The 71,117-nt window shown below is 34.5% G+C and overlaps 3 protein-coding genes across 4 annotated transcripts; 2 read left to right on the forward strand and 1 right to left on the reverse strand.

Annotated features, from left to right (window-relative positions):
• Positions 1–327: 327 nt before the first annotated feature.
• Positions 328–894, reverse strand: LOC107013431. The gene has a single exon (XM_015213343.1). The coding sequence runs from the start codon at positions 892–894 to the stop codon at positions 328–330; it is 567 nt and encodes a 188-aa protein (XP_015068829.1).
• Positions 895–23,356: 22,462 nt separating this feature from the next.
• On the forward strand, positions 23,357–24,754 carry LOC107015483 (uncharacterized protein At5g39865). Its single transcript, XM_015215766.2, has one exon. It carries the CDS (start codon positions 23,537–23,539, stop codon positions 24,320–24,322), a length of 786 nt encoding a protein of 261 aa, XP_015071252.1. The 5' UTR covers positions 23,357–23,536; the 3' UTR covers positions 24,323–24,754.
• A 15,293-nt stretch (positions 24,755–40,047) lies between these two features.
• LOC107015260 (ubiquitin carboxyl-terminal hydrolase 26) lies at positions 40,048–60,325 on the forward strand. 2 transcript variants are annotated; one of them, XM_027915727.1, is made up of 15 exons: positions 40,048–40,391; positions 41,191–41,305; positions 43,595–44,191; positions 45,742–45,997; positions 47,323–48,062; positions 52,671–52,779; positions 52,992–53,173; positions 54,549–54,833; positions 54,903–55,104; positions 55,391–55,462; positions 55,770–55,991; positions 56,997–57,260; positions 58,214–58,355; positions 58,889–59,090; positions 59,909–60,325. In XM_027915727.1, exons 3-14 carry the CDS (start codon positions 43,647–43,649, stop codon positions 59,005–59,007), a joined length of 3,138 nt encoding a protein of 1,045 aa, XP_027771528.1. In that variant the 5' UTR covers positions 40,048–40,391; positions 41,191–41,305; positions 43,595–43,646; the 3' UTR covers positions 59,008–59,090; positions 59,909–60,325. The 2 variants fall into 2 exon arrangements, with proteins under 2 accessions (XP_027771528.1, XP_015070962.1); XM_015215476.2 differs by lacking the exon at positions 41,191–41,305.
• The last annotated feature ends 10,792 nt before the right edge of the window (positions 60,326–71,117 follow it).

The raw sequence follows: 71,117 nt of genomic DNA on the forward strand, positions 1-71,117 counted from the left end.
GGGAAATATGACCGAACCCTTATGGCGCCTACGTATCATGTCTCCCCAAAGGTTAACGAATAAAATTACAAAGAAACCAATCGAGGCTGATATAGGCTGCCTATGTATCTCATTCTTGAGAATCCAGGTCGAACGTAGTTCAAATACAATGAAATATTTAAAGGGAACAAGAGGGGTGACCGAGGCTGACATAGCCGCCTACGTATCTCATTTTTGAGAATTCAGGTTTAGACGTAGTTCATTACAAGGAGGGAAAAATTTTTAAACAAAGCAAATACAAGCAAAAAGAACGATTACAAGTAAATAACAGAAATGCAAACCGAAGCTTCACTCGTAGTATCTCTTGACAGCATCTGAGTTGATTGGTTTTGGCCACGCGGTGCCATCCATCTCCGACAGGACCAAAGCACCTCTAGATAATACTTTGCGAACCATGTAAGGACCTTGCCAATTTGGTGTGAATTTTCCTTTGTACTCGTCTTGATGAGGAAAAATGTGCTTAAGTACCAACTCACCAATTTCAAAAATCCTGGCTCTGAACCTCTTGTGGAGAGCTCGAATCATTCTGTGTCGATACAGTTGATCATGACAAACGGCAACCATTTTCTTTTCGTCAATCAAAATTAACTGATCAATTCTCTTGCTAACCCATTCAGCATTACTCAGCTCTGCTTCTTGGATGATTCTCAAAGACGGTATCTCGACTTCAGCCGATATGACTGCTTCAGTTCCGTATACTAACAGATATGGCGTAGCTCCAGTCGACGTTCTGGCAGTCGTCCCATAACCCAATAAAGCATATGATAACATCTCATCCCAACCTCGGTGATTGTCAATCATTTTTCTCAGAATCTTCTTGATATTCTTATTGGCGGCTTCTACAACTCCATTCATTTGAGGGAGATAACCGGTTGAGTTTCGGTGAGTAATCTAAAATTTCTCACATATGTCTCTCATAAAATGAATGTTGAGATTTGCATCGTTATCAGTAATGATCAATTCTAGTACCCCAAACCTGCATATCAAATTGTTGCGAATAAAATCATCTACCACTTTCTTGGTTACCGACTTGTAAGAAGCTGCTTCCACCCACTTGGTGAAATAATCAATGGCAACCAAATTAAATCTGTGTCTCATTAGAAGCGACTGGCTTTATCGGACCGATAACATCCATACCCCAAACTACAAATAGCCAAGGTGAACTCATATCATTGAGTTCGTGAGGTGGCACTCGGATCAAATCACCGTGCACTTGACGTTTATGGCATTTTTGCACAAACTTGCAAAAATCATTCTCCATAGTCATCCAGAAATACCCGGCTCGAAGGATTTTTCTTGCCAAAGCGAGCCCATTAATATGCGTGTCACAAACTCCAGCATGTATTTGTTCAATAAGTTTCGTAGCTTCAACAACATCGACACATCTAAGAAGACCCAAATCTGGAGTCCTCCTATAAAGGACTTCTCCGCTTACAAAGAAATTGAGAGTCATACGGCGTATCGACTTCTTCTGGTTGGATGTAGCATCTTCAGCATAATTCCCGGACTCCAAATACTTTTTTATATCAAAATACCATGGTAAACCATCCGGTTCTACTTCAACATGTGAATAATGGACTGGATGTTCCTTCAGTTGTATATCCAGAATAATAATATAATCGGTATCTGGATGTTTAATCATTGAATTGATGGTGGCAAGAGCATCGGCCAACTCATTCTATATTCTAGGAGTATGTCCAAACTCGATCTTACGAAATCTTTTGCACAACTTCCGTACATATTGCACGTAAGGTATAATCTTTGGGTTCTTCACGGCCCACTCTCCTTAAACCTGGTGAATCAACAAATCTGAATCTCCAATAACCATCAATTCGTGGATATTCATGTCGATGGCCATTTTCAAACCAAGAATACAAGCTTAATATTTGACCATATTGTTCGTGCAATTAAACCGGAGCTTGGCTGCCTTGGGATAACGCTGACCAGACTCTGAAACTGAGACTGCTTCGATGCCCTTCCTTTGATGATTTGCTGCTCCATCAAAGAATAATCTCCAGCCTGAATACATTTTAGAAGTATCTTCACCCACAAACGGTACTTCTTTATCGTGAAAGTAAGTCTTGAGCGGTTCATAGTCTTCATCAACGGTATTTTCTGCAAGGTGATCAGCTAAGGCCTGTGCTTTTATCTCCTTCTGAGTCACATACACAATATCGAATTCACTCAACAGCATTTGTCACTTAGCTAAATTTCCGATTGGCATCACCTTCTAGAAAATATACTTCAGTGGATCCATTTTGGAAATGAGGTATGTAGTGTAAGAAGACAAATAATGTCTCAACTTCTGGGCAAGCCAAGTCAAAGCACAACACGTTCTCTCCAACAGAAGTAACGGGACTCGTATGGAGTAAAGTTCTTGCTTATATAATAGATAGCCCTTTCCTTCTTTCATGTCTCGTCAAGTTGACCGAGTACGCATCCGAATGCACTAACTGAGACGGACGAATACAGCAACAACGGACTCCCTTATCGTAAAGGAACCAATACCGGTGGATTTGATATATAGTTCTTGATAGCGTCAAAAGCATTCTGACACTCTTTAGTCCAATTTGTTGGAGCATCTTTCTTCAACAGCTTGAAGATAGGCTCACACACCACGGTTGATTGAGCTATGAATCGACTGATGTAGTTCAACCTCCCGAAGAAACTCATCACCTCTTTTCTCGTCTTCAGCGGAGGTAACTCTTGAATTGCTTTAATCTTAGAAGGATCGAGCTCAATGAACCTTCTACTGACTATAAATCCCAACAACTTGTCGACTGGAACTCCAAAAACGCATTTGGTGGGATTCAACTTCAAGTTGTAACGACGCAAACGATCAAAGAAGTTCCTTAGATGTGTCAAGTGGTCTGAACTCTCGCGGGACTTGATTATGACGTCATCTAGGTACACCTCAATCTCCTTATGAATCATATCATGAAATATAGTCGTCATAGCCCTCATATAGGTAGCAATAGCATTCTTGAGGCCAAATGGCATCACCCTGTAATGATATACACCTCAAGGTGTAATAAAAGCCGTCTTTTCTACATCTTCCTCGTCCATCAGAATCTGATGATAACCTGCGTATCAATCCACAAATGACTGCATTTCATGCTTAGCATAGTTATCAATCAGAATGTGAATGTTCGTTAATGGAAAATTATACTTCGGTCTAGCTTTGTTGAGATCTCTATAGTCGATACAAATTCTGATCTTCTCGTATTTTTTGGCAACCAGAACAACATTGGCCAGCCAAGTTGGGTATTGCGTCACTTCTACCAGATGAGACTCAATCTGCTTGGTGATCTCTTCTTTGATCTTAATACTCAACTGGGTTGAACTTCCGAGCCTTTTGCTTCACCGGACTAAAGCTTGGATTAATCGGCAGTTTGCGAGATACAACATCGGTACTCAACCCTTGCATGTCACCGACCTCCCAGACGAACACATCAATGTACTCAGTGAGTAAATGAATCAGGCCCTTTCTTTGATCTTCATTCAAGTGAACGCTAATCTTGACTTCTTTGACATACTCTTGGTCTCCCTGATTTACAGTTTCAGTTTTCTCTAGATTCGGTTTATGCTGGTTTTCAAACTGTCGAAATTCCTCGGCAACATACTCTGATGCCTCATTTTCCTCCTCGTAATCATCAACCTCATCATAACCTGCCTCATTCTGTTCGTTCAGCTCGTGACATGACATGACATTGGCAGGTTTAAAACTTACATTATTGAAACCATAAACAGAAAAAGTTAGAAAATCAAAGTATAGCAGATGAGTAAATAAATAAATTTTCAAAAAAAAGAGGCTTTCATTCAAATTGGAAAAAATGGTGCAAACTTTGTCCATGGCATAGAGCCATGTTTCCTTTTTTAAACATCACGATGGAAAATTAAAAAATTCAAACAGTAAAAATGCAAAATGGTGGGTCTCGGGTCTCTTTTGGACTACCATATCTACCGCTGCTTTTGGCCGCGGGTATATACGTATCATCGAGAGCCTTCATCAAAGTATGCCTGTGCGATTGAGAGCTCATCACCAGGGACCATACAGAAATCTGGGCTGGAGTCCTCTCCAAACGCTTGATAATAGAATAATCTTTCGGGTGCATTCTTCTCCAGAATTCCTCTGCCTCACCCTGCTTATTGGCCTTTTAGCTTGATCCTTCTTTTGACCTCCGAGAGAAAGATCCTCAGAAGTATAACATCTTCCGGATTGGGTCATACCTTGTGCAGCAGCAGTCTTAATCACAAATTTTTGCTTGATAAGAGTTTTTTAAGGAACCAAGGCAGCAGCCTTTGTGGGTGTCAATATAATGAACTCTTTCTTCTCTTTGATGCTCGAGGAAGCTATAGTCTTTTCCAACTCGTCATGAACTATTGGAGTTATCACTTTCGTTCCACACCAATCATCGTCTGTTTCTATCATACTGACGTTGTCGCCTCCATGATTTGGCAAAAGATTGGTATTGACATTAGGTGCAGCTGGTTGGAGAGAAACCACCTCTTAGTCAATTGAATCCTTAATCTTGTGCTTGAGGTTGATACAGTCCTCAGTATGATTCCCAACACTGTTGGAATGATAAACACATCTCTGATCTGGCCTATAGAATTTTGAATTGATATCCACGGGTTTGGGCCCCACTGGGTAGATATATCCGGCCGAAGCCGGTCGCTCGTACAGCTTTAAGCAGCTTTCTGTGAGCGCAGTGAAATTCCTCGAAGATTTCTTCTCGAACCGAGGTCGAGGAGATCATAACTTCCTTGTGGGGGAGGCATCTTTTGATAACCTCAATTGTTCGTATGGGGAGCTTGATATCTGGGATATGAGTTTGTCTGGTAGTTTGGCATTGTAGCTTGGTAGTTTGGGTGGGGATTTTGATATGGTGGACCTTGGACTGGATATGCAGGAGTAGGTGCTCGGTAGCTCGACTGCATGCTAGCACAGTTGGGAGCAATACCCTGGTGGGGAGATGGAATTTGGTAGGGTGGAAGATGATTTGGGTAAATAGGAGATGGATTTTGGTAATTTCGGAGGTGGACTTTGGTATAGTGGAGATTGGATATTTGGATAAGTGGAGGTAGCATTCTAATAAATTGGCGGATTATTGGGATGACTAGCTTACGTGTAGCAAGCTTGGTAGGAATTTTGGGAAGGCCGAGAACCACCTTGGGAATATGACGAGCTTCTGGGTTTTCTTTCCCCCATATGAAACAGCAACGATTTATTCTCTTTTCTTCTTCGACGTTCCTGATGATCCAGGTGATACAGCAACACGGGCTATCTTTCCCGTTTTCAACCCATCTTCAAAATCTCACCACTTTGACTATCTCAGAAAATTTTGCTCCTACGAGCAACAATATTCGATCATAATACTCGGGCTCTTGAACCCGCACGAACACTTCTACAATTTCCTTTTCTGACATAGCCGGTCTGACCCTTGCAGCTTCTTTTCACCACCTATAAGCAAGTAGCTCTCGCTAGATTTCGGATTCATCTTCTCCAAAGAATATCGAACAGGAACGATTTTGACGTTATATGCAAACCGATCGATAAAATCCTTTGCTAAAGCATTCCAGCTGGGCCATTTTCGGGTTTCATGGGAAGTGAACCACTGCAAAGCCTCCCTACTCAAACTTCGGCTGAAGAGACACATCAGTAAAGCTTCATCCCTTCCAACTCCCACGAGCTGGTCACAGTAGGCTCTCAGCTGAGCCATAGGGCTGCCCACTCCTCCGAAGGTGTCAAACTTCGGGATCTTGAACCCTTCTGGAAGTTCCAAATTTGGATGAATACATAAGTCTTCATAACTAAGCCCGGCGATATCAGGGACGGATTGAACCTCCTTCATGGCTTTCTTGATATCTTCTTTTATGTCGACTTTGCCTCTTCATTTGCCCTCCACTCCCTTTCCTGTTACTCATAATGGTCCAGCTAAGAACCGTGCACATCGTGCTCGGCAGGAACGGGAATTTGGAAAGTGGTTCTTTTAGGTAAGGTGGAGTGTTTGGGGATTGAAAGTATTTTGGTTTTGATTTTGCGGTGGTGGAGCGATTTGATGGTGGGTATTTTGAGGATGGGGTGGCATTTGGGGGTGGTTGTTTTGAGGAGGAGGTGGAGTTTGGTAGGATGCGGAAGCATATTGGGGATTTTGGGCAGTCAGATCTATAACCGACAAATTCTAAGCAGGTATAGATGGCTGGTTCTTGGCTGGATCCATATTTGAAGAAGGGACGTAGATTGGAGGTCTCACATCAGCAGCATTAGCAGCAAACCCTGGCGGAGGAAGATCTTGTCTCCTTCGCATTTCAACTCTCATTTTTTCAATATGTTGCATCAGCTGCAGAATCAACTCATTCTAGTCCGCTATGGTGGGTTAAGCCACCACAACATCAGTAAGACTTACTTCTTCATTACTATCCCCCATAACTGTCTTTCTTTTTTTTGAGCTTTGTCTAGGGAAAGAATCTGCGGGACCTTTTGATCTGGTGAAATAGGGATGATCTGCCAGCTTTTGATCTACACAGATCAGTTTCAAAGTACCTGAGAAGGAAAACAACTCAAAGGCAGATTTGTCAGTGCAGATTCAGAATACAAAATGCATAATATCACACAGAGAAGATAGACACACGAGTTGCTTTGTTTGATGATGTCTTCAACTCACGAGTAAGGACGGAAACACATTTTTTAACAAGCAGGAATTTGCTTGTTTAGTTTTGACACTGTCTCAGAAAGGCTAATTCACGTTACCTAAGGTCTTCTTGAAGCTGCTCTTTCACGTCCGTTGATCTGGCCTTCATATCTTCTCGTAACATAAAGGGGGAGAATTAAAATAATTAAAGATAGGGGTCGTGCCTGGGAAGGCTGCCTACGTATCTCACAAGGAAATTCAGGCCCAACGTAGTTCGAGTACAAGATAAAACATTTTTATTCATTCGTTCATTACGATTACCAGGAAATTAAAAGGCAACAATAGAGCTTTTAAAAATAAAATGATGACGACACGTTAGTCATTTTCCTTCTTGTTGCAGCATTAGATTCCTCTATCAGACGGCCCAGGAATGGAGGTTTGTAGACGATTTCCTCGTCGTCGTCTTCCCCAATCTCTCTAGGGTGAGCGTTATCGGGACCACTATTAGCTTCCTGCTGTAGACGGGGTATTTTTTGCGCATTCTCTGAAGTTTATCAATCATTTTGCTATGGAAGGCTTTGTTCTTCTTCCTCAGTGCGGCCATCTTTTCTCTCATGGAGGCGAAATCTTCCATTTCCACTGTCAGCTCCTTATCAAGTGACACGCCTTTAGCTAACAGAGAGGCGGTTTCCGATTCTATCCTCGACTCTCTCGCTTCTCTTTCTTGCACTTTCAACCAAAGCATGTCCAACTTCTCTCGCAAGTCCTCTGTCTCCATCTCAACATTTTTCTTTCTCTTCATCTGTGATACCAGATCCTCATGTAGCGTCACGGTTGCAGCTTTGTATATTGTGGTGGCCATGTCGACTTTAAGCGTTTCCTCCTTGGTCTCTTGAATTTCACGAGTGATTTGTTTGATCTTTTTTATAGTTCTTCTCCAGTGAGTTCCATCTGGATATTCTTACCTTTGTCCATAGCAGTAATTTTTGCCTTTCCACGGACGGTAGAATAGTGTTTTAGGATTTGCGGTATAGGAAGTGTCTTTTGAGTGAGAAACTTAAGACTTGGAAATTTTGGTCAGACGTTCTTTTGTAATAGTGACTTGTTTGTATATTTCCAAAATTTCTAGAATGGAGTGGATTTCCGATATCCTCATTCATAGCACATAACACATGGGCAATAAATAGCACATATATCGCGTCCTAAAACATACAGGAGGACCCTTTTGTGGTAAGGGTAGGCCTAACGCATTTGAATGATGTACGCGTTAATTTGAACCAAATAAAGATTTCCTCCCCCCAAAAAAATTTCACAATTGAATAATAATGTTCACAAAGGGGAAAACTAAAGAATAAAACATTAAATACAAACCCACGCAGGGGCCATTTGAAAGTGCAAAAAAGGCAGGCCCACGCACGGGCTAAAAAACATAAATACATATAAAAACCCACACAGAGGCGAAATCCACTATGATGTGCCCGATGGTCCTGCTCCGTCGCCGTGTCCCTGAGTCTTGTATTGCTGAATATATATCTTAGCATCAGCAATAATCCTTCACCCACGCATCCTTTGTCTTCCAAGCTTTCGTATCGCATCCTCTCGATTTTCTCCTTGACCCAGGTATCTAAATTGTCATAACCACGCCTTAGTCTTTCCACCTCTTGAGTCGCCTTCTCAAGAGTATCTTCGTTCTCGACTCGGCCACTACCTTGGCTTCTTTGTATGTCTTTTTTCAACCATTTTTTGTAACCTTCATCGTATCCAGCATTGAATCGGTCTAGCGCGATGGTAGTTTTATTCATCCGCTTAGCACTTTTCTATTCTCTGAACATTTCAGACGCGTCATGCACTCTATCGTCTCCAATACATATACATAAGTGCCATAATACGCCTCTTTGGGTACAGTTTTATCTCCTCCCGAACTGTCGCAAGACTCGAAAGGGTGCATAAGGGAAAATTCCCCAAATACCTGGTAGAAGAAGCACAATTTGTCTACGGCTCTCCACGACAACTTCTTTGGAGATGAAACAGTCAAGAATCCATTGGAGATCTTCTTCTCTCAATTCGGAGAAAATCTAAGCCCATCTCCCCCTTGTTCTCCGATTGTCCATATTCCCTCAGTACAACATGTCAGCCAAATCTTTAAGGGTGTTTTTGTTGTCAAGAGTATGTAGTTTCTGAGTCCCAACACCCTTTTCCAAGTGACTGAGGATCCATCACTGAAGGAGTAGGTTGCATCCTTGGAAGTATCGATGCCCCTCTTTACACTTTCCCAAAGCTCGATACATGTCGGACAGGATGACCGGAGCTATAGGGTAGTATTTTGTTATTCCTTTGTTCTCGTACCCTTTGAATAGTATGCGCGAGTGTTATAACTCGAGTATTGATGCTAAGACTTGGGCCATGCGGGAAGATTATCGTTCCCAACAACGCTACAGCAAATGCTAGATGCCGGATTTTGTTCCATTTTCTGTAAGAGAGCTTGAGCTCTCGGTTGTAAGTGGAGTAGAAAATCGCATGTCCAAATCTGATATAAAGGTCTCTGAATGATATGGGGGATTCTTGGCACCAGTATGCAAAGTCTTTCCCCAACCCGAGCCAGTCCGCAATATTTTCTACGGAAGGCTTATTAGGGATGAAAATGTCTTCTTGTTTTCTTGTCTTTCTTTCTATACCAGTACCTACTGTGTCTATGCAATATCTGATCTCCTCTAAAGTCACGGTAATTTCAGCGGTTCCAAATCAGAACACCATTCGTTGGCTATCCCAATATCTTTGAGGATCTCAACTAGTTCTGGCTAACCGTTCATATTGATCAACTCTGTCAATGCACCCACGTATTTGTTGAGAGTTCTTCTATGATCCCCTTCGAGATTATAATACCACATTGTGAGTTGAGGTGGCGCTGCTATGACCATGTTGAACTTTGGAAAACGTTCCATATCTACAAAACAAAAACTAGTTAGGTTTACCCACCCGAAATTGTTTTTGACATGTACATCATTCAAATGTCAAATAATATGATGTGTCGTGAGGTCGGAGACCTTATACACAATTTTGGTAATTTTCAACTAAATGAACTTAATACACCTTGGTTATTAAGCCGTCTGAGGCTAATGCTTAATTTTTGGTTTTGGTTTTGGTCGCTCTAGCTTAGGCTTACTAGAATAGGTTTCAAGTTGATGGTTAACCGAGATGGACAAACATTGGGGTGAAACTACCAAACAACGTTGGATGACCGCATTCCAACTAGTTGTTTGATACTTCCAAATTAATTTTTGTGTATTTCTAAAGAAAGTCATGGAAAGCCACGTAACTTTCTTTTTCCTAATGCATCTATTTGTTGTTCGGCCGAAAAATGTCATGAAAATGCAACAATTTCACAATAAGGTAAAGTAAACAAATATTACAAACAGCCAAATAAAGTTAATTTCCAGGTTAGAATCCTCACGTCCCCAGCAGAGTCGCTATTTCTGTTTTAATCGAAAAAAGTTTTTTAAAAAAAATTATTTTACTTTTAAGGGTTTTTTTTGTTTTTTTAGAGTCGCCATTTTATTTTTTAAGGAAGAATAAAAAAAAACTTAGTTTTCAAAGACTTAAAAAGAAAATCAGTTTTGAAAACTTAAAAGAGAGTTCGGGGATTCCTATTTATATTTTAGGAAGGGTTTTACGACACCTAAAATATCCGCTAATGCGATTTTCCGACAACTAACTTATTGGCTAAGAATTGTTTAATTTACAATGGTTTAGAGATAAAAATTATTTAGAGCTTGTTTTGAAAATGAACACTTAGCCTTTCATCTAAATTAAACATCTAACTTGAAAGTTATTTTTTAAACTTATTTTAACTTGATTCCATTTTAAATTGTTAAAACATTACGGCGCTTCACGGGGAATTGGATTCTTTTAACTTTAAAACTAATAGCAACGAAAAGAAACAGATAAGTAAACAAAAATAAGAGAGAGAGAGAGAGAGAGAGAGATATTTGGGTCCAAATTCGGGTTTCCCGTCCGCCTTGATTGGAATTTTGGACCCACCTGTTTTGGGTTTTTTGACCCCTTCGACCTTTTGAATTTTCGACCCATTTTTCTTTCGTACTTGTCCTAGACTAAACATACAATAATAATAAATTAAAGACGACAAAGGGGCTTAATCCCAAAAGATAACAAAATACAAAAATTGAATAATGAATGGGCATTTCGCCAGACTCTCTGAATTTTCCTCGATTTGCCTCGAATTCTTTTGACTTTGGACTCGTACGCCGAACTTTATGGATTGATTCAAGCAAACGGAGTTGGAGCCGTTATGGCTCCTAAAATGCAGAAAATATGGAGTTCAATTGAACAGAAACAGGTTGCACATATGACCAAAAAAAAAGGAAAAGGAATTAGCAATTACCAAAATTCCCCAACACAAAAGAGATAAGAGGATGAACTGCCTCAATCAACTATTTCGTTTTCATTTGAAACATTTCCACTTGTACAAGTTTCAATATCAACCAGACAATAGTTCTGTGAAATTTCTATGCTAATGAGTAAAAGAAAAAGAACAGTTCAAGGAAAAGAGACGGTAGATTAGTAATTGTCACATAAAGCGAAGTCAAAACAACTTTGATAAATCAACAAGAACATGCCAACACGTTTGCACGTTATATTTATAACATAAGGACACGTACAGTTAAATAGTCGTCAGGCGAATGCTAACTATGAGAAATAAAATCATATTAATGAACAAATCCTATTCTAGGGTAAAGCATGTTACAAATTACTACATAACAAAACATAAACTAATAGTAGTAATCGAGGCATGGAAACAAGAACCAGTAAAAGGAAAATTGGGAGGAAGAAACACTCTCATTTTTATCAACTTAAGACTACAAGTTGTAAGCATTCCCAATCAGATTTAAGAGAAAAATGAAAGTGTACATTTGAGTCAAATACTCATCTAGGCAGTAGAACAAACAAGGACGTTAAAACGACGAGAATGAGTTACTACACCCCGAGCAATACACAACTTCATATTAACTATTTCTAAGATTCAATCGTGACTTGAAAGTTAATGTCATTAACATTACCTTAAAAATAAAAAAAATAAAAAAAAATGGATTCGACAATATTCAAATAAATAGACGGAGAGAAAACATCAAGACCAGTCCAAATGTAGATACAACAACATCTACTACAAAACATCAAATTTCCCTCGAATCTATGCTAAAGCAAATACTAAAATCGATTCACGACAAACATAAAACTAAGGCACCAAGAATCCGAAAGACAGAAACATGAGATGAAAACGAGAGGGCATGGGGTTGTTACCTTCTTCCGTGCAGCGAATGAGACGACAAGGAGGAGACTACTTCTCCACCGTAATATGACTTCGGAAACATTAACAGGTGAAACGAAGATGAGAGGAGGCAGAGCAACGAGAGAGACTTCCCTCTACCTTGTAACCTATATCTCCAAGTATCTCTATCTTGTTTTGGATGGCTAACCCTTTAATCTATTTTAGTATTGGTCCCTTTCGTTTGTTTTGATCTATACCTCAACAAAAATTCTCTGTTTTCTGTGAAGCGAATCTCAAAACAAAAAATTCCAATCTCCAAAAGAAAATCCTTGTCAAATATTCTCCTGTTCTTACTCGAAAAAGTTTCAAAAGGAAAAAACTCCCAAAGCCAGGTTTTCAATCCCCTCCCAAAAAAAACCCCTGAAAATGGAGAAGAAGCAGATGTTATATAGAGGGATTTTCGATCAAAATTGGGGGGAAAAGACGAGGGTATAATCGAATTTTCAAGACCCTGTTTGAATTCCCATCCCGAATCTTATCCAAAGCTCACCGAATATTCCTTCGATTCCAAATGAATCAAACGCATTTGAGATGAGGTGGAGGGATGAGATCGGCCATTCGTCCTGGGCAAGCGACGTGGCAGAATCCCACAATACGAACGACAATTTTGCCTGCCTTATGCTCTGCGGAGGTCGTACGCTTGGAAGAGACGTTAAAGAAGATGCCAAAAACGTACCGCCTCAGCCTGCTGTTGCTTTTTTCGCGCGTCTACTGGCGAGACGTGATTTGGAATTTGCAGCGTGAATGAGAAATGGGATGAGAGAGGGTCGTTCGCGCGTGAAGGGATTGAATCGCTGCTGCGCGATGATTGTTGCGTGACTGCGCTGGTTTTCACGCGTTGGCGAATAAGAGGATGGAACAGTTTGGATCAGGTCAATAAATGGGTCTGCAAATTTTTGGAATTGGATTTGGGTTGATACAAAGAGGGGGATGGAGTTAATGGAGAATGGGTCTGGGTCTTGAAAGTGGGCCAGGATGGGGATGCCGAAAATATTTTATAAGGGCCCCAAAATGGCCTTAGGATCGATAAATTAACCGAGTTAAATCACTTGGAGAATTTCGCGGAAGTGAATAAGAGAGATGAATCAACATAAATCAAATTAACAAGCTTCTTAATTTTAACAAAAAAAATTGAGTTACTTATAAAAATAATTAATCCAAAACGGTAAACTACTATGTAACTAAAATAAATACTAAAATACCTTTAAAAGTAAAATAGAATCCTTTTTTAAGAACGATTTTTGAATAGTCAAAATAAACTAATTGTATACATAATAATATTAATAATAAATAAAATAATATATGTAGATACGTATATATATGTACATATTACTAAACAATTACAAAAAAAAAAGTAAAAAAAGTCTTAAGGAAAATTTGCAAAACTTCAAACTTTATAAAGACTAATTATTTTATCGTTTTAGAATTAAGAAGCTCGTCAATTAATTTATATGGGGGAGGGTCAAAATTGGGTGTCAACATAGAGAAATCTCTAATTACAAAGAATCCAAACAATGACTTGGTGATCTTCATATGCAGGAAATTTAAGCTGAAATACAGATGAAAATGTCATGATACAAAAAGTAGATATTTTTTAAAGATGACCAAAAAAAAGTGGTTTTTGGTGTTAGTGCAAGAAGTATTTTAATAATGAACAATTATTGATCCTTGTATGATATCAAAAAGGAAATAATCAATAAGGACTCAACATAAGGCATAACCAGGGTGAATCAAATCATATAAACGCGGCAATCAGAATTTTATTCAAGGGAACTGAAATTGCTACAAGTTCTTCAATCAAATAATATGTAAAAATGACTATAAAACAATTGGCCTCAATCAAATTTCAATAAAGGATATACAATCATCAAGAGGAAATTTAGAGATCAACATCACTCAAAGGAAAGTTGAAGATTACGAAAAGAAAGGAGAATATCAACATCTTTGCTTTACTCTATGAAATAATGATTCTCCATTACCTATTTTCAAGGATCAATTCTTTTGGATTGCTATCTCTTCACAAAAAAAAGTCTTGACTCTCTATAAAAGCTCGAAGAAAGCCAAGGAATTAAATATTCATTAAGTCTGAATCTTCACACAGTCTCTACTCTACTTTTAACAAGTATTGTACTCCCTCCGTTTCAAAAAGAATGATCTCCGTTACTTTTTAGTCTGTTTCAAAAAGAATGACCTCTTTCTTTTTTTGGTAACAACTTTGCACGTGGCATGTTTAAGGCACAAGATTAAAGGAAAATTTTGTACATTTGACATAACATTAATTTAGAACCACATGATCAAAAGTCTTCTTTATTTTCTTAAACTCCGTGTCAAGTCAAACTAGACCATTCTTTGTGAAACGGAGGGAATACTACTTAGTTTTACTGTGTAAACAAAAAGAGAGGAGAGAAAAACATTGTTGGTAAGGTTGTGTATTAAATGAGAAAAAGAAAGATTGAATATATGTAACACTTCAAAAATCCAAGACGTGTTCTAGAGCCTAACATAAGTGTCATATGGTCTAGACACTGTTTTAAGGTCTATTTTAATGAATACTAACGTGCCTTAGCCTTTTTGACTAGCTTTTAGAAGTCGGAAAATAATAAAAATTGGTGGAAGGGTGTCTCACATGTGTTTAAACTGATTCATGATCGAAACATCCGAATACGACTCTCCAAGGACCAACCAAGGGCCCTTGAGGAGGACCCTTGCAAGTGGAGTCAAATACTGCCTGGGCAGTGTGCACCCACATAAGGGCACAGACGAAATGTGTATGGATCGACGGGGCGTCGATGCCAACTATCAACCAACACTTATCCAATTTATTGGAGGCCCTCATATGCACAGTCTCTAACCGAATCAACGAGTGTGCAGCACGGAAGAGGGACCAGTCGTCGACTCACAGACGGACCATCGACATGGTCTCGTCTGTAAGGGTCTAATTTTCCAGCACTTTTTAACTAAGTCTAAAACAATTAATTAATGGGTTTATTGTTTAGTTAGGGGTTAAGGGAATTCTAATTAACACCCATATAAAGATCCCAACCCCATAAGTCCAATGACAATTCTCAAAACAAAACTTTCTTCCTTCTCTCTTCTTTCTCTCTTTATTGGAAGACACCATTGAATACCAAGCTAGGGGGAGTTTTGGGGGATATAAAGGGACAATTTCACCATTAATTCTTCATCAAATATTGAGGTATGGGATCTAATTCACCTTTGAGACCTCTTTCCTTAAAGGGTTCCTTCAAAGTATTTTCAAAAGTTGAGTTTTCCTGTGGGTCTTTCTCAATCTCGAAAATTATGTTATGAATTGATTTGCTTATGATTTCTTTTGGATATTATGAACATATTAACATGTATTCTAACTTAATTATGGTTTATCTTGATGTTTTGGTCTAGTTTGTAGAAGATGACCTTTAACCCTAGGTTTGATCTTGATATGAATTAGGTTGTATTTGATTCAATTAACTTGGTGATTGGTTGAATTACTACTAGATGATGTTGTTACACTAATCATGAACAAAATTAGGGTGATTGGTAGTCTTTCATGCTAGTTCTTGAGAAGATGATCTAGGTTAGGAAATATGTTGTGAATTGACCTAAGTATGTTGTCTTAAAGTTATGATCTAGTATTGAATTGTGATGTAGTGATTCTTCTAGACTTGTTATCATGTTGATTATTGACTTATGATTAAGTACACCCAAAATTGGGTTGAATTGAGGGTTTAGGATAAGACCTTGATGATGAACTATGAAAGAGACTTGGTAAGTCTTATGATCTCTATCCTTTACTTCAAATTGTGGTTAATTGTGATTAAGTCATGATGTTGCATTGGAGTATGACTTGTATTAGGATTGATAGGGTTTTATGATGTTGTGTGAGGTGTTGGCTTAAGATGTAAATGTTATAAGGATGGTGAATGAATTACCAATGTGTCTTATCATGATATGAAGATGTTAATGTGCTAACCTGACCTATATGAATTGTAATGAAAGGATTTATACTCATGCAATTCTTATTGAGCTATTGATGATGCTAACCTAGACTAAGCTATGATTGATAATAAAGGCTTAAAGACATTTCAAAAAAGGGACTCTAGCTTAGCACCGAGTGAACTAGAGTGAGGAGTGTCCCTTCCCACATAGGGAAGGTAGGATCACAAATGTACTCTTGAGATAGGAGACTATAATGCATGTAGCATAAAGAGGGTCCCAACTATATCTCCTAGTTCTTGAACTATGTTGTCCGCATAAGAATACTAGCTAGTGGATCCATGTAGTTGTTATGTTTCATGCTTTGGTATTACCTTCAAAAGTAGTATGCCATCCTTCGATATAGGTTTTTATGACACCGGATTCCACATTATCTCATGTGGTCTATGTCGGTTAGGGCAAGATTTTCCCAAAAAGGTAAAATGGATTAAAGGATTGAACTCTAACTATAATAACCTAAGGGGTCTAGCTTAGTCTACGTAGGGGTATGGGACTCTACCTAAGCATGCACTATTTAGCCTTGAGGGGAGTCTTAAGAGTATGTTCTTATGTATGATTATGCTTATAATGTTATATGACATGTATATGATGAACTTGCACATTGTTGATACTATATGTTAATTAGTTCACTTATGAATATGTGTTGATTTATATTGTTAAAGTAAGATGATATGTACACCTAAATGCCATGTTATGTGAAGTAGGATGTTAGTCATGATTCTTGTTGGTTCACTTGATTGAGTAAGGTTATGGGGCTTTACTTGGTCATTGCTCTTGTTGACTTGATAGGGGCTCATGGATAATTGACTTGCTTTGGTTATGTTGAAATGTAATCTTATATGTGATTTTTGCTAATATGACTTGACGATAGAGTTACTTGAATCGGTATTCAAATATAACTATGCATGTTGATTTGACTAGACTTGATGTTGATGGTTTTATGATGTTCATGCCTATGACTTAATGAATATGCAATAATGGTTGGTATGGTCTTGTTGAATGTGCATAAAGGTTTTAAATGTAAAGTGCATACTTTATGAGATGTCCCTTTTTCTTAGCATGATTTCAAAGTATATGTGAATATGGTCTCATATTTAGTACAAGTGGCGTACTAACCCCATTTCTTTCTTTTCCCCAACATTTTAGGTTCCAGTCGTTGACGTGCTTTGAAGACGACTTGAAGTAGGCTTATATCTCTTATTCATCCAAGTAGGATAGGTCCTCAATTTCCAAGGGAGATGCCACTATCTAGCTTATGGAGTTGCTTTTTAGTTAAAGACTTTTATGGTTCTTTATTTCCATTTAGTATGAAACATTGTATAGCCCATGTGAGGCATTTTTACTTTGATGTATGGGTTATGCCCAAGTTCTTACACTCTTATTAGATAGTTATGAGATGAAACGACTATTCTGACTATGATATTCTCTCTCTCTCTCTCTCTCTCTCTCTCTCTCTGTGTGTGTGTGTGTGTGCGCGCGCGCGCGCGCGTGCGTGCGTGCGTGCGTGCGTGTGTGTGTGTGTGTGTGTTTGTGTGTGAACCTCCAATTAGAAGTAATGAATGTAATGATGTAACTAAGAGGCTAGTCTTAGTCCTCAAAGAGGACGCCGACACCGGTTACGTTTAGGGGGTAAACACGAATGTGACAGTATAGACATAGGAACTATATTCTAAATTTGTACTAGATTCAAACACTACAAGAGAACATCCTTGCAACACAAGGAAACTGGACGTAAGATCCACATTGGATCCTAACCTGTATAAAAACATCTTGTATCAATATTATTTTCTGCACTTTCATTTTCAGTATTTATCTTTGGATGTAGTAGTCAGCTAGTGAATCTTACAAGTCGATTATTTAAAGAAGAAAAATGAAAAAAAAAAAGCAATTAACCCCCCCCCTCCCCCCGCAGGGGTACTCAGGTAAGATGTATTAGTCCCCATATGCAGGTTATCAAAAAAAACAAAAATAAAAAATATCAATTCGAATCCACAGAAATCATTGTCTCGTCAATTTTATTTTTGTAAGAAAATGTATGCAGAGAGAAAAAAAATTAGTGTTCAAAATCGGAAGCAATTGGCAGCAAGGACGTGACGGCTATGGTGTGAACGCTTCTGTTCTGACATGTCATTTCATCATATCGTGTATTTTGAGGAAAATGACGTCTTTTTGAAAACGTTATTGTTGCACGTGATTTTCAAAATAAATCCCGCTGCGCAAAATTAATTATGTTAATTAACTACATCCTTAATTAATTTTTAAGAGAAAGGAAATCAATTAATGAGATTGATTAAATAATTTTGTTCCAAAAAATTTATCAAGTAATCACACCATTTGTCAAATTCAAATCTAAAGTCAAAGTCAAAGACAAAGCCGAGCAAGCGAGCGACGACGACGGCGCGAGGAGGCACCTTCTTCTTAACCCTTTAAGAACTAAATGAAGTATTTCCTAATACAAGGACAACAATTTTCCTTTCTTCTACTAATATAGGAGAAATGCCTTTTGATTTGCAATTTGCAATGACTTTTCATTTTCCCTCCAAATTGTTCCCCCGTGTTTTCAACTTTTTCTTTCAATTTTCCATTGTTACTTTGCTTAAACCCAACAATCCCCTACATAAATGGGAAATGACTAATTTAAAACATATCCATGAAAAACTTGTGTATTTTATAAGTAAGGGTTAATCGCATCTGGATAAGTAGGTTTTCCTTTAAATTTTTTATAGAAAACATATATCGGATATACTCGGTCAATTGGTAGATTTGATATTTTTGAACCGTCGAGCTTTGATTTATACTTAGAGAACATAAGTCACACAATCAACCCTTGAACTGTTTTTGGTTCTCATTGTTTTGTAATGAAAACATCTCGGTTATAAGTGCTTGGAGAACTATCCTTACCGGATTCTCCTTGAAGCGGCTTACACTTCACACTTACATAGGTATTTCTAACTATGTTATCCCGTATATACACTATTTTATATACCTCGTATCAAACTTAGAATTCATTAAAAGTCCTTATACATTTATACTAGTTACTGAACATTGTCTCATCATGAGAATTGACCATAATAAATTTCGACAATGTTGAACCATCATCTATGACTTTGTCTTATCTCCTTAAATCTAGATCTTGGGATCTACAGTCTTTTAGGTAGAGAAACCTCACATGATGACTTGTTCTCGGCTATAGTTTTATTCTCGTCGATGAATACTCAACTCTCTCTCTAGTTTGGCCTTTTGTAAGTGGATATGTTGTTTCATCCTTATTATTTAGCAAATAGACATAATAGTATCTAGTGAAATCATCAATAAAAGTTATGAAATACTTTTTTCCACTACGTGATAGTGTTGACTTCATATCACAAATGTCAGTGTGAATCAATTCTAAGGGATATGAATTCCTTTCAACAGATTTATAGGGATGCTTAGCATACTTAGATTCAACGCAAACTTGACATTTTGTTTTATTGTACTCAAATTTAGGCAAAACATTTAATTTAATTAATTTTCGCAAGGTTTTGTTGTTGACATGTCCCCAAACGTTCATGCCATAAGCATTTAGACTCAAGAAAGTAAGAAGAAGCAAAATCTTTATTCATATCAACTGCAATTACATTGAGTTTAAAGAGCCTCCTCAGTAAGGTAACATTTTCCTACATACATTTCATTTTTACTCACTACTACTTTATCAGAATGAAATACACATATGAATCCGTTCTTGGTCAGAACTGGTATAGAAACTAGGTTCTTTCGCAATTCAAAAACATACGAAACCTTGTATATGTCACCATCTTGCCTGATGTCATCTTTAAAAGGACATTGGCAGTTCCTTCCACCTTTCAAACAATGGAGTTTTCCATAAACAACTTCTCGTCTGTAGGTGTTGGAGTATATGATGCAAATAATTCTTTGTTGGCACAAACATTGCATAAAACACCAGAACCTATTTACTATTCTCTTGGATTTCCAACAAGTTGCACTTGAAAACATTGCACAGAGATTGCCCATCTCTTATTTGGATAATCCTTCTTCTTGTCCTTTTTAGGACCCCGACATTCAATAGCCCTATGACCCGTTTGCCGCAATTAAAGCAGTTTTCATTAAATTTCTTCTTAGGAGGATTATTCTTTGGACCAGATGTTTTATTTCTTTTCTTTGATTTTGTGGGATCTCTTTCAACGATATTTACTTCAGATATTGCTAACTTACCACGTGATCTATTTTATGCAGCCTTGTTATCCTCTTCGATTCTCAGTCTTACCATGAGATCTTCAATATTCGTCTCCTTGCGTTTATGTTTCAAGTAGTTTTTGAAGTCCTTTCACAATGGAGGTAACTTCTCAATAATGGCTGCCACTTGAAAAGCATCATTCACAATAATAACTATATTAAAAAATTCTGTGAGTATTAAGAATAGACTTAATATTTTCAACATAGGCATTAAATAAATGTATACCTTGACCTGTAGCTCTTGAACTTGGGTGACGACGATCTTATTGTATATCATCTTATAATTCAAAAACATTGCCACAATGAACTTCTTCATTTCGGCATCCTCTATTTTGTATTTCTTTTCTAAAGCATCCCAGAGTTCTTTTGAGGTCTTGACATTAGATGTACATTGTACAGATCATCTTGCAGGTCACTCAAAAAATAATTTTTACACAAAAAATCTGAATGTGTTCATGCTTCTGTCACCAAGAATCGTTCTTCAGCCAATTTCATTTGACAAAACAGGATTGTTCCCACTAATGAACCTCTTCAGATTCAACGTAGTCAGATAGAAGAACATTTTTTGTTGTCATCTCTTAAAGTCGACTCTAGAGAACTTTGCACGTTTCTCAGTCGGTTCAAGGGTAGCAATTGAACGATTGTGTGCAACCGATGTTGTTATAGTACTCACTTTTACAGCAATTACTTGACTTAAATTTGTCATTTTTTCTGTTACAAATGACAAACAATTTTAGTATGTTAAATACTAACAGTAAAGAATAAATCCTTACACAGTCTGTTTTTGATTTAATGATAAATATTTTATATTATTTTAATCGTTAATCGAATAAATTTTAAAAATTCAAACAGAGTAAAAATCATAGAGCTATTAATCTTTCGAAACCTCAAATACAAAAACTATTTAAATTTCTTGAGCTCGTTATTCCCTGTATACAGGTTATCAAAAAACAGAAACAAAAAATAGATGAAACTAACAGAAAATATCAATCCGAGTCCACAAAAATCATTTTGTCGGCAATTTTATTTTTGTAAGAAAATGTATGCAGAGAGGAAAAATATTCATTGTTTAAAACGAAAAAAAGTGTCTCTCTTCTAAGCTACTGGCAGCAAGGAATGCATCTGTTCTATAATGGTGTGAATGTTTTTGTTCAGACATGTCGTTTCAGATTGTTGGGTCTTTTTGGAAAAAATAACGTCTTTTGGGAAAAGTTACCGTTACACGTGATTTTCAAAATAAATCCCGTTGCGCAAATTTAATTTTGTTAATTAACTAACATCCTGAATTAATTTATAAGAAAAAGAAATCAATTAATAAAATTGATTAAATAATTATCAATCACATCATTTGCCAAATCCAAAGCCGAGCGAGCGAAGACGACAATTGCGCGAGGACCACCTTCTTCTTAACCCTTTCAGAACTAAAGGAAGTGTTTCCTAATATAAAGACAATAATTTTCCTCTCTTCTACCAATATGAGATAAATGACTTTTCATTTGCAATTTGCAATGACTTTTCATTTTTCCTCCAAAATTGATTCCTCACATTTTTTATTTTCTCTTTTAATTTTTCATTCACGCCTTGGTAAAACTCAACAAGATGAAGCTTGTTTCAAGTGTCATGACAGAGCCATAGAGCATCAACCAAGGGTTGAAATTAGCAAAGGAAATAAGATGTAGAAATCTAAAATTGGAGATAGATTGCCTTCTTATTGTCAAACTTATTGAAGAGGAGAACATACCGTCTTACTTTTTCAAGACTAGTACAAAGATTATTTGCATTTACTTGCGAGCAATAGAGTTACCATTACTCAAATTTGGCGGGAGGCAAACCAATTTGTAGATTTCTTAGTAAATGAAAGACATAATCATGAGGAAGATATGATGATCTTGGAAGTATCGCTCAAAATAATAAAATTCTTTCTTCTGCTGATTCCACCCATGTTGCTTTTGAAAAATTTTAAGTACTTTATTCAAAAAAAAAAAGTTCCAATTTTTTTTATTAAATGGTTGACATTGGAAACCAGGTGCAAAACATGTGTCCAATGATTAATTTTTTTAAAATAATACTATGCGTGTAACTGTCCTTATTCCACATATATAAGAGTACTTTATTCATCTTCATTTTCGTCCATATTTTATTCCCTATCGAGTAATTTTGCTGATAAAGTATGTAGTGCAGCTCACTTATCATTATTAACGGTCACAATTAAATTGATTTAGGTTCTTTCCTCCCACAGGGAAAAAGAATTTGTTCCCTTTTTTTCTTTTCAAATTCATTCAATTTTGTATAATATATGTTTTTTCCTTTGAACTACTTTTATTATTAATTTCAATTAGTATTTATAAAGAAAAAAAAGGTTTCCGTATAAGAATAGGTAATAATAGTATAGTTTACTTTGAATGGAGAAGATTTTTTATTAAATACCTGAACAACTATTTCAAAAATTGCTCTCAAAACAAAAGTTGTCACTATCAAAATTGACTCCTCACAAGTTTAGTTGAACCGTGAAAGTATCTAGTTTGGATTTAGAAGAAAACCAAATACTAGTATAATATGTCACTGATTACATCGTTAAGGAATTAAAATTTAATTGAATCCTCTCGTGAAAAAAATATTTATGACTTTAAGATTGTGGTTAATAATTTCGGTTACCGCAGTAAAATGGATGCTAATAGCTTGTTAGGTTACTCGGGTGAAATTAGATATATTTAGAAGTCTAAAGTTTAGAAGAATGGATATCTTCGAAAAAACAATATTAATTATCAAGTTGAAGACGATACAAACTTTTGGAACCAATTACACATAAGCAAACACTTATTACATTTAGAACTTTTCATAATTTTTTGATGTAATTAAAAAAAAACTTTTGAATATAATTAAAAACATCAGATATGATTTTTAACTAAATTTAAAATTTAACAAAAATTAAAATACAATAAAATGGCATCTAATATATATATAACATTAATGAGAAGATATGATAAAATAGGAGTAATATTTAGCAAATTGATGTAAAAAGTAAGGAGGAGCGTAAGTTCCGGATAGAAAAGGAAAGGCGAAGGTGTGTGAAGCAGTCGTGGTCGAAAGGGACCCCCCACCGTCCCACCCCGTCTTGAATGTATGTATGTATGCCCCTCCATTTCATTTCTGCTTCTCTTTTCCACTTTTTTCAAAAATAACAAACTTTTTTTCATCAAATCTCCATCTTCCCTGTGATTTTAGGATTCCATTGCTTGTTATCCACGCAATTTATCTAAACCCCTCAAAACCAGTTTGATTTTCTCTTTCAATGGATCGTTTCAGGGATGATGAAATTCATAAACCTAAATCATCCATCATGTTTAATCGATCCATGACGCTTCATAACGCTGCTAATCCAATCGAATTCCCTGAAAAAACTGTTTATTTTTACCCTTCTCCTCCTTCTATTGAACGGCATGGCTCTGTCAAGAAGCTTCATACCTCTTCTTTAGGATCTTCTTTTAAGGGTACCGTCAAAAAACTATGCTCTCTTTTTGAATCTCGTAAACCATCCAATTTACAACCTCAAAGCCCTACAAAGCCTGCAAAATCATTTAATTCTGATTCTAGGGTTCCGTCTTTTGGATGTACCTTGCCTGGAACAGAGGACTCGGTTGTTATATATTTTACTAGTCTTCGTGGGATTAGGAGAACGTTTGAGGATTGTTATACGGTTAGAATGATTCTTAAGAGTTTTCGGGTCAAAATTGATGAAAGAGATATTTCAATGGATAGTGCGTATAAAAAAGAACTGCAGAATGTTTTGGGTCCGAAGAATGTGACTTTGCCCCAAGTTTTTATCAAAGGGAAGTATGTTGGAGGGGCTGAAGTGATCAAGCAATTGAATGAAGTGGGCGAGTTGTCCAAGTTGTTAAGAGGATTACCTCTTAGGCCACCTGGGTATACTTGTGAAGGATGCGGGGACATGCGCTTCTTGCCTTGCTCCAATTGTGATGGCAGCAGAAAATATTTTGATGAGGATGAAGGACAGCTCAGGAGATGTCCACAGTGCAATGAGAATGGCTTGGTTCGTTGCCCTCTTTGTTGTTCTTGATGATTTGCATAGTGTTATAGTTAACTATTACAGCCTGCTGCCTATAGTTTTCGGTTTGTGCAGGTAGTATTTGAGGTTGAATAGCTTTTGCCTATCTAAGGCAAAAGAAATGGTTGTTTAGTTTTTAAATTGACATATAAATGATTGCTATGTATATATTGCTTGGGAACTTCATTCCGTGGGATGGAGGATGGCTTTTTCATCCCCGTATAGTCATGTAAATTTGCCATCAAATCGATGGTCTGGTTTTTGATTGACAACCTAGTTGCTTTATTTAGCAGCAGTTGTGAAATTGAAATAAAGTTCCTTGTTGCAAAGGGATATCACAGTTTGCATTATGTATAGTGAACATTTCTAACTATGTTTCTATCCGGGAACTTATGTCGGTCTCATCACCAACCTATAATGATGATTTATAGTTATGTGCTTTAATGCACCATGTATTCATGTATTCTTTTTGGACGACGCCACATGTGTCTTATTTAATTCTAAGGGCACTGTTTCATCAAAATATGTGCAAATGATGGATGCATCTCTGCGTTGGTAGTAGTTTACTTCTTATGTGATGCACTGTTAGTGTATGCAAATTTCAAAATTAAGATGCATCTGCATTGGTAACAAATGATCTTAAGGAAATAGATTGTGGGTATCTTGATGTACAGATGTGTAGAGAATTTAGGTGTCTGTCTTGGGCAAATAGTTTTAGGCATCCATCTTGATTCAAATCTTCTTGCAAGTTTGCCTATTTGAACGTGCATTCAAAATTGTTTCTGGATAATATTGGCTAGTCTCTCTTCAAGAGGAAGTGCCAGTAATGCCAACTTGTCGAGTTGAAGACAGAGGAATCCTAGTGGGATTCAACACGGGTTTTTGGTGATATTGTTAAAAGGATTTCAAAAGAATGTAATATTAAGCATTAGAAAGGAATAAAAGGTGTTTCTTCTTGTGACAGTTTAGGATCGAGGCATGAAGGGTTCAGATGATGGGTGAAGCATAGAATATGGATCTAAGTTGGTCTATAAGATTATTATATTTTTCTTATACCCAGTTTGGAATTTTAATTTAATACCCAAAATGATTATATTTAACTGTCAGTATAGATTTTGTTCAACCTATATTTGAGTTGTATTCATAATGGATTATACAGTTAGGATGGGTAAAAATGGGTTACCCAATGATAAATGTGATTCCCCTGACCCAGCCTTTTCCTTATATCCTGCTGACATTTCTCGTCATGTGGAGCTGAGACACATCAGAGCCCGACTCTATGTAACCCAAATGAGATGAGATGTTGTCCGCTAAAGAATTATTCACTTAGGAAAAAGATGTTTATTCCTCATGTATTAAGTCTAATCGATGACAGCATTTTTCCTCTCTTCTGCTTCGAGCTTAATTCTGTCCCTCCTACAATTCTCTAACTTATCGACATGTCTCCTGAGCTACATTTATCCACACATATGCCTTTTGTAAGTAGTTGAACAAGGAGCTTAACACTGTCATTTGTCTTGAGTTTTCCAAGTCCAGACACAGGTTTTTGAAATTGACTTAGATATTGATAATCTTGCTATTTTGGATTGATTTCTGTGTTCTTATTGTGGTGATATAAGTTTGAAGTGTAGAATTTGTTGGTCAAAGGTGGAAAATGGAAGCATCTTTATCTGATGTATTAGTATTGAAGTATAAAGTAATAGCTGGAATTCTTTACAAGTAGTCAGGCGACATTTGTTTGGTTTTGTTTCATTCGCTCTCATCTTTTTATTCAAATTATGTTCAAGCATGTTCCTTTGTCTGTTGTCTGTTTATGTTTGTGTAAGAGGCAATGAAGTAATTGCTGGAATTCTTTTCAAGTAGTTAGGCAACAGTTGTTTGCTTTTGTTTCGTTCGCTCTCAACTTCTATTCAAATAAAGTTAAAGCATGTTGCTTTGTCTGTTGTTTGTTTATGTTTGTATAAGAGGCAATGAAGACCACAAAATATTGATTGAGATGGTTAAACTCTGGTTGATAAAAATGATATAGAGAAGTTCTGTGGCAATAGGCTGTAGAAATCTGATTTTAAAAAATAGGGTGTAGATTTGGAGAAAGCAGAAAGGTGAATATTTGTCCCCAAGTAATTACTGTTTTTTCTTTTCATATGATATTTATCTACTTACTAAAGAGTCGTGGGCAGGATGCATTCTTTTTCCCCGTGAAATGTCTGATTTTGTGTACTTAATCTTATTTCCTTGGCTTCTTAACATAGGAATAGGTTCTTTTAGATAAATAAATCAAATATTCCTGAAGTCCAATCTTCTTCTTCTTTCTTATGCGAATCAGCCTTTTTTGTGTGCTGTATGAATCCATCTTGTTAAAATTAGGCTTTCATATCCAACGTAAACAAGTCTTAAAAGCTCAATCTAAAAAGAACGTGTTCCTGCTTCCACTGACCATTGAGATTATAAGGTTGGTTGTGAAGCTTTAAACTTTGAGTTGAATGGTTTTAATAGAGGAATTTGGTGCCAAGTAGTTTAGACAAGGCTTATATCAGTTGAATTGTAGCCTCTGTTTTATTAAAATAAAAATTGTGAAGTCTTGTGATTGTTTTTAAAAACTAAAATATTTTCAAAGGGCTAGTGGGGCATGGTTCGAAACTTAGTGCATAGCTCTTCTCTATATAATCATCAGGTTGTGTGCAATAGTATTCGAACTCACATCACTCGTTGCATTCCCACTACTTGATCAAAGCCCTGGCTGGGAGCTTATGAAGACTTCTGATCTTAAAATGTCTTTTCTTAGCCAACTTCAAGGAAGGTTGATGAAGCCACAGAATATTGTCTTTGCTTTGCTTTCTACCTGAGTTTTATCTACTTATTTTACTTGTTAATGCAACAGATTGTTAAGTATCGTGTCATACTTTGATTTTCATATCATTTACGTAAAATCTTTTATGGACTACTCTGTTATTTTGTAGTAGCTGTTCTTTTCCCTTTAGCAATCTACTTGCTCTACGTGATAGGACGGTTTATCCTAGAAAATTTCATAAATAGCCGAGAGATAACTCTTTAGTTACAATTTGCCTAGTTATGCTCTGCTATAATTTTGTTTGTTATGGATATTTCTGTTTGTATAATTCGCATGTCAATATATAAACAATGTAAATATATACTAATGTGTTTAAACATTTAGAAATTTTTCAGAACGTATACAAATCAGTTGTATCAATACGATAGGTATATACAAACTATAGTAAGCATACACAAATTTTGGATTTATTACTATTATGAATCCAATTATACAAATTCTTAATCTATACCATTGAGAGTCAAATTATACAAATTTTGAATGTGGTCCTCGTAATTATGATTGTAAATTAATGGTGAATGATAATTTAATTAAACTGTAGCTATATTAATTAATTAAATAATATATATTTGTATTCATGTAGTTTTCCTTTTATACTATTGTAAACTATAGCACGTTTTGCATAGAATTTTTTAGGAAAAAGGCATAAATTCACCCTAGAAGTTGTATCGAAAAATCAATTACACGCTTGGCGATCTTTTACACACTTATATTACTCAAAAGTGAATTTATAATAAGATTAAGAACAAGAGGAGTTTGAGAAAATATGAGCAGTAATCATAGTTCTGTCGTTTTTGCTTTGTATTTATAGACTTTGTGCATGTTTATGATTAATATAAGAATCCTTATCTACTACGTATTCTAAAGGAAGAGTAATCCTATTGTTAGAATGAATAAGCGAGAATAATGAATTCTAGTTGATGATGGACTTCAATAGCCCCCTGCAAGATCATATTCTGGAGCGAAACATGAGCTTGGATCGAAGATTGAAGAATTGACTTGTGCCGACAGCTTTGGTAAAGATATCTGCAATCTGATTTTGAGATGAAACATAGCGAACCACTAAAGATTGATGAATAACAGGATTCTGAGATAAAAATTGTGCACTAAGATTATCACAAAGGACTATGGGAGGTGCAGTGAGAAGAGCATGTAGTTCACTGATAACCCAAATTAAGTCAGTAATTGCAAATGCTAAAGCACGATACTCAGCTTCAGTACTTGAGCGAGCGACAACCTTTTGTTTCCGCGAAGACCAACTGATTAAGTTACGGCCATAGAATAGTGCAAAGTCATGTTGGGAGCGACTATCATCAAGATCAGAGATCCAACCAGCATCCGAAAAGGCCACAAGACTAGAATCAGACATAGGTCGTAGGAAGAGGCCATCATGAATTAATCCTTTTAGGTATCGAAGTATGTGTTTGACAGCTGACCAATGAGCAATAGTGGGTGATTGCATAAATTGGCATACTCGATTGACTGCGTAAGATATTTCCGGCCTAGTGATGGTAACATATTGAAGAGCACCAACGACACTACGATATAAATGAGCATCACGCAGACGATCACCAGAAAGAATTAGTCGCGATCCAAGTTCAGTCGGACTAGAAATAGGCTTAGCATCAGCCATGTTTGTTCGACGAAGTAAGTCAAGAATATACCTGCCTTGAGATAAAATGATCCCATTTGATGATGGAGAACCTTCTATACCAAGAAAATAATTTAAAGAACCAAGATCTTTGAAAGAGAATTGCTTATCAAGAATGTGAATCACTAGCATTACCGGTTATAATAAGGTCATTCACATAGACAAGAACATATGTTGTATGGGTAGAAGCTTGCTGCACAAAAAGAGAAGAGTCAGATAAACAAGAGCGAAAGCCAATGCCAAGGAGAAAAACCTTTAACTTATTGAACCAAGCACGTGGTGCTTGTTTGAGGCCATATAATGCCTTGGTCAATTTGCATACAAAATGGGGCCGATGAGGATCAACAAATCCTTTCGGTTGCTCCATAAACACTTGCTCAGAGAGATCACCATTTAAGAATGCATTGTTGATGTCAAGTTGCCGAACAGATCACTTGTTTGTCACAGCCAAAGACAAGATTAGTCGAACAATTGTGGACTTAACGACGGGACTAAAGGTATTAAAGTAATCAACACCCTCCTCTTGGTGTAAACCTTTAGCTACAAGACGAGTTTTGTGACGTTCAATTGATCCATCGACTTTCCTCTTAATCCTATAGACCCATTTACAGCCAACAATGTTAGAGTTATACGGTGGAGGAACTAATGTCCCTGTCTTATTTCGCATAAGAGCTAAAAATTTTGTCTGCATAGCATGGTGCCACTCAAGAAACTTGGAGGCTTGGTGATAAGTTGTAGGTTTTGGAATGCGATAGGGATCAGGAGGTAGAGAATGGCAAGATGTTATAAGAGCTTTTGGTTTTACTTCGAACAACTATATGATGGCGAGAGGTGTCCGAGGGGCGAAAATAGGAAGGAGTTGTGGTCGGATAAGAGAAATCAGTCAATTGTGGTAGATTCTCAGGTGGGTTAGTGGATGGTACATGCTCTATTTGTAGAGGAGCGGGAGAGGGTACAGAAGAGGGCACATTTGTATAATTAGGTTGCTCTGATGAAGGGATAAATTATGTAACTGAAATATTTGATAATGACCGTGGAGCGATAGAGTGTGTAGGAGGATGTGAACACACTTGTTGAGAAGCTTGATCGAGTAAAGAGGAAGATGTGTTGCTAGAATGTGACAAGAGGATTTTGGGATTGGCAACATGGAGGAATAAGGGAAAGTATTTTCATCAAATACAACGTGGAATATAGATTCGAGAGGATGCAACATGATAAAAGAGGTAACCTTTGTGATGAGAACTATAACCCATAAAGACACAAGAAGAGATCGAAAATCAACTTTATGATGATTGTAGGGTCGAAGAAAGGGATAACAAAGACAACCAAAAATTTTAAGAAAACCATAATCAGGAGAACTTTTGTAAAGTAACTGATATGGCGATTAAGACAAAGAAGAAGATATGGTAATATTGGATAAGTATGTAGCACTGTTAAAAGCATGCTTCCAAAATTGAAAAGAAAGAGAAGCATGAGAAAGAAGAGCGAGTCTTTTTTCAATTATAATTCGATTTTGGCGTTCCGATGCATCATTTTGTTGAGGTGTATAAGGACAAGATATACGATGATGAATACCATGATTTTGTACAAAAAAAATGATACATTGGGGTACTCACCTCCCCAATCAGTTTGAACTGATTTTATTTTCGTTCCAAACTGTGTTTCAATTAAAGCCTTAAATTGAGTGAAAAGCTGAAAAACTTGTGATTTATGTGACATGAAATATACCCAAATAAATTTGGTGCAATCATTAATGAATAAAACAAAGTAGGAGGATGAGTATTGATGACACCTAAGGTGTTTCTTTAAAAAAAAACACAAAATATGAGATGAGTATTGATGACACAAAAATATTTAATTAAAAATAATAATGAAATCATCATATAAAATAAATATTGTAAAGTCATAATGAAAATGATTATAATTTAAAAGTACTAAATCATGCTTAAATAAGTTTAATAAGTATTAGTTACATAATAATATTTAAGAAAAATTAAAATCAGATTATGTATTTTAATTATCTAAACTAATGTAAAACTAAAGAACAAATATTCAATACTATTGTCATTCTTAGTATTGAATTGATTTTCTTTTTGCATTAGTATTAATTTGATTTTGATTTAAGTTTTATTATAATTATCTACATCTATGAACTATCATCTTTATTGGAACATTACGAATTCTAAGTTTTAAACTTGAAATAATATATTGTTAAAAGAAAAAATTATGAAATAGTATATAAGGAATATTTTAAAATTATATCAAAGTAAATACTTTTATGTATAAAATAAATTTTGAAATAATATATATAATGTCGAGTTGGTTTTCTTTAGTAAAACCAAACCAACCCAAATATAGTCGGATTTTTTTTTCCAATACCAAACCACTAGTCGAATTTTTTTCGGGGTTGACTCAGTTTGCGATTTGGTTTCGTTTTCGGTTCGGTTTTGTACACCCCTAGAGTATAGAAAAGAAGAAGAAATTGGGTGGCATGGATTTTTTTTCAAAAATTTGACGTAATTATTGATGTGGCAGTGACATGGCAATGACGTAGAGCGAGTGTGAAACACTTTCTCATCATGTGATTGGTCTATGTGTGTCAAAATTGAAATAAATTCACTTCTAAACAATTCAGGTGTATAATAGGTCGTCGCAATAATATAAATGTGTAACTAACTTTTTGTGACAAGTTTAGAAAAAAATTTATGCCTTTTTCCAAATTTTTTACAAAAAATACCCCTTTTCCTTATTCCAATGAGGATGCTTGAGTCAATATAAGATCTCTCTTATGACAATGATTTATGTCAAGCAACTTGCAATGACACATGATTAATCAAAATATGGAAAAGGATAAGATATATTTTTGTACTATTAGCGATTTCGTTTAGATTCACTTAAAGGTATTTTTTAAGTTAGAAAAAAGTTAAACCGAAATGACTTCTAAATCAAAAAATAAAAAGTATAGGAGATTTACTTTTAGTTTTTGATTTATTTTTTAATCATTTTAAGCTTATTTTAAATTATTTTTTGACCTTGTGAGACACTTACTAACTTATTTTAAGTCATTCTTTTACTTATTTTAAGTTCTTTTTTTATATACTTGTCAAACTCTTTTAGAAGTCGAAAACTGACTTAAGAGTAGGTTTAGAGCCTATTTGGATGGGCTTAAAAGCTGGTCAAACTGAAAGTCGATTTTTAACTTATTAGAGTGTTTGACAATTATCAAAGTAACTTATTTTAAGTCAAAAATGACTTATTTTACGCCAAAAGCTAAAAGTTAGGTGAGGGGTGCTTTTTTTTTCAACTTAAAAGTCATTTTATATTGAACAAGTATATTACCTTTTTGCCCTTAATTCTTTTATTATTATTGTTATTTTGTTTATTATTATTATTATTATTATTATTTTTATTATATTATTATTATTATTATTATTTATTATTATTATTATTATTATTTTATTATTTTATTTTATTTTATATATTTTTATTATTACTATTATTTATTATTATTATTATTAACATTATTATTACTATTGTTATTATTATTATTATTGTTGTTATTATTATTATTTATTATTTTTATTATTATTATTATTATTATTATTATTATCATTATTATTATTATTATAAAAAAAAATTGTGATGATAAAGAAATATGTGAGTGATAGGAAATATTATTACTTATGGATGTAAAATATAAATTAGTTTTGTTTTAATTTTTTTAAGTATAAAAAACTTAAATTAATCAACTTTTTATCATGTTAACAGTTTTAATGGCATTTCAGACATTTTGATAGAAAAAGTGTTTACCAGCATTTATTTGCCAAACACATCAATAACTTTTTTTTCAACTGAAGCACTTTTATCCAAACACATAACTACTTATTTTAAAAATAAGTTTCAGCACTTTCAAAAGTACTTTTTAAAAGTTGTTTTTTTAAGCCCACTCAGACGGGCTCTTAATCAACTTTTAAGTTAATCCGAAATCCCTAAATGTATCTTTTGTTATATTTCATGTCTTAATATGCTCTTTCTGTTATATGTTTAGTTTGATTTTATCCTTCTAATTATATTTCTAGCACAAATTTATCCTTAAGTTTAATAGGGCCTAGGATACTTGACAATCGAAGTATGAATATTTAATATATGAGTCTGGTCAAGACAAGTCAATTAAGAAAAGAGTCCAAACTGTTTGAAATAACTCATGAAGTCAAGCACTTGTAACTTATGGACTGAAAAGAGAAGAAAATGTGAAGTGGATGGAATGTTTCAGGGATTAATTGGAAAACTTACATAAAATTATATATTAAAAAAATATTTACTATTTATAGCAATAATATTCTCTTTGCTTGATCACTTTTAATATATTTATAATATAATTTTAATATATATTACAAACAGCAATTTATTTATCACATATAATACTCCTCCGTTTAAAAAAGAATGACATAATTTGACTTGATACGGAGTTTTAGTAAACAAAAGAAAGACTTTTGAGTTTTGTGGTCCTAAATTAAAGCCATGTCAAATGTACTAAATCGCCCTTTAATCTTGTGACGTTAAATATGTCATGTGGAAAGCTGAAATTAAAATATTACCAAAATAGAAAAGAAGTATTTTTTTAAAACGGACTAAAGGAAAGAAGATCGTTCTTTTTGAAATAGATAGAGTACAAGCTTTATTGATGGATAATACATTTATCACACATAGTTTGGTAGAGTGTATTAGAAAAATAATGCATGTATTGGCTTTCTGTATTACTAGTACCTTGTTTGGTACTCTTTTCAACATACATATAGTAGTTATACACTCTATTGTGTAGTATTAAGGTGTGCTTTGCTAATACCATAAATTTCTAGGTATTAGTAATGCAATAATTTTAATGCATTAAAAGTATAAAAGACCCAATTGTCTCTCTTTTTAAATCTTTTTCACCATAAAGTGGAGATATCTTTGTAAATAATTTTTTTAATATAATACATACTATTTTTAATGCATCAAACCACACAATGCATTAAAATAATAAGCTTAAGTCATCTTTAGTTCCTAAAAGTTGTTCATATAATTCATTTAGACACTTTAACAAATCTTGTTTCCTATTAGACACTCCAACCTTAAGAAATAAATACCTATTAAATATTTCTCTAACACTTAGCCAAAAGAAAAAGTATGTGTAATACACATGCATGTGATGTGACAAACAACAAATCAAATAAAGACACATGACATTTTTAATTTAAAATAATTATAAAAATAAATTTTAAATATAAACAAGTCAAAATCTTAAAGGAAAATACTTTAAACTTAAAAAAAGATAACCTCAAAAAAGGAAAGAAATTATCCACCCCTCACCCACCCCACCCCACTGCAAGCCTCTCCCTTTCTTCTCTTTTATCTAACAGTTTTTACCATTGCCAATTTTTCATTTAGAAAAATGAGAGGTATTAACATATATTACGTATGAATTTATTTTTTTTTATTTTTTTAGGCCTTTTTTCTTATTTTCATTTGAATTAATAGTGTTTTTCTTAAAAGATCCATTCTTACTTTGTTTATTTTGATATCAAATTTATTTTTATTTTTCTGTTTCTACTTCGATTTGTGAGAAAGAAGGGGTATGGATCAAGGTGATGTGTGGTGGAAGAGGTGAAGAGGGAGACATAAATTATTTGAATAATGATTTTTAATTTTTTTCGGCAAAAACAATTGTAGATGGTTTTCAAATAAGATATCTCCATTTTTTCGATAAAAGATTGTGGATGGTGATCTCCATACAGAAGTACAATGATAAGAATAATTGCAAAAAAAAAAAAAAGCGAGACTTTTTTTGTAAAAAAAATGAAAAAATGACCATGGATTTGTGAAGCAAAGTGATTGCATGTGTACAATCTTGAAAGAGAAGAAAACGAAAAAGATTGTTATTGTTAAAAAAATAATGAAAAAAAAGAAAGAAGAGATTGAAAAGGAAAAATGTCAAAATATTAATTTCACTCGCTCATCAAGATGTAAATACACTTTTTCTGCCACTTCAGCAAAAATGATTTAAATTTGAGTGGGTAAAGGTGTTTAATATGTACTCGTTCTAGTTGAGGAGTCTAAGTGAATTATGCGAACAACTTTAAGGGATTGTAGATGACTTAAGTCAATAATCTATGTATAATTAATGCAAACATAACCAATACATGCATTATTAATGCAAACATTACTAATACACTCTATTGGACATTATTTTTATACACTCTACCAATGTGTCAATTTTTTACCAAATAAGCATAATATATTTCTAACACAGTTATAGTACATATATATATCATACATAATTCACTTTTAATACATATTACAGATTTAACATATTATTGCTATAAATAATAATAAATAAAAAGTATTGCTAAAATCAATAATTATTTATTAAAAGGTACCATCCAAGTAATTTTTCCTTTATCAAACGGTTGATTTTTAAACATATCAAATATTTTTTTAAAAAATTGGGGTGAATCATCTCATTATGAACTTATCACGTGTCCCATCGTTAAAATTAAAAATAAATTTATGTCAAAGTAAAATGAGAGTGATATACTTGAATTGAAAGTATAACAAAAGGTACATTTAAAGAGAAAATCACCACATATATGTATTTTGAAAAATTAATGAAAAAAGGGATAATGCAGAAGTATCTGTGAACTATTATAGTAATCTCAGTGACACACCTCAAATTGACTGAGATCCTATTAGCTTCCTAAATTATTTTAAAATGGAATATAATAAAACACTCTAAAAGGTGATGTGGCATGGAGAGTGCTTTAAAGCAAGTGATGAGTGAAAAAATTGAACACATATTATTTTTTAATTGGTAACTTTATAATTACTTAGTATACATACTTACTGATATTTAAACTAATATATAGTGAATTATTTTCTTTTATATCATTGTAAAATATTTATTTTAGTTTCTTTCTTACTTTAAACTTTTTAATATGATTTTTTTCATTAATTTTTTATCTTCACTTTTAGTTATTTTTAAAAAATACAAATTTTAACATTTTAATTTTTTTAGTTTTTATTTGATTTCTTCATTTATTTTGATATCCTTTCAAAACTAACTTATTTTAAATACAAGATATTTGAAATTAAATTTTAAAATCAAATCAAAGAAAAGACAAACAAAAGAAAAAAGAGTAAATAAAATCAATAGAAAAATAAAAGTGAAAAAAATGAATGATGGTAAAAAAATAATTTTTAAAAAGTTCAAATACGAGACAAAAAAATATAAATTTTTTTTACGTGTACTAGCTTAATTTAAATATAAGATAAAAATGTATACGAAATATTTTTTTTGAAAAAAATTACACACGTGGCAGGTGCGTGTTGTATAAACACAACCAACTTACCTAGTTGAAGATGCCATGTAAGCATAAAAAGGTGCAAAAAAATACGAAAAAATGAGAGAGTGAGGGGTAAGATGATCCTAGTTAAGTTAAAGTGTAGCATAGGAGGTGCTTAAGCATTATCTCTTGAAAAAAATCACATCTTTCTCAAAGTTGCGAAAGGCACTCATAGTAAGAAAATGACTTCACTTGACTCAAAATTGCGGAGCAAATTCTTAAATTCATAGCTCATAATTCGTAAACGCTCCTAGAATTAAGTTTAGAAAACCTTTTGAGTATTCTCAACCTTTGAATTTCTGTTTTACCTTTTGAAAATCCAATGAAAATGGATGAATAGTAAGCTTTTAATAGGGATTTCGATTATGTGGAATAAAGGGTGAATTTTGGTTTGAAATCTTGAGAAATTTCAAATTTTCATATCGAATAAGAACGGGCATCAAAGAGTTGAGTACAAACTATACTAGATTCTTGAAGGAAAAAAAAAAGAAATAGAAAACTAAAGGATTATTGTTTGAGAAGCTTTTCATGATACAATCTTACCTTTTTATGATACAATTTTCGGACTATACACATTGAATTGTACAAGCTTATGAAAGGAAATTTAAAAATTGAATAGAGTCGAGGAGGGACGCATGAAAGTGAAATTTTTAAAAGTTTCACTTTGTCCTTTTTGTATGATTTTGCATGAGGTAGAAAATATCATATTAATTTCCAACATAACTATATTTAAGTTTTTGAGATCAAATTTAAGCGGAAGAGAAATTTAAAGGCGAAGCTAAATTTTCCTGTGATTTCTAGAGAAGAAATATAGGCATGAAGAAAAAGAAGAAGAAAGAGTGAACGAATTGGGTCAATATGATATTTCAAGGGCGTTTATACTTAATCAGTCAATGAAATCACATATTTGAGCCAATTTTTCTGTATTATTAAAAAAATAAAAATTATCTTTGAAAAATTAAATAAATTATATTTAACAAATGTGAGCGCTTGTATTCAAGAATGAGCATACAAAATGTAATATAGCAAAATTAAATTTAGAAGATGGTCAAATTAATTTAATTGACTAATTTTGGTTACAACTTAAAAAAATTACATTAACAAATCAGTTTGACACACTTTATTAATTTTGAAGTTGTTGAATGTGGAGTCTCTTTTTGCCTGGTGTAACTGATCAAGGTTACGTTATGACTAAGTTATTTGTATTCCCTTAAAAGTGTCCGCATATTTCACTTAGACACCTTAACTCTGACTATTACCTATTGAACATCTAAATTATTCAAAAAATATACCTATTAAACACAAAATGCTGATGTGACAAAATAGTGTTTTACACTACCGCTGAGCGCGTGAAAAAATCTTAAATAATATTTTTTTATTTTTAAAAAAAATTTAATACTTTTTCTTCTTTTGACTGCCACTTGACATTTAAATAATTTAATGTTTTAAAAAATATTTTTAAAAGTAATAGTAATTCTTAAAACAAAACCCAAAAAAAAAAAAGCCTCCACCCCACCCCCTTTTAAGTCATCTTCTCCCGGAAGACAAGAAGACCAGTGCACTCTATTGATTTTATTCCTTTTCTTTTTCTATTCTATTTTTTCCAATATTTATTAAAGAATAAAAATCGAATTGGCTAATTGAATTTGGAGGAAAAAGAAGAAGAAAACACATCAATCTGAAAAAAAGTTGGCCGATTGACGTCCAGTTCGATCACCTTCGAACAAATATTACCATTCAAATTAAAATGTTAACCCACTAAAACTTATCAAAAATAATATCAAATTTATTCGATAAAATTAATTTAGGTCCTCTCAATTTCAAGACGATTGACAGACTATCTTTCTTCATCACTCTTGTACTAGTTTCTTTGTATATATCTCATGTATTAGGAATAAAAATAATTCTAAAAGTAATTAGCAAAGCAATTAAATTTTGTCGTTTAAAAAAGAAAATCTTGTTAGGAAGAAGATGAAGAAGAAAGGTGGTTGAAGTAGGGTTGGGCTTCTCATTTTTTATTTTATTTTATAAAAAAAGATGGAACAAATTTATTTGAAATAATGTTCATTTTTGTATAATTGTTGGGCGCAACTCGACATGTTATCTTTTAATATGTCATTTTGCTACATCATGGAAAGTGTGTTACACACATTTTTTTTTACTTATTATAAAAAAATATCTAATAGAAACAAGTTTTGAATAGATAAAAGTGTTCAGTAGTATTAATTTAGTTGAGATGTCTAATTGAATAAACGTGAACAACTTTGAGGAACCGTAGATGACTTATCTTATGTTATGAGTCTTGTAAGTTGGCTACTACCATGTTGATCTTGTTGTTAGTTGTGATTTTCAAGAAAATTAATTTGACGACATCGTATTGTACTTTCTCCATTGCAATTTTTTTTTGTTATTTAGCTTGGATTTAATGATTTATTTATGTAATTTGATTTAACTTTAGTTGGTTTGCTCAGTCTAATGACATATCAGGTGTCAATTGCGCCTTTTCAAATGTGGAAATTACCATGACAAGTAATTTTATTATGTCTTCTCCAATCTCGAAAAAAGATCTTCTAAAATCTTCATATCATTATTATAATTTCAAAATTTTTATGAAATGCTTAAAATTATGGATATATTTCATCCGATAATAATAAAATACCAACCAAACTTTTGATATAATGATATAAGATGGACAAATATATGCATATCACCCGATAGTGATTGGCACTACATAAATATATGTATAAATTTTAAACACAAAATTTAAAATTTGATCGATAAGAAAGTGATTAAATACCAAGAGAACTCCTTCAAATGTATAAAATAAAATTATCTAATCATAAGAGTGTGACTATCATAGGTTGTGCAGTCAGTGACTTTATTAAAATGAATTTTGTGTCACTAGTATTATAGGCCATGTCTTCATTTTTTGTCATTGAGTCCAGTCTATTGACATGATTAAAACAGTCACGAAAATTGATGCGAGGAAATTTTGAAAGAAAATGCAATCTAAAAACTTTCCACCATCAAATGTACAAAAAAATTTTCTAATCATAACAAATACAGTAACTTCAAATCAACATATAAAAAAAAAGTGAAAAGTGCTTAAAGATATAAAATATGATATGTGAAATTTGTAGCAAGAAATGCAATAGATCATATTGACAACAAATCAATATAGGAGAAGACAAATACACAAAAATATCAAGACATAAACAACATCAATTACAAAAGATGCCAAAAGGCAAGCATATTTGCAAGATTAAATTTATAACATATCCACATTTAAAAACAAGGAATAGATAAGACATAACAGATTATCCATATTAAATTTTAGATGATTCAAATTTCTTATATTTGCAAGTTCACTTATTATTTCGTACGAATGATTCTAATTTGTTAAAACAATAAAATAGTTAGACTTTTTCCCCAAAACAAGCTTACCATAAATAGCTAGCAATATTTATCTACGTTTTTTTTAACTTTCATAATGTATTATGATATTTCTTAATTAATTTTGCATAAATTTTATTACGTAGAATAATATATTTATAAAATGATCTATTTTTAATAAAATAAATATTATTTGAATGATTTTTATTAAAGCTAAATATACACATTCAACATGTTTTTTTTTTTTTACAAAATAACTTTATTTATTTACCATTTTAAGAATTTTGTGTATCACTCAATTTTAGGTCAAAAGAACAAGTTGTAATTTTCTTTATTACTCCCAAAAATCTTGGGTTTAACCATAATGCGCCCAATATTAGTGGAATATTTTATCTTTCCCTCCTAAAACCAACCAAAAAAATAAAATAAAAAAGACAAAAATAAGAAAAAATATGGTAACTGGAAAGACTTTCCCCCCATCAAATATAAATATATTTTTAAAAAACCCTAAAAATTCTCCCAAAACTCTCAGGTACCAGCAAAAAATCCAGCTTTAATTCTCAAGGATTATGAATTTCGATTCAGTTGAAGAGTAATTATTTTTTGAGATTTTAGAATAATTTTTCGGAAGCTAGGCGATTTTATTGTTGATCAGAAGAAGCTCAATCGAAACTGAATTGCCGATTTTCTGCCGATTTAATTTTTTCTGCTGTGAAAAATGGGACATCAGCGGCCGAATACTCGCAGTAAAGGTAAAAGGAACAGAACAGATGATAGTGCTGATGTCGCTGCCGAAATTTACAGGTGAAATTATTTTGATGTTGATTGTTGTTGTTATGTTTTTTTTTTTGGATAAATTATACATTTATTTATGCTCAATTACATTGAATTGATTTTGATCAAATTTGCAACTTGACCAAACTGGGGTAACCATTTTGGGTATAAAATGATTTTATAGCAGTATTTTTCATTCTATCTTTTTACTTGGTGTAGAATCTGCTGATTCTAATCTTGCAGTTTGAGGGCTGAGCTGATTTTATTGATTCAATATGCTGCATTTTTGTTGTTGTTGTGATTTTTAGGTGTTTTTGAAGGAAAGTTCTTTCTGCTCTTTTTGTTAATGGTGAATGGGAGAAGATTATATTTTTTTTTTGGGTCTAACAAAAACATATTCTTTAATAACAAAAGCAACACCAGGATTACATCCAACTCAGGTCCTAAAGACAAACAAAAGATATTAGCCTAGCTAGTTCTAGGCTATCTATCCTATCTACATCTCCCATTAATTACAGTGTTCTCCCATTCTTTTTAATCTAACTATCCATTGTCTGTCTTTACATGTGTGTTTTCTATGTTGTACCTCAAGTATCTTGTGTGTACATTCCATTTATATTTGCTTGAAAACTGTCATTAGTCTTGGGACTCATTGTTTTCAGCACACTTCTTTTTTTGCTCCCCATATGTGATAGATAATTGTTGTTGTGATTGTCCATAGGAATGCTTTGCTTACTTTCCCAGCAGCCTTTCTAGCAACTCTATTCCACCATCCGCGTATATCTTGCTAAACTATACTTATTTAAAGCCACTTCATTATGTTTGTTAGGCATGCTTGAGAGAAGGAACATTTGAAGAAGAGATGCTCTATATTCTCATTTTTGCTTCCACACAGTGCACATTTCACATCCGTGATCAGCCCCATTACCTTCAGTCGTTCTTTGGTTAGTAATCTTCCATGCATAGCTAACCGACATATGAATTGGTGCTTAGGGATACTACTGGTATTCCATACCCCTCTCCAGATGGCCATTCCTTTCCATGTCCCCTTCTCCACATATAGCAAGTTTCGATACTGTATTTCCCTTCTCTTTTGAGCCACCCATTCTGAACATATTCAAATGCATATTTTGTTTTCAGTTCACATATTTTCTTCCAGTACCAACATGAATCTTGAGGAGCATTATACTGCCACCAATCCATACCTTTCAGATATACACGATTTACCCATTTCACCCACATAGTGTCTTCTTTGTTTGCAATATGCCAGACATACTTCGCCACAGCTGATTCATTCCATGTTATCCCTTCTATAATCCCATCCCTCCCTCTTTCTTTGGCCTACACAACAAGTCCCAGGCTATTAGTGGGGATTTATTGGTTTGGAGCTGACCAGTCCATAGAAAGTTACATTAAATTACGGTGATTCTCTTAGGCAATATTAGAATAGCAGACCAATAAGAGTACTTGAATCAGGACTGAATTTACAAGTTGTACTCGACCTGCATAAGATATGTTTTCAGAAACCCATGTGTTCACTCTACTACTCCACTTGCTGATCAAAGCTTCACAATCAATTGCAGAGAGCCTCTTTGCCAATATAGGGAAACCCAAGTATTTAAATGGTAGTTTCCCTTTCTCATACCCTGTTAGTTCGCAAATATCCTCCAATTCCTGTATATCCTTTTTAGCTGAGAAAATGCTTGATTTTGATGCATTTGTGGTCAAACCTGATGCCATTGAGAAGGTTTTTAGCCACCTTAACATGATCAATACTGATTTCACATCCCCCTTGCTGAAAATAAGCATATCATCAGTGAAACATAGGTGATTTAGGCGCAAGCCCTTACACTTCATGTGAAACCTGAAGTTCTGTTGTGTAACTTGTGTTGCATGATCCTGGAGAAGTAATCCCTCCATAGCACAAACAAAAGGGGTGATGTGGGATCCCCTTGCCTCAGCCATCGTGCTCCCTTAATTCTGCCATAGACTCCACCATTTAGGGCAATGGAATGTTGTGGTGTAGTCACACATTCCATGGATCACTTTATGTATATGTACGGAAAGTTCAGACTGTATAACATCTCTTCTATACATTCCCACTCGATGGTATCATATGCTTTTTTAAGGTCTATTTTGATCAAACAGCTCCTCGTGGTGTTTTTCCTGTTGTATAGCCTAACCAGATCTTGACATATCAAGATATTCTGAGCAATATTTCTCCCTTCTATAAATGCACTCTGGTTAGTTGAAATTATCTCAGGCAGTATCTTCTTCATTCTATTGCAAAGCATTTCAGATATCACTTTATACACAGTGTTACCACATGATATGGGTCGTAGTCTCCTACATTATCCGTATGTGAGCTTTTTGGGATTAGTGTAATCTTCGTGTCATTAATGCTCTAGGCTTTATGCATTTTGCTTGTTTTGAAAAATTCTGGTACCCCTTCTGTTAGGTCATTTCCCACTGTCTCCCATGCATCTTTGAAAAATTGCTTTTGTTGTCATTTCATAACTTTCAGTCATTTATTAGTACAACATGCTGAGTTTTTTTTAAAAAAGAAATTACTATAACATATTGAATAAAAAATACAGGGTATGCTTTTCGTACACGGAGTTCCCCAAAATATCAACAAGTAATTACTTTATCGAAAAAGGACAGTTGAATTAAAAGTTGTACGGTTCTGTTAAACAAGCTTCAAATCTCTTGTTAGATCAATGTTCAACAGTATATTATTTTGTAACAACAGACTGTAGTCACAAAGATTAAAGAATCGAAGAGAGTTCAATTGAGTAATCCACATAGCCTAGATTCATGTCCAGGCCCTGTGTTTGGTGCTCAATGTGAAAAGCTGCAAATAAGATCATCCCTTGCTGATGTTTCTTAAAATCTATCCTGTTACATAGGGAGCTCAATTACTGAGCTGAGAGATTCATCCTCTTACCCCTTTTATGATCTATATAGGAAAAATTAACTACTATACCCCAACTTTGTGTTTTTCTATTATAAGCCCTTAAATCAAGTAAATAATTCCTACTTCAACTTGTTGTGCTCTTTCGCTTTCTTATGGAGCAACATAAATACCGTGATAGCTGAATAATTGAATGCTGGACCTAAGTGGCGTTATAATGTATATCAAGGATAACCCAACTTATTTATTATCTCTCCTTTGTGTCTTTGGTTGTTTATTTGTATTTATCAGTTGGTATTTTGTGTTGTCTGCTTTGCAGAAATGTTCTATCTACCAGGCAGGTGACAAAAGATGATGTTAATCAGCTGTACATGATATGGAAGCCTGCTTGCCAAGGATGTCGTGTCAACAACAAAGATAATCCCAATTGCTTTTGTGGATTGATTCCACCGCAAAATGGTAATCGTAAATCTGGGTTATGGCAGAAGACATCCGAAGTGGTCAATGCTCTCGGTTCTGATCCTTCCGATGATTGTCGTGCATCCCCAGAGACACCTGCTGGGTTGACAAATCTGGGTGCTACGTGCTATGCTAACAGTATTCTGCAATGCCTGTATATGAATAAGTCATTCAGGGAGGGTGTATTCTCTATTGAACCAGATGTTTTGAAACAACAACCAGTGTTAGACCAACTAGCACGACTGTTTGCAAAGTTACATTTGTACAAAATGGCTTTTGTTGATTCTGCTCCATTTATCCAAACTCTGGAGCTAGATAATGGCGTTCAGCAGGACAGTCATGAGTTTCTGACCTTGCTCTTCTCTCTGCTTGAGCAATGTCTGAGTAGGTCTAGTGTGTTGAAGGCCAGAACAATTGTCCAAGATCTTTTCCGCGGAGGTGTGTCACATGTGACTAGGTAAGTCCAGACTTAAATTAACAATACTAAATCTGTTGCTTTATAATGATATTTTCCATATTTTAGGCCGATTACATTACCCCTTTTATGACTCCAGAATTTTCTATTATTTATCTAATTTTTTGATATAGGTGACAGATTAGTTAAATCTTTTTGTCTTTTCTTTTTTTTCTGGACTAGATCATGAGCTGTGGAGGGCACTCATAATATTTGCTCAATATTTTCTGTTATGAAGAGTTAAAACTTCTGAACGGAGAAGGGACAAATCTGTGGTGCCTTTAATTGTATTTTGGATTTTTTGATGCAATCACGGATGTATGAGAAATTTCCTTGAATTTGATATAAGTAACCTCATCTCTCTTCTATTAAAACTGAAATGGCAATGTAACAACAGATTTCCGGTTTATTCATATATTAAAGGCAGAGGGAGATCTCTGACCATTACATGAGGCTTTTAGTGTGTTCACTCTGAATTACCAACAAAAGGGGATCAAAAACCACTCTTGACTGAACATTGAACTAGAGATAAAAGGAGACCTAATCTTAATACATCATATCTAGAGGTCACACTGAAGAACAACGTTTCCACTCTCTGTTGAAGCACATAGCCAATTTGTAGACTCTACTTTTCCTTGATGATTTGCATATATGAACTGGTTCATTTGATTAAAGCTACTTGTCCAAACTCCAAATAAAATATTTTCCCAAGAAAGAACTTTTTGAAAGTTGAAAAGATCTGATAAGATTTGCTACTCTGGTATCTAGTGACATAGGCAGTTTTTTTCATCTAGCAAGTTGTACAGTGGAGAAGTTTGACTATGAGCATGACCTATCTTGTCAAAGATGGAAGAGAATAGCACCTTCATCCAAAATTCATGTGCTGTATCTTTTACTTCTTTAGGGTGAGTTTTTCAGATTGTTACTATTAACCAGTATAATGCATGGTCTCAATTACTTATTATTAGTAAGAAGCTTTTGGCTGATACTTGAGTTTAGTTGAATTGATTGTGTGATTTGGAACTTATTCCCTGTGCAGTCCACCCAGTTAGGTGCTTAAATAGTCATTGCCCTTTAATCAATTTTATCAAACAGATTTTGCTGTGGCTATATACTTGGATGTAAACAGGGTTTGAATAATTGGTTGGCCATTTCAAAAACATATTGACTGCATGTGCATGGACACCAAAAGTGTCTGTCCCCTTCTTGAAAAAGAAAATGAGGAATTACTAATAGCCAGCCAGCACAAGAAGAACTTTTTGTTGCATTTACTTTGTGATGCCTCCGTTCCCTCTTTTCTAATGCAATGCAAATGCTAACTGTATGTCAAGTTCACCTTGAATGATGTACATCTCTTGTTAAGGAGTTTGTCATCCTTGATTCTCTTGGTTTTATTCTTCTTGCTCTCAGGGTTCATTAGATCTTTTATATGACTTTACCTTTGTTGTTGGCCCTCGTTTTACTTGAACATTTGAAGCAATCTGTTCGTTTAATTCTGTCTCTATGTTATGGAGTCGTTAGAAGATTCTAAAGGTCAATTTATTAATGTATAGGTGTTCAAAATGTGGAAATGAATCTGAAGCTTCATCAAAAATTGAGGACTTCTATGAGCTGGAGTTGAACGTCAAGGGTTTGAAGAGTTTAGATGACAGTCTAGATGACTATCTTAGCGTAGAGGAGCTTCAAGGAGATAATCAATATTATTGTGATTCATGTGCCACCCGAGTTGATGCTACTCGTAGCATTAAATTGCGCTCTCTGCCTGCAGTCCTAAATTTCCAGCTGAAGCGTTGCATTTTCCTTCCAAATGTATGTATATTATTTTTAAGTGTCTCACCAGTATATGCTAGTTACTTTTTAGGAGCACTTAAGGAAGTTGCTACATGCGATTATTAGTATTGAATAATTTACTATAATGGTCTCTAAAAGTTGGTCATGGTGCTATCATTGCTCTGGCATGAAACTTTTGTTTTTTCTGCTGGGAATTGTGAGTTCATTTGTCTTGAAAGGAAGTTTCTTAAATTTCTTTTCTAGACGTAGAGCTTTGCTGCAGCATTTTATACCAGATGTGCAGCAGACTCTCTTCTGTTTGGTGATATTTCAATGTTGTATGTGATGAAATACATGCTTGATGTCTTCCATAGAATTTGAGATGTTGGACTGTGGCTTAAGTTGATCCGACTCTCCAAAAATGAGGCTGCACCCGTGTCGGATCCTTCAAAAATACACTACTTTTGGAGGACCCGACATGCACCCGTCGACATTTTGGAAGAGTCCGAGCAACATAGATTGTGGCAATAGAACATATAGAATCTCAAGTGGGCTCTTGATTAGGAATAACTTGTACATACTTTTACCCTATCAAGCTCCCAAAATGGAAGAAAAAGATCTACATGGATGATACCAATTAATAGAGAATATATTTAGTTATGTAAGTATATTTGTTGAAGGCCTTATGCTTTTTATGAGTTTTTTCAGCCCTATCTGAGAGATTTTTATGCCAATAGAAAATATAGAGAACTTCTCTTTTAAAAATATAAAAAGATGATAAAATAAAAAGGGTACAAAGGATTTGTATTACTCCCTCCATTCGCTTTTACTTGTTTATTATTTTAAAATAGATTTTCTCTTTTACTCGTTTCTTTGACATATCAAGAAAATTAATTGTTTTCTTGTTTTACCTACTACGTGATTCACCGAATCAGTTGCCAACACGACACATCAATTAATATGAGTATGAGTATTATGTTAAAATACTTGTATAAATCATCGTTTTGGGCATGCTAAGTTCAAAATGGATTAGTAAAAGTGAACAAAGGGGGTATTTCTTATTTTTACTTTATTTTTTTTAATGTTGTCCTGACATGGATTTAAATGGAGAAACACAGTCCATAAGAATTCATATAGTGAACCAACTTGTTTTGGATTGAGGCGCAATTGTGCTTGTAGTTGTTGTTGTACCCTTCCCATCTCCTTAACTTTTAGTACATATATTTGGTTTGAGTTGAATATTGAAAAAGCTTAGAATTATCCTTTATTATAAGAAATTGACTCTTGAAATGAGTTTGCTTCACTACCATTGAAGTTGATTTATGTTTTGTTGGCTCTTCCTGATATGTACGTTATTTTCTTAGACTACAACGAGGAAGAAAATCTCATCGGCATTTTGTTTTCCTGAAGAGCTGAATATGACAAGAAGGATATCTGAGCATTTCCAATCAGAACTAATATATGACTTATCAGCTATACTGATCCACAAAGGGTCAGCTGCAAATAGTGGCCACTATGTAGCCCATATTAAAAATGAGAATACACAACAGTGGTGGGAGTTTGATGACGAACATGTTTCAAATTTAGGCTGTCAGCCATTTGGTAAAGGTTCATCACATTCTGCTGTCAAGCCTTCTCAATCTGTGCAACTTGACCACTCTTCTTCTGATGTAATTATTGAGAATGGGAATGGGCCTGATGCTGGGGAGCGGGAAGCCTCAAAGACTGATGTCACTGAAGTGAAGACCTTCTCGTCTTGTGATGCTTATATGCTGATGTATGTCCTTAGACGTCCAAAGAATTGTGATAAAATGCCAATTGACTCTAGTGACTATATAGCGGAAAAAGAGGCTTGTACATCTTCGGAAGTTGAGAGTCATCTTCCACCCCACCTCTATGAGGAGGTAGAAAAACTGAATGACTCATATGTCGACTCCTGTGAGCAATACAAAATGAAGAAGGAGTCTGAGGTGAACTGCCTCACGGAACGGAGGCTGGAGGTACGTTCAATCCTTTCTAAAGCTGCTGTCCAATCACCTGAGGAATTTTACTTTTGGATATCTATGGACTGGCTGCGTCAATGGGCGGACAACATCGTGCCATCGTAAGTTTCAATTCCTGTAGTGCCTTTTTCTTTTCCTTTTCATCTCATGGGTAAATCTTTATAAGGTAGTAGACAAACAAAAATATATTCTTTCTTTGTGGAACTTTTTCCTTCTATTTACGTGAATGCTGTTGTCACTTGTCAGAAAATCTTAGTTGTGCGTAGTTCTACATGGATCACTGAGTAATGCATAGATGAGGTGTTAAGAGTAAATCTGGTGAGCTTAGGTTCAAACCCCCAGTTACAATACTCACTAGGAGCCCATCTGCAATGGTCTTGTTGGGTAGGTTATTAGGTTTACTCGATACTTGTGCTTGTATATTGTAGCTAGGGGTGTTCATGATTTGGTTTGGGTTGATTTTTGATCAAAACCAAACCAAACCAATTTAGCGGGGTTTTAAATTTTTAAAAACCAAACCATATAAAACAAAAATCATTGGTTTGGTTCTTGTGCTTTTGGTTGCATTTTCGGCTTATGACTAGGTAATAATAAATTGATAATGACAAAACAATACAAATATGGGATAACTATTAACTACTTCAAATGAGCAGTAAAAACCGAAGTAGAGTAGTCCACAGCAAATCAGCTTCATGGCAGAGAAAGTTATTTTTATTTACCACAACACTACTTCAGCAATACTGTTCTGAGTATTTCACGTGGAATCCTTTGTCTGTCCTAAAAGTAGTATGAATATAGAATTGCCCGTGTTATCTAGTGCTCTGCCCTCTCTTTCACTTCTGGCGCTATTATCTTTTATTTCTTTGTAATTTGCAAGTTCTACTTAACCAAACAATCTAAAAAAAGCTCAGACAATTTAAAGTGTATCAATTACTAGTTTAAACTAAAGCAATATACTGATTATAAGAATTACTGTATCATTTTTGGTATATCATTTTTGAAACTAAAGCAATGTAGTATCTTTTTTGGGACACGTTGACAGACTGTATATAAATTTATGCCGGAAGCAAAAATTACATCATTAAATATACATCCAAAAGAGTAAAAACAATAGACTAACACTAGATCCTATCTCAACTTACAATGATCCTAGGATATCTGCTGTAGAAACTGGGTCATCTATATACTTGGAGTTGGAAATAACACAAATTTTAAATCACATAATATCAATATTAGATTCAACTAAAGGAAACAGTCTAAGTTAAATTATATTGAAGATAAATAACTTGAGATGGGATAACAAATACTATTGTCTTCTTCAGATCCACAACACGGAAATAAAAAAGATAAATTTTAAGATAAAGAAAATGTAAAAACATACGAAGTTGGGGATCGAATCAAAGTTACACAAACCTGTTGATGAAGAAGACTTTGAAATAAAGCTGTTGATGAAGAAGAGTTTGAAACAAAGCTGTTGATGAAGAAATTGAGACAAAGACGATGAATAAGATTCTATAATTATAACTCCTTTTATAGAAGTGGAAGGATTCATAAACCAAAAATGTTTGAAAGTATGAGAATATTAGCACACTAGTTGTCAAAAATGAAAAAAGGAAATTCGAACTGACTATTACAGCTTTGAAGGGTTGGAGATGGGCTTTGCTCATTTGAGGTGTAATCTCTGATCCCTTATTTTCTCTTGGTGTGTACCCATATGGTCCATATTTGCATAGAGGCTTCACTCTTCAGTGTCTTCTAGAGAACCATATTTTGTAGGTTTCTCCTTTTTCGGTATACCACTTACATACGATCAAGTTGACCTTGGTATTTAATAAAATCTATTACCTGATAAAAAAACAACTTTGCTCACTTCAATTAAGATCATTATCCCAATTCCTCTAACTTAAGGGGTTGTTTGATAGCTGGTTCGTAGATGAGTTGTGCAGGTTTTAAAATTTGCATAAGTAATACCACGTTTGGTAGTTGGTTAGGAGATAAGTTATTCACTTATAAAATCAATACGGTGTTTGGTTTGCAATACAAAAACCCGCATAAATAATACATGTGAAAGTTATGAAGGAATTTACATAGATTTACTCATGACTAATCCATGTACTCCTAATATCTACATAATTCTAACCAACTAAAGAACGACCCCTAATAATTTTCCTTTTACCAACACATAGTAATGTGAATAATATTTGGTTTCATGGACAAGCGCCCACTAAATTACCCTAGGATGCAACAAAGGATTGGAAATGCATCCAACCGTTAAAAGGTAGCGGAACAATTGACAATGGCATGCTAATAGTGCAAATGTAATTTCATAAGTTTGGTATGTAACGAGGAGTAAAAACATGGTTTTCTACATGGACATGTGCTTTCCGATTTGCAGAAACAAGAAAGTGTCTAAATTAGTTGGAATCAAGACTAATAATGTTCCCAAACTTAAAATTCAATACCTTGTCAAAGATTTCATCTTCTTCATTTATTCGGACTTCTATTTACCATTCACGCCTTAGCTTTATTTGCAATTAAAATTAATCATATCTATCATAGAATGAGCAGCTTAATAATGAGAATAGAAGTGAAACTAAAGAGGGACATAAACTTCCTTACCCGCGTTAAATGGCATGAACCGTGAAGTCAAAAGAAAGGTTGCGCTTAAAGATTGCAGAAGCTGCCGTGAATTAGCTTATGCTTGTATTCAAATTGTTTTGAAGTTTGTTGCTTGTTCTCCTTTTAACGCGACATAAGAAAAGCCACGTTTTGGCATTATGGACTTGGCCCAGGCCCAGTATTGTGAAAGACAATCACCTCCTCGCATATGGCGAGAGGCGAGGCGATCCCTCATTGCCTTTTAGCTTTGTGGCGAGACGATCTTCAAAAGGCGACGCCATGGCGACAAAAGGCGAGAGGCAAGAAAAGCGAGAAAGATGTCGCCTTTTGTATTTTCTTAAAAAAAGGCGACCAGTTTAGAGTTTTAAAAGTTAAAAGGTAATTTTAGGGTTTACGACTAGACTCCTCGGCAGAGGCGGAGCTAGGTGGGGGTTCATGGGTTCGGACGAACCCACTAGCTTTTTCGTAGACCATATACTTGTGTTAGAAAATTAAATAAATATATGTATATTAACATGTGAACCCCCTAACAAAATTGATTTAGAACCCCCAAACTCCTAACTTTGGTTCCGCCTCTGCTCCTCGAGTGACCAGCCAAATTTTTCCGGCTACTCCAAAGTCCAACCAATACATATTTCTTCTTTCCTTCTTCAGATTTCTTTTTCCTCAATTTCTTTTTCCTTCTTCGGACTTCAGAGTCACTTCTACCTTTGTTTTGACTTTTGTTTTGTTTTTTTCTCATTCAAGTTCTAGAATTTTAGTATGTACTATCTATTTTCTGGTTTTGAATTAAAATATTTGCTAATATATTGTTGCTATTAATATTTCGATTATTTACATATGCAATTAAATATTTTAATATTTTGGTATTAATTGGTGCCACACATCAAAAAGGCGAGCACCTCGTTGCTCGCCTCGCCTTGTGGCGAGGCAGATCCTTGTCGCCTTTTATCGCTTTTCTCCGTCTAAGTCACTGGGCCCAGCTCAACCCTTTTCATTAATTCTTTTAGATCACTACACAATTTTTTTTATTCTTCTACTTCCCAAACCAATACAAAGATCATTATTTAAACCCCGTCTCCCTCATACCGTATAGCATCAACACATTCTCAATGCAGTTGATTTAGATACTGATTAAGAAAATATAACTAGTGTTTAGATGTAGTCAAATTATGCCTGGATAAGTGAAACCACTGAATTAAGTTTAAATTAGAATAAAATGATTTACTGCCTTAATATTTGCTTAATGCAGTGGTCTAAAGTATACAATGATTAAGGTTTCAGTCATCAGATTTGATTGTTAAAGACTCCCATATTTAGTTGGTATCGTTCTTGCTTGGTATGTAGAATAGATGCTAAATTATGACTAGCTGGTTTTTTGAAGGGCTCTTTTGTTTTAATCTCAGCATAAAAATGAGAGTTTCCAGACAGTACTAATTCTCAAAATTAAAGAAAAAAAGAGAGTTTCCAATACAATTATTGGTTCTCATTTAAAATTATGCATTAGCATTACTAAAACCAATGTTTAATTTCGGGAACAAATGCTACTTCGTCATCCCCATTAATTTGATACAATTTGATGAGGCATTGAGTTTAAGAAAGGAAGAATTTTGGAACTTGTGATTAATACAAGCCATATATATTTGTGCGACTATAAATCATCACATTTAGGGTAAAATGAGAAGTTAAAGTTAAATTGTTTCTATGTATATGAAGATATTATTCTTCTCTGACAGACTAAAAAGGAATGTGCATCATATAATGTGGGACAGAGAGTATTCGTGTAAGTTGTGCGGAAATCAGCATTGTAATGCAAGATTGAATGTGAAATTAGAATATGATTTTTTATTAGTAAATATCTGAAATAAGAGTCCCTAAAACGTCAAAAATATCTTTAAGATAATTCTTGAATTTGGTATTGTCAACACTATGTACAATGTACATATTATTTTTCAACGTATAACAAGTTATGTTTGCTCTGCTAATGATCTTCTTACTATAATTCCCAGTATAACAAGTTCATGAACCAAAAAATCTCTCGAGGTAAAAGACCTATTTTGTAGTCAGTAATAGTTTTTGTTGTATTACAGAATCATTGATAACAGTTCCATACAATGCATACATGGGAAAGTACCAGTTTCAAAGATTGGCTCTATGAAACGTCTGTCTAGTGAAGCTTGGACCATGCTATTCTCTAAGGTATTATTTTATGAAATTAGATTCTTTACTGTTTTGCATAAGCATTTTGAGTTTTTTGATGATACCTTCAGCAACCATTTTCTCTGCAACTGCTGATTCCTTTCAAGACTTCGAATAATATCGATGCTTTATGATTTCCATGATATTCTCCTTTACTAGCTTTCAGTTGCAATCGTTTTTCCCTGATATTGTTTTGATGCTTGCAATCCCAGTATGGTGGAGGACCAGTGCTGGCCAAGGATGATTACTGCATTGACTGCCTCTTTAGAGAGGCTCAGTCAATGGCCCTTGCAGATAACTACCGGGATCGAAGAACATTAATGAAAGAACTTGCAGAAGCAGCCCTTGCGGGTGATTGTGTAGATGAGAAGTTGTACTACATATCAAAGCCATGGTACATCTACTTAATGTTTTCCTTTTTCTAAACTTGTATAGATGTGTCTAATGAGGGAATACCTGTCACCATCTTAGTGCTGCAGAAGTTGTTTGAATAGAAGTGTTGTTAATTGTACCTGTGAGAAAGGGTATATCTTAAATACTATCTGCCGATGCTATAAAACAGTAACACAGTCTAGCATAACCTGCATCCTCTAGTTACTTCCTATAAGAAATGGTAGAAACTGATTGGCAATGATCTTCTCAAGAAAACTTCGTGCATCACACAGCATGTTATATCTGACTTATGTTTAACACAAGAGACATTTGTCTTAACTTTTCACTACCTTTTGGTATCACTAAATGTTAATACTCACAACTTGTCATAACTTCTTTAATTTTGTACATTATTCCATTTGGTTGAGCTATCATTTACTGTCTTGATCTAAATTTTAAGAATGTGTGTGATATTGAAGCTATTCATACAATTGTCAGTTGCATCATCTTGTGTTTCCTATGTTCTCAACTCATCTTAGTCTCTGTTTAATAGATACCTATTGATATTCATATGTAGTGCCAACTGAAGGGTGAGGCAACTAAAGTTGCTATTTTAGTCCCCATATTTTCAGGGCCCCTAATATGTGTATATACTAAATTTTAAGTTTTATACATTGTTCGTATAAATAATTTGTTATAGTATTAGGTTACCTAACCTATAATTAAGCCTCATTAAAATGTGATAAAAAATCTTTATAATAAGATATTACCTGCTACAACATGTAATATGATCTAATAATATAAAAATTGTTTACACTAGCAGTTATATAACTTAAAATGGTACATTGTTTTTGACAAACATTTAGCGTCTTAAAGACAAAAGTACAATTTCTCATAATAACAAAAAGGAAAGATGGAATCGCCTTTGCTAACTTGTGAAAGAAAATACTCCCTCCATTCCAATTTATATAACACCTTTTGTATTTCTAGAGTCAAACAAGTTTTTTGGTTTTGAATTATGAATAATTGTGACTTGTAGTACTCTTTACATATTCTCCAAATATGTAAATAAAATTATGAAAATTCATAAAATTTAAAGATGCCACGTCCAAATTCACAGTTAATCTTTATATTTCCTTGACCTTTTTCCTAGTTACAGAAACATTTCCATAAAAACAAGAGAGCTCAAAGTAATTGCTAACTCTCTTTTTTATTTTTTCTAAAATTTCAAGCATTACATCAGCAGATTGAAGCAGCAAAAGGTGATAAAGAAAACTAGAAAAATAGACTTCAAATGAAATTTATATATATGATGTTTTTTTTTACAAATCCAATTGAAACTTTGCTTAGGTCACCATTTTTGTTGAAACACCCTTTTTCATATGGTTCCTCTGTAGGTTACAACAGTGGCTCCGAAGGAAAAATGTAGACTCTCCTTGTGAAGCTGATGCTGGACCAACAGCTTCAATAAGGTGTCCTCATGGACAGCTGATGCCCCAACAAGCTTCTGGTGCTAGACGTGTGCTGATACCCGAGACTCTTTGGAACTTTACTCGTGAGATAGCTATGGCAGTAAAACCTGATGATTCTGTGGGTTGTTCAACTTTCTTTTCGGACTCTGAGCCCTGTACTCAATGCAGCATTCAACTCTCTGAAGTTGCATGCTTAGAAGATACTCTAAGGTCCTGTATCAACTTATTAAAGTAATGAAGTTAGATTACCTAGTTGCTTACAGTGTTTATATGATACAGGGAGTTTAAGCTCAAGCAACGGCACAGTCATGAGAAGTTAGCAATGGGTAAAGCCATACCAATTCTTCCTGGTATCAGATACTACTTGTTACCTTCTTCGTGGTTGTCTAAATGGAAAAGCTACTCTAATGCAAGTGGCAAAAGTGCTCCTGCTGAACTTGAAACTTTGAATGATGTCATTGGTTTTCTGATGTGTGAAAAGGTATATTTTTCAGTTGTATATTCCATCTAGAGGCATTCTGCTCAAGCTTTATGCATTTAGCTATCTTCTACCTAGAGGAAGTTTCCACTTATTGCATGCGACGAGGAATTCCTTGTGTTTAGATTGACAAACTGACTGCTTTCTGTGCTCCTAAAAGTATGCAATGCAAATAATGCCTATAAGTTCTTCTGAGATAATTCTCTATAGTTTATTGAAATCTTGTTTAGGGAAATGTAAAGAAATAACCATTTCTGATTTCGTGCTAAGCCATGGTTCTTGTGAACAGCATTCAAGACTTCTTGAAAGGCCTCCTGACCTGGCTTGCAAACGTGGAAGTATTCTCCAGAAGTCGCCTGCTGTAAGTATATATTGTATTTTCAAATTATTGTTGGTCTTAAAAGTAACTTAAACATGATAGTGTTACCTTAGCTTGTTTTTGCTCATGTCAAAGTCCATTACAGTAGCTTATTAACATAATGTTTGCATTAAGTAATTACAATATAATTCCGGAACATCAAGTCATGTCTGATTTTATTTATCTCCGTACACCATTAAGCAGGTGCATAGTCTTGTTTCCTCCTTTTTCTTTATGTTTATGTTCTGCCACTTGTGGCTTTGGTTCTATTCTTTTTGCTGAATACTTTATTTCTGGCTATGGATTTTAGACAGATACATTGACAATTATCACCGACAATGATTGGAAGTTGTTTTGTGAAGACTGGGGTGGTACGGAGGCAAAAGGAATCACAGCTGAAATTGATTGCTTGGGGAACGATTTCCTTGGATTTAGTGAAGATATGGAAATTTTTGAGGAGCATATGAATTTGAATGACGAGACGATTGTTGGACCTGAGTCTAGAAAATTCATCATTAAGATTTCACCAGAGGTAAATTCATTTGTTCTTTCATTAAACCTGGACATAATTTATTGAGCTATATTGATCTATATATTAAATTTAGGTTAAACTTCCCAGGTATGCTTCCTAATATCAGCTAGTTATAGCTTTGAAAGATTGTCATATTCTGTACTCAGGTTTTTGGTCTAGTGGTAAGAGCACAACTCGTGACGGGTGAATTTAGTCGCATGTCACGAGTTCAAACCCTGCCACAACTAAAAGCCTGGTGTTTAAATGGAGATGAGTAGAGGGGCAGGTCTATTGTCTGATAATTTTTCCAACCGTGTGTCACTAGCCCTCAGAGATTCTTGGTTATAAAAATTAAATTAAATTATGTGCTGTATTTTGGTAAGCTGGAGAGTACTGCAAATACAACTAAGTCTAGAGCATCTCTTACCGTAACCTATCCTTGTGTTGGGAAGAATGGAAGTTATGGTATCCATTTAACAACTCAGGATCTCCTGGACTTTATGGATGGTTTTACAATGAATTCAAATGTAATGCTTGGTTATAAATATTAAATTAAATTATGTGCTGTATTTTGGTAAGCTTTAGAGTACTGCAAATACAACTAAGTTTAGAGCATCTCTTACCATAACCTATCCTTGTGTTGGGAAGAATGGAAGTTATGGTATCCATTTAACAACTCAGGATCTCCTGGACTTTATGGATGGTTTTACAATGAATTCAAATGTAATGCTATGCAAATGGTTTTAATGGAATACCTTAGGTAATGATGATTCTAGAGCTAAGATGGGTTTTCTTATCACAGAAGGAAGTGGGTCATGTACCTAGGATTTAAAGGTCTTCGTCATCTTTTGAGAAGATCGGAAGAGCTAGAATGCCAAATAGTATAGATTTTGCCTCTATGTTGTAGAAATCATGTTGCATGGATAATGAATTCCTTTGGGAGTTGTTATTCTGTGCATCTGCTGAAGGCCTTTTGAGTTTCTATTGAATATGGATATGAGAAATCCTACGTTTCATACTTTCCAGGTTTGTGAGGAGTGCATTGCTGAAAGGAAAAGCTGTGAATTAAAGAGGAAACTCAACTATTCCGACGAGGATATTTGTGTCTGCTTCGTTCGCGGCAAGGAACCTCCAAAATCAGTTCTAGAAGCATCAGTGAACAGCCTGGAACCAAATCGACGGACCTCAAAGCGTTCCAGGAAGACAGCATTTGGAAACTCAGTGAAGTTGAATGTTTCTGGGTCCACATCTGTCTACCAGCTGAAGATGATGATATGGGAAGCTTTTGGGGTATAGCCACTTTTGCTCTTTGAATATATCGTATTCTTTAAATTTTTTTTCCTTGGCTGACTTATTGTTTAAGATGGGAAACCTTATTTGCTGATAGTACTAGTTTTGTAGGTGTACATATTAATATCTGAAAGTTTTTCAGATGGGCGTGTCTTGTAAAGGAACAGTGGTTTAAGAGTATCATATTACGACACTCCTCTATGCATACTTGGAACCGGCTTTTCTTTCACATCGGTGGAGTCGGTATAAGAAAATACTAACATGAGCCAAGAGATAATGGTATAATGCGGTTATGTCTTTTAGGAACACCTTGTTGATGCTGTAGAAACTTCACGGTTATGTGATAAGTTGTTACTTATTAAATTTTAAATCAGTTTGAGAAAACTGATTTAAAATTTCCTCAGATGCCTTGGCCAAATTGCATCCTGTTAACCTTCATGGCTGAATTTCTGATCCCAGGCATATAAGATGACAAAAGGCCACATATACAAGATAACGTGGGTATAGATTATTTGTTTCTTTAGATGGATCATTTTTCTGGCTTATGCATTAGTTCATTTTGGTTTTAGGTTCTTGGTTCTTATGTAATAGTGATAATAGTGTCTGTATTTTTCGTTGTGTGGTATGCAATTTTTCTATTGACACATGACATACCAATAGGCCTTTCCCCGGGCCATGCGCATACCAAGAGCTTTAGCGCACTGGGCTGCCCTTTTTCACATTTGACATATCATATCTTCACATATTTGGAAATTCTTATAGTTGTGATTTCATTTGTAGAGTCATTTGTTTAAAATAATAGTTATATGGTCCAGTGATGTTCATTTCAGCTTGACTTTTGCGCTTTGGTGGTGATTACAGTTTACTCGCCTTACAAAGTTGACTGTTGTCTGTTTCTATGGACTTCTCCCTTTTGATTTGCTAACAAACTTATCTCTTTTAAAATTTTACAGATAATCAAGGAAAATCAGGTACTTCACAAGGGTTCTCTGGTAATTGATGGCGAATCTGCTTGTCTTGCTGACCTGAATATATTCCCTGGAGATGTACTATGGGTGACAGATTCTGAGATTCATGAGCATCGTGATATTGCAGGTAATACTGCTATGCCAAATGGATTGTCCTAATTTTCTAGATGTACTTCAGAAGTCTTGTATCTTAAATATGACATTCTTTACCAACTCTTACATTTCTCCGTACAATCTTCTCCTTAGTCATATCTAAAAATTGCAATTGAGCCATCTAATCTCCATGTAGTATTCTCATCATTATATTGGATCTGTTGTGCATAGGTTGTTGTTGCATTGTTTTGTTTGTTATTTACAGTGTCAAGGTATAATAATTAGTATTAACAACTCATTACACAAAATTTTGCATATGGAAGATGTTTCATCATATAATATATTTGCACTATTGCAATGATGTATAACATCCACTAGTTTGACATTTTATTAAACAAGTCCACTGGATAACCTCTGGTTTATGCCTCTCTGTTAACATCAGTGGACAGCTATTGTGCCATGTTACCCTGAGTTTTTTCCTGACCAAATTCAATCGTTTGCTGAAGTAGGAACTAAAACAGATCTGAACTTAACCAATTATTATTGATGTATTTACTTTCTTTTCAGATGAGCTTTCTAGCCAGAAAATGGAAGAACGAAAAACTGAAGAAGGTTTTCGTGGAACACTTCTGTCCTCAAGTCTCTCATCCCAGTTTGTCTCTGAAGCATCTGCATGCCCAAATTGATGAGGATGTACTCGTAAAGTATAGCTGTTCTTCATTTTTGATTATGGAAGATTAAAGCTAGATCTTCAACCTGCTTAACTAAGGTAATTTTCTGTATATTCTGCTCAATTTTGATGTCTTTTGCTTTATCTGTGTCTTACTTATTCTTATTTATTAAGTCATCAATCAAAGGATTTGTTGGATACCATGAGTTAATGAAATCAAATTCTTTGATGCTATACTAGAGATGATTTGTACCTCAGACTTTTTCATGATCCAGGAGGGTGAGAACCATTCTGTCATGTAAACTTGTTTGTATAGTACTTGTATTTTGTGCTATGATACAGTACCTTACCTGTTTTAGAAAAACTATGGAACTAGTTCATAAATCTTAAAGATCACAATAAAAGTTGAGCCTGCCACATGGCATGCTTGAATTATAAACTTTATTAATGTGAGGACAAGTTAATTAAGTGATTTGGTTGTCCCTGCGAGATGTCAACCAGATTCATCGTCCTATCAAGGTATTGCCTGACCATTCTTTTTGTGATCTCCTTAGGGTTACTAGTGAATCTTTCATGTTAAATTGATGTATTCCTTAATTCAGTTATTGATCGATTGTTGAGAGTTCCAACTTTTGTCAGATCTTTACTATTGTGTGCAAACACTGGGTTCATCTGCTTTCTAGAACTTGGCTAATAACGTATTGTCACACATAAGCAACCGACTAATCTTTCAGATCTGCTGATTTTTGCTGCCTGTTGAGTTCAAAAGAATTATATCTTGTATTCTCATGTGGACGTGCTTCTAGAGAGAACGTTGTTGTTTCCAATCATGAATTAACAAAAAATGTTCATTCTAATTTTTCTGATCTAGTACTTCACTGCTAATCTTCTGATTCCTTCACTTTATCGTGTTTCAGATAAATCAGACTGGCTCACTTTGCTGCTATGTGGAGAGAGTATGCCCTGTTTTGTACCAGCTTTCGTGTTATTAGCTCCTTTAAAAAATCTGCTTGCAGGTATGGTGAAGGATCTCTTAGTGCGAGTTACTGTGTAGAGATTAGTATGATTTTGGTTTTAACCTTAAGTCCCACATTTGATGCCCAATTTGTGGATGTATTCTTCCTTTCACCTTCTTGGCTGCCTTTAGTCGGGCAAGTTGTAGTTCTGAAAGGCCAGGTCTGGTTCAGTCCTAGTTTTTGGGACAGTTTTGTGCATTGTCGAACCTTATTGCCTTGCCTTGTGAATAGTTGAAGACTAAAGAGGCAGTCAGTTGTACATGTCATACATGTGTGGCAGTCAATGGTTGAACCTTATACATGTTTTTTGTACTCGTCTCCATGTGCCGCAAAGGATAGGTAATTCACTCCCCTACGCTGCCCCTACGAAACAAAGGACTAGGATTGTTGAGACTAATGAATATAGGAGTTTGGATAGATTTGAATGATTAAAATATGAAACGAAGGTATAATGCTATTAAGATATTTTTTAATGTTTCTTTTACAAAGATAGTTTCTTAATGTGTGATATAGTGATAGTGCATGAAAAAAGCGGCCGTGTCAAAGCGATGATTTAGAGAGTGACAAATTTAACTTCTACTTTCCTTGCTTTACTCTAAATGGTTTATAAAATTTAATGGGGACGACCTCATAATATATTTTTACTTGTGTTCATCATCCTTCGTACTAGTATACTTGATAATATATATATGCACATAAGCACATGCAAACACACGTGTTGAAAGAGTAGGATTGTTTAAGGAGAGAGTAGGATTGTTTAAGTCTCAAATATTTTAACCTATCAAAAAGACATCTTCTTCTTCTTTTTTTGAATATTACATCAAATTAATCACATTACATAAATTAAAATGGAGAAAATAACATTTTAGTTTTCGTAATGTTTGTGTTAGGACCCGAGAATGATGAGTCTCATGAACCAACACAATTTTACCCAAATGATTGAATTTATTGACATTTAGAGTTTGTTTAAACAAAGTAAAGTTAATTAAACACCATTTATTGACTAAATGAAAGAAGGGCACGCTAGCGGATGAAGCATATATATCATGAAGAGTAGAAAATAGTACTTAGGCATGTTATATCCTCAATCAAACGTTCCAAATCTTGGTATGAAGCGCCACCTTCACCAACACTTGCAATTGCCATATGTTTTGCCCTTTCCAAAAAATTCAATTTTCTTCACACCCATCACTTGTCTCACCATCCTCTCAGTTGTAGCTCTACCACATACATCTCTCATGTCTAGTCCAACCTTCCACACTTCCCCAACATACCTACTATTTACTTGTTGATCAACAAAATAGGGCCAACAAATCATTGGCACTCCTTCTACTATAATGGATTCCACCCGCTATGCGTTAAAAACCCTCTCTAGCACTTCTTCCTGTGGAGGCCAACTAACAATACAACCCCTCTCCTTTGTACTTTCAACCAATTCCATGGTAATTTATATTTATGTTTTCATAGAAAATGTTATCTTAAATAAATGTGGCAACAATAACCCGGCTCATGAAAAATTTATCTTTTATCTGCTAGCGTTGCTGATCACCTAATTATTTCAATAATTCATTTTTCCCTATTTGATCTCCATTTCTTGGATTATCTTCTGGAACTGTCACAAATTTAAAGTTTGGATATTTCGCAAAACGGAGTAGAACGTCCTTGTAATTCAGCAGGCATTGATGGATGTATTGAGTGATAGGAATTTCTTGGCGAAGGCACACAAGAGTTCAGCTAGTTTAAGCATACAATTTACTGGACCTTGAAGAGGCATCGGGAAAATAAATGCCACTCTTAATTTAATTGCCTTGGACACTGCAAAACTATAATTCTGATTGAGCTTTTATAATCTTCATATATTGAATATTAATAGTGGAAGAAATTAAAGATCTTTCTGGTTTAATTTGACATGTGAAAAAAAAGAGAAATCGATCAAAATGGTCCTTAACGTATATGTGTTGCTTTATTTTGATCTTTAATGAATCACACATGATTGAAATGATTCTTAGTGTATTAAAAAAAGTGTTCACTTTAATTTTTACCCTATCTAACAAGATATCAAAAGAAGGTGCTATATTTTAAGGTGGATTCCACATGCTAACAAAATATAATGATGTTATTTTCTTTGCAAGCTCCAAAAAAGAGCTCCATGACTATCATCATTTTTTCAAACAAAAAAAAAATTATTCTCTCTCGAGATTTCTAAATAGAGTTCTCTATTCTCATTTATATGTATTAAAATTCATGTTTATATATGATGTAACTTTGAATTGTAATTAGATGAAACTGTAGCTATAAAATTCAATTTAATGCCTAATGTTTGTTGTTTTTAAAATTACTTCCCGTTCCATTTTATGTGAGGTAACTCGACTCGGCATGAAGTTTAAGAAAGAAATGAAGACTTTAAAACTTATGATCCAAAATGAATGATAGAAATTCGTGTGCCTGTAAATCATTTCATTAAGGGTAAAATTGATATTTTATATTTAAATTGTTATTTAATATAAAAATGTATCACTCTTTTTAAGATTGACCCAAAAGGAAGTAAGTCACATAAATTTAGATATAGGAAATGATTATTTTTTAAGGCTTGTGGTGCAGGCCCAGTATAATTTCACACATATTTTTATAAAACAACTCCATATATTACTTTATTTATAACTTATTTCAAATGTTGATACGACATGAATGCGTCGTTACAACCCAACTAGGGAAAACTGATTTCCATGAAATTCTATGCAATAAGAAAGTAGAGCATTGCATTACATTATGAGTAAGCACATTTCATGTTCGACGAATATATAAAATGTTGATATCTTTGAAAAATTCATCTATCTTCATATATTTTCGCAAGTGGTATCTATTTTTATATCTTTTGTTTTTGTAATACTTGCACCACAAGCTTTGCATCTGATAACATATAAATCATTGATCAACCAATTCATAAAGCCCGATCCAAAGCCTTTCATATTTCTATTACTCTAACTCAAGTATGATTTGTTTGTGATTTGTCTTGTCGATGTATTTTGTGATACATTTTATTATTGTCTTCAATAAGTAAAAATACTTTTATATATTTTGATTTTAATATTGAAAGTATTTATTAAAAAGTTGATTTCTAATTTCACAACAATAAAAAGAATCATGAAAGTAACTTTATTTAATAAATCATAACACTTATCTTAATGTTAAATTCTAAATTATATTAATAAAATATTTTGATGTAGGACTCTAAATATCATGCCATAAAAAATCTAAATCTTGCCCTACAAAATAACCAATATACTTGTTTTCATTTTTCAAGTTGCTTTTTCCCTTTATTTATTTTATATTTTTTTCTTCCTTTATATATATCTCAATATAGCCCTTCTCGATTGACATTTCCTTTTCTATTCTTCTTTAATTTTTAACTCCTCATTTTCTTTAGTTTGTACGGTAATAATTCTCAAAATTTGAATATCAATTTTTTTTCTTCAAATTTTCTTTGATTAAAAAATTTATCATATTTGATATTAAGAAGATATCCTACCTAAAAATGTAAAATTAATAATTTATAAATCTTTCGATGAATACATTATCAAATTATTAACTTTTTGATAGTCAAATATTATTTTCTTTTAGTCACTAAATTTAAGGTTTTCTTTAAATTAAACAAAAAAAATTATTACGTCATTTTTAAGACTATTTTAATAATCAAGTACAAATTTTATATAGCAATGGTTATATAATGTACATTATATTAAAAATGATTTAAACAATAATTCTTAAAAGTATTTTAGGAACAAAAAGTTAACTATTTAAACACATTTTATTTTAAGCTTGTTGAAAGTTTCTTTCTAAAAGTTGTCCAAACAAGCTTAGTGTCACGAACTTAGAGTCCCACTAAAACTCTGTGCGCCACTTGGCAACTTATTCATTAATCTTTTAAGATCTTGTAAGCTCAAGTAGGCCCTTCGAAACTAAGATCGCTAAGAGAATGCAAGAAAGACTTAGAAAGTTTTCGAAGAAGGCTTTGTATTACTTTATGAAAGATTGCTTACACTTTGTTGGATGAGTTTGTAAATGAGAGGCTCTCTATTCATATTACTTCCCACGGGCCGTGAAAATAATAATTACTTTACAAGTGCGTACAATATTTACACTTTAGTCCTAATATAGAATTCTCTACAATTTCTAGAAAATTCTAAAGCTTCTTGAAAATATCCAGGGAGTTCTAAAATGTTCTACTAACCTTTCCACAACTCTAGATTCTTCTCCCTTATCCTGATGCCAAATTTGAATAGTGAAGTGATGGCACATGACACTCTCCCCCACCTGTTGATGCAACGACCGCAATGCATTATTGTTTTTGCAAGAACTTTCAGATTCAGTCTTTAAATTGCCACAAGTCTTCATATCTCTCCCATGTGGCCTCCTCGGTAGTTTGTCCCTTCCAATGAACACGGAGCATGACACTTACTTTTTGGCCTCACTTCCTTTTTGCTTGGTAGTCTATGATAGACTCGATTTCTCGGTCATGCGAGATAGTGACAGTTATAGGCGCACGTCTTGACTTGTTCTGACTGGAATCATCCTTGTCCTCATGGTATGACTTAAAGACGCTCACATGAAAGACCACATGGATCTTGAAGTGTGGAGATAACTTCACCTTTTAAGAGATTTTGCCCACATTTGCAATAATCTTAAACGAACCCTCATATTTTTGCACTAAATTCTGATGTACTCCCATTTGTGCTATAAACTGTCATAGGTTGAACTTCACCAAGACCATGTCTCCAACTTGGTAATATGTGGGACGTTGCTTGTGGTCGATAAATTTCTTCATCTTTTTGACTATCTTAAACAAGTAAGACTTGGCAGTGTCGAGCTGTTCTTCCCATCCATTTGCAAGATGGTAGGCTCCCAAACTTGCTGAAAAAGAATCTAGAGTTTGGGGTTGTTGACCAATCACCAACTCAAAATGGTGTGCACTCGGTGGACTCACTCCTTTGAAAATTGTAAGAAAATTGTGTCATGTCAAGGAGTCTGACCAAATCCTTTTGGTGCGCACTTACATAGTGCCGTAGATAACACTCCAGTAGGGCATTGATGCGCTCGATTTGGCTGTCTGTCTGCAGATGAAAACTTCTGGAGAAGTGTAACTCTATGCCAAGTATATCAAATAACTCCCTCCAAAATTTTCCAGTATATTGGGGGTCTCGATCGCTAATGATATGTCTTGACAGCCCCCAATACTTAACCACGTTCTTGAAAAAATAGTCTGACAACCTCTTTAGTGGTGCAACTGGATGTGGTGGGCATGAAAGTAGTGTATTTAGAAAATCTATCCAGCACAACCATGAGTGTTCCATATCCGTTGGAATTTGGTAGGGAAGTGATGAAGTCCATGGTCACACTTTTCCATGGGCATTTTGCTACATGTAGTGGCTGTAATAGTCTTTTCGGCCGCAGTTGCTCCACTTTGACTTGTTTGCAAACAAGACACATCTGCACGTAGCACTCGATGTTGTCCCGTATTTTGATAGAAATAGTGTTTTTAAATGCTTATTTTGTCTCAATTAGTAACGAATAACCTTGAGTTTTAGGTATTTGAGTTTGAGGCAAAACATGGATACTAATTGAAAAAAAAAATAGCAAAAAGGTTGAAAAGAACAAAGAAATGAAGGCCTGAGGATTGTCGAGTCCACTTGGCGAATCACCGATAGGTCTAAAGATTGGCTTTTGTTTCAATGTACTGGGCCTTAAAGGAAAGGATCAAATTGGCGGTGAGATGGAGTAGTCAGCGTATTGCCAAGTAGTTCCGCGAAGCAGTATTATATCACCCAATGATCCAAAAAACAAAGATGTTGGGACTAAGCGCAAGACGGCGACGAAGTAACCAAAGGGCGAATCGACGATTCCGACTAACTGTGCCGAGTGATCCGCTGCAACACAAATCTTTGAAAACTATAAGTACTTGTTAAGAGTTTTTAGCTTAAAAGAAGAAAATTATATAATAGAATCGAACTTTATTGAATAGTATCAAATTTTAGAGAGTTTTATTAGTTTATTTTTGAGCTCTAAGTTTGGAGAGGGTTTTAGAAGAACTTGAGAATTCAAAGGGTTTCATCTCCAAGGATTTGGACTTGGGTATCTTAGATTCTTCACTCTTGGAGTGTAACAATACTTAAATCTTCATACCCATTTGAATGCAAGCTCATTCCGGTATAAATTTCTATCTCTTGTACATGTGTAGCTAAAACCCCCAATTCTTGGAGTGTGGTTTTGTGAATATGGGTTAAATTAGTTATTGGGTCTTGCTTGCTTATAGTTTATTGTAGTTTAAATGTGGTTTTGTTTAGTAGTTGTGGGTGAATTTAATGAGATTGTAGTTGCAAATATTATCTCATATATGTGTTTTCAGCTAGCTCGAGAGAGAGATAGTGAAACTAAGACTACTAAATTGATGGTCGGTGGGAGCGGGTCGACATGAGGTTCAACTCGAGAGAGTGAACCCTAGTATCATTCCCACACACTCCACTCGAGAGAGTGAGTGGGCTAAGGGGAAGATTGTTCTTCATGCGGAAAGCAGGTGTACGAGAGGAATCCATTTAAAACGGGGTAAGTTGCGAGAGAGAGAGAGCTTATCCCCCTTAAAGTCTAGCCTAGTGACAATTATTCTATGACTTTTCTATCAGAAGCATGTACCCAAAAATCTCGTTTACCCCTTTTCCTATCACATCCCAAGTCTCTTTGATCAACACTTTTTGTTAATTTTGCTATTTTTACTTGTGACAAAAACCCCATTTGATAATTGACGCTTGCGTCACGTCACCCCTTTTTGATTTAATATGTTTTTATTCGACAATATCTTAGCTATGACTAATTAGAACTAGATTTTGCTTTGCTATTTATTATCACAACCACTCCCTATGGAAACGACCCTAAACCCTTGGTTGAGTTACTATACTAAAGTAAAATTGTAGACACTTGCATTGATAGTTTTGTCTTTGATGACGTCACTAATCAGCCTACAGTGGCCCTCCTTAATGATTTGCCGCCTGATCCACTCAAACTTGGGTATGTTGACCCTTCGGCTAGTAGTGAGCAAAATGAAATCTTCCACCCAAAAACGCCTCGTCTTGCCTTAGGCGGCCAACTCCATAAGCTTCTTAGCCTCTGAATCGTTTGCATGCCATCCTTAATAGCATCTTGGATGTCACAATGAGCTGTAATGATGACAACAAGCAAAAAAGGCTCGCAGAATTGATTTAAAAGTGGAAAAGAGGGTAGCTATCTTCTAGGCAAAGACTTTGTGTTTCACACTTTGATGAGTGACACCTCTTGTCCCCTCAAATTCGATGTGTTCTTAGCGTGTGTGATCCAATTATGACATATATTATTATTTTTGAATTAGCCTCCTCTGCACCTAGGCGAAAGATAGGGAATTAAATGTTCCAACTTAGTGCGTCAACCACTACATTACCCCTTTCAATCTTGTACTCCAAGACCTAGTCAAATTTAGCTAGAAAGTCTTGCCACCTAACTTGCTTCGGGGTGATCTTATTTTGTGACTGGAAGTATCTAGTGATCACGTTGTCTATCTTGACCACGTTGTCTGTCTTGACTACGTTATGATGTTTTCCCTTTCTCTTTATTTTAATCCTTGCTGAAACTTTATCTTTGATTTTTTAATATCGCATGTGTTGTGTCTAAGTTGTCGTGTTTATTGCATGTCAAAATTGACTGGTTTTCTTGGTTATATGGGTAAAACCTAAAAATAGTTGATTATGGTACTTGTTGTCACGCCACGAGTCTACATCCTGGATGTGGCCGGCACTCGGGAGCCATTGTTGATCCGCAATTAAATATTTGGCCTGACTAACTACTTAGCGGAAGACTAACTCAAGTAGATTTAAGTTTTAATACAAAATTAAAATTTTAAGTCTTAAAACTTCTCATAATTCAAATTATCTCAAAATAGTATATTGAAAACTATCTAAAAATAATGTGATAATAATAGCAATAGTTTACCAAAATAGTTCAAAGAAAATAATGAAAGAAACTCAACAGTACCTATATATAAAGCCTCTATAGTTGAACATGAATGTCATGACTACAACCACGACACCTCAAAACTACTAAACTGAAAGACAAAAGTGGAGTCCTCTGATTCAAATAAGACTCACCAAAGCTATCAAGAAGTGCAAAATGATGAAGCGCTTGTTGATGACCTTGAACATCTGTAACATCATCATGAAAAGATACATCTCTAATGACATTAATACATTAGTATGTAATATATCTGAGAAAAATAAATAACGAAACTGAAAAAATTGAATCAAGATACAAAACTGAATGTAATGCATAAGTTGAATCAAGATAAACCCATCTCTCTCTCTCTCTCTCTCTCACACACACACACACACACACACACGCACGCACACACGCTCGCACACACGCACACACTGCTCAATGTAAAAATATTCTCTGGTTGATATAAGTTCTCAAAAGGACCTCTTTAAGAGATAACTGCTCTGTATATAATCTTTCTGAAAATTCTTTACTTTTTTCAATATAATATGCTTTCTTATGTAAAAATGATATATAGGAACCATATAGTTTCCTTAAATTCTTCTCAAAATTAGGCTTAAACTTTGCTTTTGAACTCACTTTTAATTTCTTCAAATTTATTTATGACGAAAAGATGTTTGTTCAAAGCATTCTCAATTAAGAACCAAAAATTAGGATTCATGTGGAATATAAACAAGAAAAACAACTCAAGGATCTTAATGTATGATATATAACAATTCATGATCAATGATTTAGAACTTGAAATCAATAATATAAGTCATCTCAAGAATTTTTTAAACTAAAGGTATAACCCTAGATTAAGTTTTTACTAACTAAATTCAGATATAGGGCGTGACACAAACTCAGTCCATCACTATGATTTTGCCTTACATATCTAGAAAAATAAAGTTCTTTGGCGAAACTCAGAAATTACCTTGGAATCCTAGTTTTTTTCCTCTGCGATCCTTGCTCTAAGTTTTAGGAAGTGTTAGTGAAGTAATGAGGACGATTAACAATGTTTAAACCCTTAACTAGGTGTAACAACGTCAAAGTTTAAGCTTAGAAAGGATGAGAAAAGATCAACATACTCTTAATTAACACTGTCAGTGTGATCTAAGGTTATGACCTACAATTGTAGAACTTCATACGGACTATACTGGTCAACTGTAGGTCAAGTTTTACTGGTCTTAGATTTTAATCCACTTTCCATGGCACTCTTTCTACGAGTTGTCAAACTTCATACATCCCATAGACTCGTTCCACAGAACTCAAATTTAAGCCCGAAAAACCTTGCTAAGTCTGGAACCGTTTTATAGGAGCTTCCTATGGCCCGTAAACCTTTCTACAACCCGTAGGTCCTCTCATAACCTTTGGAAGTTTCTACGACTCATCCCGTCAATCCGTAAAACTTCTTACGATTCGTAGGTCGATTCCGTAGAATCAATCTCAACAAAATTTTCTCTAACTTTTTCCTTTCCATTTTCCGAAGTTCCCTACAAAATCAAAATTAGATTGGCTAAAAAAAGTTCTGCAATTACATTATCTTTTCTTAGGGCGCGTTTGACCATGCGATACGGTATCATGATATGGAATCATGAGATGAAATTGAAATTTTGTTTGGACATGTGATATGGAATTTTGGTGTTGTATATTTCCTCATAATCATAAAAATCCATAAGTTCTAAAACTATTAAAATAACCCAATTGTTTATTCAATATGATCAAATAAACAAAAAATCATAAAATTGTATAATAAATTATTACAAAGTTATTTGTTCTCCACTTAAGTATTTGTTTCATCAATATATTTGAGTAAAAATGAAATACCTTTCACTGGCTCTTCAAGATTTTATTACTCAACAATCGTGAAGTATGAGTTAAAGTGACTATATGTTAGTGAGAATAATAAATTTTATGTCGGTAAGAATAATAAATTTTAAAAAGTAATGATGTGATCATAAATTTTATTTACATGTGAAATAAATGGTTAGAAGATATAAATGTGGGGTTGTGCTATGTTGATATTTTGATGAGTTGACAAACTTCTAGATGATGAAACTCAAGTTACCCTAAGAATTCTTTTTGATAGGGGGAACTGGTGAATAAGTATGTTATCATCAAAAAAGGGGAAAATGTTAGTTTGAAGATGAGTTAAGATGATAGCTCGAACTTGATATGAAGTTTTGATGATTTAACAAACTTATCGATCTAACAAGGAACCAAATCCTTGTTATTGGAACTGCTGACAATAAGATGAATGATAAACTCAGTGTGAGGTATATTTGTGTGCTATCATCAAAAAGGAGGGAAATGTTATATTCTAGGTGTTTTGATGATCCTCACAAATGCGGGGACCTGGTTCTTAGCAGAGTGCTCTCGTCCAGATACAAATGGGGTACAGTCATAAAAGCTGTCATGTCAGGTGGTAGGTGAAAAGTGCAGTATCCTACACCAATAAGAAGAGCGGACGAGATTGTATGTTTCCGTATCTCACAAATGCAGGGACCTGGTACCAGGCAGAGTTTCCTTCATCAGATACATAATTGGTTACAGCTGTAAAGCTGTCACGTCAGAGGTTGGTAAGTGATATACCGTGGTTTCACGGTATTATTAATACTTTTTCCTTAAGTTTAGTGTGTCCAAAAGCCTTTTTATGCTAATTTTTATATAAGTTTCTTTTTATTTTGCAGGAAATCTGTCCAAAGCTGAATGCGGAGATTTTGAGCGAAAAAATGCAGAAGAGACCACCTACGGAGCTTATGACGGTCCGTCGTGCTTGCGACGGTCCGTAGGTGGCAGCGTAGTGCAGCTGCTGAAGGAAGATGGGGAAGTCTGACCAAGTGTGGGGTTACGAAGCTTGTGACGGTCCGTCGTGTCTATGACGGTCCGTCCTGCAGGTTCGTCATGAAGTTCAGAGAAGTGATCCCAGTACCCAGATTCCAAGAGTGTAAGTGTTTTGGAACGAAGACCCTCGACGGACCGTCGTGTCTGTTATGATCCGTCATACTTGCCGTCGAGGGTAATGAAGAGAGCAGCAGAAGAAATTGCACAAGTATGG

Source organism: Solanum pennellii, chromosome 3 (genome assembly GCF_001406875.1).
Source record: "Solanum pennellii chromosome 3, SPENNV200".
Taxonomy (NCBI): domain Eukaryota; kingdom Viridiplantae; phylum Streptophyta; class Magnoliopsida; order Solanales; family Solanaceae; genus Solanum; species Solanum pennellii.

What these genes read in the sequence shown, in the direction of transcription:
- LOC107015260 (XM_015215476.2), top strand. Translation starts at nt 40,306, where the DNA reads ATGGGACATCAGCGGCCGAATACTCGCAGTAAAGGTAAAAGGAACAGA. An exon ending in GCGGACAACATCGTGCCATC is followed by an intron (nt 48,063 to 52,670) that starts GTAAGTTTCAAT and finishes GTTGTATTACAG; the next exon opens with AATCATTGATAACAGTTCCA. An exon ending in TACTACATATCAAAGCCATG is followed by an intron (nt 53,174 to 54,548) that starts GTACATCTACTT and finishes GTTCCTCTGTAG; the next exon opens with GTTACAACAGTGGCTCCGAA.
- LOC107015483 (XM_015215766.2), top strand. Translation starts at nt 23,537, where the DNA reads ATGGATCGTTTCAGGGATGATGAAATTCATAAACCTAAATCATCCATC.
- LOC107013431 (XM_015213343.1), bottom strand. Translation starts at nt 894, where the DNA reads ATGAATGGAGTTGTAGAAGCCGCCAATAAGAATATCAAGAAGATTCTG.